This window comes from Brachyhypopomus gauderio, chromosome 6, assembly GCF_052324685.1.
Source record: "Brachyhypopomus gauderio isolate BG-103 chromosome 6, BGAUD_0.2, whole genome shotgun sequence".
NCBI lineage: Eukaryota > Metazoa > Chordata > Actinopteri > Gymnotiformes > Hypopomidae > Brachyhypopomus > Brachyhypopomus gauderio.
This window is the reverse complement of record NC_135216.1, coordinates 12,320,586-12,392,082: the sequence shown is the minus strand read 5'-3', so window position 1 is coordinate 12,392,082 and position 71,497 is coordinate 12,320,586. Positions and strand designations below refer to the sequence as shown.

Below are 71,497 nucleotides of genomic sequence, written 5' to 3'. Positions count from 1 at the left end.
ACACACACACATACACACTCATGCACACACACACACATACATGTGTGTTTTACAGGACCTGCAAAATGAGAAATGCAACATCAGGATGGACATCTACCTTGATGAGATGTTTGTTGACCCATTTAGTGAAGGTTTTCTTCTGCACCCTGTCTCGTTCATCTGAGAGAGAGAGAGAGAGAGAGAGAGAGAGAGAGAGGGAGAGAGAGAGGAAGAGATAGAGGTGTTAATTCCACAATCTCATGAAGGAATGCGATGGACAGAGTTATTAGTTTAGCATGTAGTATTCTGAGCCACCTCCCACAACCTCATGTTTTCTGCCCTGAACACACACACACACACACACACACACACACACACACACACACACACACACACACGGAGAAGCATAACCTCACATTCCTCATTTCCTATTAAAGGTGTAAAATTAGCACTCAATTACAGAACAAGCTGCTGATCTGCCAACATGCGTTATATTAAGATGTGCCTGATAAAACCAGAAACTAGGCTGGTAGTCAAAAATAGACCAGTTTAATAGGGGAGTCGTAATGGCCTGACTGGCACTGGAGTCAGAGCAGAGAGGTGAAGATACACAAACCTACATCGCATCTCCATCACACTGGAGTCAGAGCAGAGAGGTGAAGATACACAAACCTACATCACATCTCCATCACACTGGAGTCAGAGCAGAGAGGTGAAGATACACAAACCTACATCACATCTCCATCACACTGGAGTCAGAGCAGAGAGGTGAAGATACACACACCTACATCATCACATCTCCATCACACTGGAGTCAGAGCAGAGAGGTGAAGATACACACACCTACATCATCACATCTCCATCACACTGGAGTCAGAGCAGAGAGGTGAAGATACACACACCTACATCATCACATCTCCATCTCACTGGAGTCAGAGCAGAGAGGTGAAGATACACACACCTACATCATCATATCTCCATCTCACTGGAGTCAGAGCAGAGAGGTGAAGATACACAAACCTACATCATCACATCTCCATCACACTGGAGTCAGAGCAGAGAGCTGATGATACACACACCTACATCATCACATCTCCATCTCACTGGAGTCAGAGCAGAGAGGTGAAGATACACACACCTACATCATCACATCTCCATCTCACTGGAGTCAGAGCAGAGAGGTGAAGATACACACACCTACATCATCACATCTCCATCACACTGGAGTCAGAGCAGAGAGGTGAAGATACACACACCTACATCATCACATCTCCATCACACTGGAGTCAGAGCAGAGAGGTGAAGATACACACACCTACATCATCACATCTCCATCTCACTGGAGTCAGAGCAGAGAGGTGAAGATACACACACCTACATCATCACATCTCCATCTCACTGGAGTCAGAGCAGAGAGCTGATGATGCACACACCTACATCATCACATCTGCATCTCACTCACAACTGTGCGATGGAATGCAGAAACCTGTCTAGCACTCTCAGACGGTCTGTCTTCTGTGCTGCTGTCTGTGTGCGGACAGAGAGGGTACAAACACAGACCCTCAAGGTGGGCACAGACTCCATCATATGTTACAGCTTTAAGGTGGGATCGCTGATCTTTCCCTTGACAACAATAAGGAAAAAGAGGCGAAATTGCTTCAGGCTGTAGATGCAAACCATTATATTCTAAAGGATCAAAATACATAAATCCAAGTTTCTTTTACTACATGGAATCAGTGATTGATCAATAATCCTGGCTTCACCCACACACACACACACACACACACACACACACACACACACACACACCCACCCGACAGTCCAAGCATGAACTGTATCAACACACCAGAGCAGTGAGGCAGTCAGGCCCAGAATAGAGCCTGATCACACAGCTGCCGTCTGCCCCAGCCTTCACAGACACTCTCCTCCACGCTCAACCTCCACCCCACCCTGGCCCCTCTCCTCCTCCCTCTCTCACCCTCCACCCCACCCTGGCCCCTCTCCTCCTCCCTCCCTCAACCTCCACCCCACCCTGGCCCCTCTCCTCCTCCCTCCCTCAACCTCCACCCCACCCTGGCCCCTCTCCTCCTCCCTCTCTCACCCTCCACCCCACCCTGGCCCCTCTCCTCCTCCCTCTCTCACCCTCCACCCCACCCTGGCCCCTCTCCTCCTCCCTCTCTCACCCTCCACCCCACCCTGGCCCCTCTCCTCCTCCCTCTCTCACCCTCCACCCCACCCTGGCCCCTCTCCTCCTCCCTCTCTCACCCTCCACCCCACCCTGGCCCCTCTCCTCCTCCCTCCCTCAACCTCCACCCCACCCTGGCCCCTCTCCTCCTCCCTCTCTCACCCTCCACCCCACCCTGGCCCCTCTCCTCCTCCCTCTCTCACCCTCCACCCCACCCTGGCCCCTCTCCTCCTCCCTCTCTCACCCTCCACCCCACCCTGGCCCCTCTCCTCCTCCCTCTCTCACCCTCCACCCCACCCTGGCCCCTCTCCTCCTCCCTCCCTCAACCTCCACCCCACCCTGGCCCCTCTCCTCCTCCCTCTCTCACCCTCCACCCCACCCTGGCCCCTCTCCTCCTCCCTCCCTCAACCTCCACCCCACCCTGGCCCCTCTCCTCCTCCCTCTCTCACCCTCCACCCCACCCTGGCCCCTCTCCTCCTCCCTCTCTCACCCTCCACCCCACCCTGGCCCCTCTCCTCCTCCCTCTCTCACCCTCCACCCCCTCTCACCCTCCACCCCACCCTGGCCCCTCTCCTCCTCCCTCTCTCACCCTCCACCCCACCCTGGCCCCTCTCCTCCTCCCTCTCTCACCCTCCACCCCACCCTGGCCCCTCTCCTCCTCCCTCTCTCACCCTCCACCCCACCCTGGCCCCTCTCCTCCTCCCTCTCTCACCCTCCACCCCACCCTGGCCCCTCTCCTCCTCCCTCTCTCACCCTCCACCCCACCCTGGCCCCTCTCCTCCTCCCTCCCTCACCCTCCACCCCACCCTGGCCCCTCTCCTCCTCCCTCTCTCCAACACTTGTCCTCTCTTCCTCCATCTCTGCTCTCCCATGCCCCCCCCCCCCCACTTCCTACAGTTAGTTCCTCAGTTAATGTGGTTGCTATGGCGAGAGAGGCCATGTGGTCTTGTTGGCCTGTTTCCTTTGGAAGATATGCACACACATTACATCCTACTCACAAATTTGTGATAACCCGCATTAAAGAACATACAAGAAGCAACACACACACACACACACACACACACACACACACACCAAAGATTCTGCACATAGTTTGGTGACTGACCATTACATCTTGTTGGAGGAGCGATTACAAAAGAGCACTACATCTACTACTGACCACTGGAACAACAAAAGATAAGATAAATCTTTATTGTCATTGCCACTTTTTCAAGAACAACAAAAAAAACACAAGGTAACTAAGTCAAGAACAGCAATGAGAGTGAGACAGCCAGAGACACAGAGACAGCCAGAGAGAGACACAGAGAGACAGACACAGAGAGATGACCAGAGAGCTAGAGAGAGACAGCACCCAGAATTTCAACAGACTGTTTTGCAAGAGCCCAAGACAAGCCCGACTGGTTTTAGTTTCAGAACCGACTGGTTTGTCACCTTGTAAGTGATATCCATAAGGACTAAGAGGTATCCATACTTATACTACAATAATATGCTTCCTTCATCGAGTGACCCACTGTGCACAGGTTACAGGACAGCGCCCACCAGAGGAGCGGAGAGTAAACACAGAGAGTAAACATACGGACACCATGACACCCACACGCTCCGGCTCCACCCCCAAAACACACAACGCCCATCCGGCTGGTGTGACAGCCACGGACAGACACACACCGCTCCATACAGGAGGCCATTGTGCCACCTCACACGCCCTCTTCACAATGTAGCAGCTCAGCAGCGGAAAGTGGCACACAAACCTAACGGCTCTCCTGTGGCACCGAGCGAACACGCAGACGCGGACAGACGGCTCAGAGGACCGTAGCCACATGGCCACACATGGGGAAACACAAACAGGAACTAACCGCAGCAGCACATCAGAGTGTGTAGGTGAGCATTGAACCTCTGCTCATTAGAGTAGTCCGGCCACATTCTGACCCCTTAGCTTCATTCCTTCTGAAGTCCAAAATGCGTCAGAGAAGTCCCATGTCCTCCGCTGGGACTGGCCCTTTTTTTTTTTAAATCCACGCTTCACAGGGTTAAAGGTCCGTTAACTCCGCACGTGCTTGTGAAAGCCAGTGAGCGTGAACAAATCCCTCTGCCCGTGTGCAGCTGGGGCAGCCATGTCAACGCTAGGCTTTCCAGAAGCTCTCTGACACCCACGTGTGTGTCACACTCGCTGAGCCCCGCCCCCTTTCCTAATAAGGAGAGGAGTCCACCCCTCCCGCCTTCAGAGTGAGCTTAGACAGCCTGCTTCAGAACTGCTCCACACACGGAGCACGCACTCTCCTCTCTCTCTCTGTCTCCCTCTCTCGATAGCCACGGAGACCGTTTATCCCGTCCTCGTGTTTTAGTATCTAGGTGAGTTGCAGTCTCTGCAGTTCACGGCAATTTCTCAAATTTCTATTGAAGATTTAACAGTGGAACAGGAGGAGGTTCCTCAGTAGGAGTGTGACGTTCTGTTTCCTTCATCAGGAAGGTCAGAAGAACAGGATGGTGAGAGTAGGCCGCGTCCCTCTCCGCTGACGTCACAGTCCATGTCTTCCAGCGGGGCAAATCACTGAGGCGTGTGGCATTCCATAACATGCTAATCGTAGTCCGTTGCCATGTGAACACCGAGGCAGATACCACAGCAGGTCACGGCAGGGCCGCGGGCTGCGTCCTGCGTTAGACTCGAGTGTCGCCGCGGGACGGCGGGACGGCTGTCGGTGTGGAGAGGAGACGGTGGCGAGACCGTCCTCTCCTGTCTGTGTCCACGCTCGGCACTGCCGAGTGACGCCGTCAAGCTCGTACAGGCAGTGAGGGAGGGAGCAGAGAGAAAGTGAAAGTGTTCGCGCACGGAGAGAGGGAGAAGAGGATGGAGGGATAGAGGGAGGGAGAGAGGAAGAGAGGGAGAGGAGACTGGCTGGGGGCGGCATCCACTACAGAGCGGCTGGAGTCCCCGCTGGGTCTGCGGGAGGGACAGACGGCAGAGCAGCGGAGACGAGAGGAGACGTCCCTGCCCTGAGCGTGAGGAGACGTCCCTGTCCTGAGCGTGAGGAGATGTCCCTGCCCAAGCCCTCCTGTAAAACTCCCCTTTCTGCCACCACAATCAGCCACTGAACGAGCGAATAAAGCACAAACAGCAGAGTGCACAAGGAGTGTGAGTCAGCAGAACCACAACACACACCACGTCACACACACAGCCACAATACGACGGCCTCGGGGTGTGTGTGTGTGTGTGTGTGTGAGTGTGTGTGTGCGTGCGTGCGTGGGGTCGTGTCTAAGCCATTTTTAACATGGACATGATTCAAAGCATACTGCATCTACACAAGCACTTCGTCTAGGCACAGCCCTCCTACACACACGCGTGTGCGTGAGCCCACCCCCACCGCACACACTCCTCCCTCTCTCCTCCTCTCCCTGGCCGTCATCGATGCCCCTTGCTCCTCTTCCTCCACTCTCATCCCCACAGACTCTCCCGGGTTCTGGTGAGCTTGATCCAGTTCTCCCCTCTCCAGCAGCTCCTGTGGCTATAAATAACAACCAGAGCTTATGGTGAGAGAGAAGGCAGAGCTCACCCCCTCTCTCCCTCCCCCCTCCCTCCCTCCCTCCCTCCGTCCTTCTCTCTGTTGTGCTCTTACTCAGCGTGGTCTGCGTATCATCTCTGCTAGCTGTACTCCTCCACCAATGCTCTCAGATGACTCCGTCTCCCACCTGTGCTCATACGTCCTAGATGCAATAGCACGGACTCCATCAGCATCACCCAGGCGCTGGGGAAGACCCTCCCCAAGGCCCAGTGCCCCATCCCTGTGGGCAGCACGCCAAGCCAGCAGGGATCCGTGGGAAATTCCGAGAGCCAAGGGCCACGTGCACAGAAACAAGAGCAGGAAACGCTGTGACGAGCCTGGGGGGCCTGAACTGACTGGAAAGCCAATTAGAAAAACTAGTAAAAAGTGGCTTTGTTGTGTAAACCTGCGCTTTATTGAACTTTATTATAAAAGTTCAAATGTGTCTGTATGGTGTGTTGACACCTCCTTGTGGCCAAAAGTGGTAAATGCAGGCAGAAAATTTAAAGTCACAATCTTTAAATCATTATGTGGTGTAATCACAGTACATTCTGCAGCAAGTCAAGAGTTCAACCCGATGCCAAACATATGTAGGCACTCCCCACAGTCCAATGTGCTCAGAGATTACACAACACGATTACACTTTATAGCCTTTTCTTTAGCCCAGACAGCATCCCCAGACAAGTGAGAACATGACCCACTACCCAGTAGAGGTGATCACTAAATTAACTAAAACACTGGTTTGAAATGTGTGTCAGGTTTATTTTGGTTGTTTTTTTTTCTGCAGATACTGCAGATTAATATTATATTAATATTTATTTAACTAAACAAAATTTTAATAAAACATTTATGTTAAGCTTATTGATTTGTCAATGGGGGAAAAAGTAAAAACCAATGTAAAATTTCTCTTTTTCAATCAAATAAAATGTAGTGATGATTGACAAATGGCTACCAAGCAGGTCTTTCAAAAGGTAAATAGAGACTGGTCATCTAGGTAAATGAGCCCGCATGTCTCAGAAGATGCCTCTCCCATTCCCACTGGGGCTGCAGTGGCTCAGGTCCAGGTTCTGAGGGTCAGGTCTACTCAAGGCGGGACTGAACATCTCTTTGGGGTTTGGAGTGGAGAAGCACTCACATGGCTTTTCGGCATGTTTCTGAGACTTGTTGATCTTTCGTGGGACAGTGATTTAAAATGTCGTCTTTTACAATTTGCATTCTCTCACACAGATCTTGCAAATGTTGCCTTTGTGTTTGATCAGAGTTTCCCAGTGTATCACAGACAAGGCAGTAAGATTTCTGTTAAGATTATTCTGTTGTATTTTGGTGTTGTTGGAGTCCAAGGCCCACACCAGCCACCTCATTAGATGAGTCAGGGACTTTACTGAATTGTTTTGGTGTTTATGTTGAGTGATTACAGTAAAAGGAATTCTGATGCAATTGTGGCTACATTGATTACCCTGTTAAATGAGTTTGTATTTCAACTGACAGGTCTAGTGGGCTGCATAGGTTTTTGTGGTCACTTGTGACAGCCACAGGTTGCCAACGGTTGGAAGCCTGTGCACTAAACAGGTTAGGAGGGAGAGTCCCTTACGCCTATGTGGCTAGTGTGAGATCACACTGAGCAAGCAAGGACTGGCCTACACTCATTAATACACCAATCTCGTTAAAAATGATGTGTGTATAACTAAATAATGTGATTAACTACAAGCTGTAACTCAAAATTGACAGTTAAGTGGGTTGGGCTGTGTAGAGCCCAGCTGCTGTGTGTGTGTGTCACTGCTCTGACACATACTACTGATACAGATAATAATAACCCTAGTGGTCCTATACTGCATAGCAGGGGTACACACCCAACACACACACACACACACACACACACACACACACACACACACACACACACACCCACGTTCCATAAAGTTCATGTTCCCCCATAAAGGGCAGGGTAGCTGGGTAATCTCACACTTCCCCCAAACCTCAGTGTACAGAGACCACTGTCACACCATCACTCATCCAAACCTGTGTGTTCCATACACATCCAAAGGTGCCAAGACGTTCCACACGAGACCATAGGACAGTAACCCCCTAACAGCTCAACCCCGTTACAGCTCAACCCCGTTACAGCTCAACCCCCTAACAGCTCAACCCCGTTACAGCTCAACCCCGTTACAGCTCAACCCCGTTACAGCTCAACCCCGTTACAGCTCAACCCCCTAACAGCTCAACCCCGTTACATCCAAAGAGCACAACAGAGTTCTGTACAAAGTGCATAAAGAACAAAGTCACTAAGAACTGAAGTCAGAGTGTACAAGAACGCATGTTTACTACATCAGTCGCCTGGTGTCCTTTTGTTTTTGGTTTTTTAAAATCAGAATAGCCATGTTTCAATACAGTGTCTGGTATAAATTAGGCAACATTAAATACCTTGACCAGACAGTGGCTCATCTACCAGCCACCAAAGAAAACAGGAAGAGGTGGGGCTTAGACAGGAAGCAAGCTTGGAACTGGAAGTCTCGTAATAAATCACAAAGTGACAGCAGGGAGAGAAATCCAGAAGCAGACGGAGAGATACAGGGATGTTTTGTTACCATGGAGATCGTCGGGCGCTCGTCTGTTCCTACGCCTGCGATACAGCCACACGCCAGCCGCCGTTAGGAAGTGTGCCGTCACAAACAGCACCGGCGTCAGCACCTCTGGGTCCGAGAGATCCATCGTGGCCCCGCCCTCTCGCCACCCCTGACCTTACCACCGTCTAACCGCCAAACCTGGAGAACTGTCCCCAGATCAGGCTGGTCAGTTGGAATGGGGTGCAGGAAGCAGGCGACACACAAACGCCACTGCTCTATGCGTGCGTGTGTGTGTGTGTTTGTGAGTATCTCCTGAGCTAGTAGCACCTCCTCACCCCCACTTCTCCTTCTCCTCTACAGGATGGTCCCTCAGGTGCCTATAAAGTTCTTGTCCCCAGTAGAACAAACGAAGGAAGAAGATTCAAAGGAGCCTTGATGTCACTCTGTTAACTTCTCCAACGTTTTCAAACTTTGAGCAAGCAACTGTTGAGCCCAACCATCTCTGCTGAATCTGAGCACTTACTGACTCACTGGTCTCTCTCTATTTCTTTCTCTCTCTCTCTCTCTCTCCCTCTCTCTCTCGGTCTGTCTCCCCATCCCCCCCCCCTCTCTCTCTTGGTCTCTCTGACACTCTTTCAATGAATTCCTTTCCTCTGAAACAAGTGGCTAGCTTTTAGCTGTTGTTCCAGCTGCTAAGAAAATATTCAAACAGGAACAAAAGAACAGAATTGAAATAAAATTGTGTAAAATGCTACCGAGGCAAGTTCTATTTCCTGTGTGTGTGTGTGTGTGTGTGTGTGTGTGTGTATTGGTAGTGGAGGTTATAAGAAGATCAGAAGTGTCAGAAGATCAGACTGTTTATGTGTGTGTATCTTTGTTGCTATGAGCGAGTATTTGCAGGCCCTGCTATATTCCGTGAGGCAGCCATCCTGTGTGGTGGTGTCTGAAACCTCAGATAGGCACTGAGGTTCTGAAAAGTACTGCAGCCCGTGAGACGCCGTCATCACCTTCGCATGCAGGACCCCCCCCACAGTGGTACGACTGCTGTTGGCAGGAAGTAGGTGACAGGAAGCAGACACCAGTGGTGTATACATTTCTCTGTGGGCAGCACCGGATTGGCTGGACCAGTGTGCTAGCCCGCATTAGCCATGTTGCACGTGTTCCATACGGTTCCACAGACCACTGGCCACACCCCCACAGACCACTAGCTGCCCCAGTGTGTGGACTGAGCATGAGCAACAACAGTGACTCAGCATGACTGCACCAGGCAGACTAGAGGCCAGGGGGCATTACACACACTACATACAGAATAACAGGAGGACAGGACAGATGGACAGAAGACAAGGGGGGGGGAGAGAGAGAGAGAGAGAGAGAGAGAGAGAGAGAGAGAGAGAGAGAGAGAGAGAGAGAGAGAGAAAGAAAATAACACAGATCATGTCAGGACCAGCCCACAAGGACCTGTGTCTACGTCAGAGTGATTAAAATGAGCGCTCAGCAGCACTGTGGCGATGGCGTGGTGGCCATACTGGGACGTGTGGAGACAGTAGCGCCTGTTCTCACTCACAGATGTCCCAGTGAACCCAGCAGGCACTGAGCAAAGCGCCCCCCCAGTGTCCGCCGTCTCCCTGAGCAACACAAGCCATCTCCACATCCACCATGTCAGCAGTGCTTTCAGAAATGACAGGGAATCAGAGAGGCGGAGCGGTGTGAAGGCCGTCGGGTGGAGGGAGGTGGTGTTACAGGGGTAGACCAGAGAAGCAGAGTAGCAGCCACAAATCTGTGGTTGGCTGGGTGATGTTACTGTGAGACTGAACTAGGCCGCCATGCAATGCATGAAGTGAGAAGAGTTGTCAGCATGTGTTAAAAGTCAAAGTTATGTCATAAATATTAATAATGAGAAGCTTCATGGTTCATAGCTGATGATTCTGCCTGTCTTCAAATTCAGAGGCAGGGGCCTCTTCTCTCTTCCACACACACACACACACACACACACACACACACACACACACACACACACACACACCAAAACAAGGCCCTGCAAATACAGACATGCGCAGCTGCCCCACTGCATGCAGGCCATCACACGTGAGCTCACATCACACGTGCGCTCCAGATTGGGCTTGTGGATATGATGCAAACAGGAGTAAACGTACTGAGGCCCCAATAAAAAGAGAAAGGGAAGGATGGAGATACTCCAGCCAGAGAGGAACACGCTACAGAAAGACAGAAAGATGGCAACCGTTGCGAGTGATGTGTCTCTGCAAAGATCTGGCCACACCTGTGTTAGTACATGGCCATGTGTCTTCATTTTAATGGGTGTTTGTATAGGACTGTGAATTAATCAAACAAGAGAAATCTTGCACTGTTCCCACCCTCACAGACACACCCACCCTCACACAGACACACCCACCCACACACAGACACACCCACCCACACCCTGACACACCTACATACAGCCACAGGGCAGTGACTCCACTGAATTCCACTGCTGCTTCTCATAACATTATTACTGGGATCTTTTAAACCCCTTTGTTACATTTCTGTTATAGTGCATGTTGAGAGAGCGAGAGAGAGAGAGCGAGAGTGTGAGAGAGAGAGAGAGAGAGAGAGAGAGAGAGGGGCTTACAAAGTTTAATAGCCCTGTGTTTCACTCTCTTGAGTCAGCACCAATCTCAAATGCACTGAGCTTGCTGACAAGGTCACACTAACATTCACACCAACTTAACCGTACGCGCACGCACACACACACACACACACACACACACACACGACCTCAGTCCAGCCTTTACATCGCGGCTGTTTTTCCTGCTCAGAGTGAGACAGACTACAGCAATGGAGGTGGAGGTGGAGGTGAGGAGGAGAGGGGAGGTGGAGGTGGAGGTAAGGAGGAGGTGGAGGTGGAGGTGAGGAGGAGAGGGGAGGTGGAGGTGAGGAGGAGGTGGAGGTGGAGGTGAGGAGGAGGTGAGGTGGAGGTGGAGGTGAGGTGGAGGTGGAGGTGAGGAGGAGGTGAGGTGGAGGTGGAGGTGGAGGTGGAGGTGAGGAGGAGGTGGAGGTGAGGAGGAGGTGGAGGTGGAGGTGAGGAGGAGGTGAGGTGGAGGTGGAGGTGAGGAGGAGGTGGAGGTGAGGAGGAGGTGAGGTGGAGGTGAGGAGGAGGTGGAGGTGGAGGTGAGGAGGAGGTGAGGTGGAGGTGGAAGTGGAGGTGGAGGTGAGGAGGAGGTGAGGTGGAGGTGGAGGTGAGGTGGAGGTGAGGAGGAGGTGAGGTGGAGGTGGAGGTGAGGTGGAGAGGGGAGGTGGAGGTGGAGGTGAGGAGGAGGTGGAGGTGGAGGTGAGGAGGAGGTGAGGTGGAGGTGGAGGTGAGGTGGAGGTGGAGGTGAGGAGGAGGTGAGGTGGAGGTGGAGGTGAGGTGGAGGTGAGGAGGAGGTGGAGGTGAGGAGGAGGTGGAGGTGGAGGTGGAGGTGAGGAGGAGGTGAGGTGGAGGTGAGGAGGAGGTGGAGGTGAGGAGGAGGTGAGGTGGAGGTGGAAGTGGAGGTGGAGGTGAGGAGGAGGTGAGGTGGAGGTGGAGGTGAGGTGGAGGTGGAGGTGAGGAGGAGGTGAGGTGGAGGTGGAGGTGAGGTGGAGGTGGAGGTGAGGAGGAGGTGAGGTGGAGGTGGAGGTGAGGAGGAGGTGAGGTGGAGGTGAGGAGGAGGTGGAGGTGGAGGTGAGGAGGAGGTGAGGTGGAGGTGGAGAGGGGAGGTGGAGGTGAGGAGGAGGTGGAGGTGGAGGTGAGGAGGAGGTGGAAGTGGAGGTGGAGGTGAGGAGGAGAGGGGAGGAGAGGGCAGAGTGGAACATCCCAGACTCATCACCATGCCTCAAGGAAGAGGAAGCCATTTCATGGCCGTGTCCCTCCCAGCACGTGACATGCGGCCTATTCTCTATCTGTGACACTCAATAACTTCAGCCCTTGTTTTGTCTATCATGATACACAGCTTGCTCAAGATCTTTCAAAACAGTGATGACATAAGCAGTCACAGTGGATTACACATGTCTAATGAAGAATAGCGAGGACTGAAGAGACAGACACAGACCGAGAGAGAGAGGGAGAGGGAGAGGGAGAAAGAGGGAGAGAAAGAGAAGAAGAGAGAGAGAGAGAGAAGAAAACAGCTGGCTGTTCTGCTCAGTAATGTGCAGTATTTCTGACCCCACTGACTAATAATGCCAAAATAACTACATCCTCTTCCCATTCCCAAAACTCCCTGCAATATCTTCACAATCCAATAGGGGGCAGCCTAATCTCACAGTAAAACCACACAGTATAAGGAGGCTGTCACAGTAACAAATGGCCCTACCTTTCTCCCAGTTGACCAGTAGTACTGACGCTACACACCTGCTTCTAAGCACGGCTCACAGGAAGTGACATCACTGCTGCTGAGCGCACCTGCAATACCGGTCTCAAGAGAGTGACTTGGCTCCTCTCTGTTTACAAGTCCTCCACAGGCTTGTGACTCAGTAATTGCTACTGGCAGAATACAGTTAGCGTGAACAAATTTCTAATTACCACCAGAACAACGATAAGTAGTCAAATCTTCTGTAATCGTTGCATAATAATTATCATTTTATTATTATTATATTTATTCATTATGGCAACGAGGAGAAACAAATTCAAAGAAATGACATCTGTTATTGGCTAAAGGCCTGTAGGAGGAGACACGTAGTGGAGGAGAGGTGTCTGGCAGACGCAGTGACCTCTGGCTTTTGGCAAGGTCAAGGGCCAGCACGGAGCCGGCCTGCCCAGCTCAGTGTGAACCTGCCCATCTCTGCTGTCTGGGGATTACAGCAGCATGAGCTGGAGACCACGTGACTTAATGTGAGGTGAGTAAAACGTACGTGAACACACCTAAACACCCACACGTGAGTCTGGGCCTACGCATCTCTCAGGGTCAGTGTTTATGATTCAAACAGTCATTGGAAAAACCTTGAACCCTAAGAACTAAAGAAATTTGAGCATTCGTTTTGACCAGAGAATGGGAATTTTCTTTACAGTAAATATGGCTTTTGTATGCGTCATGTCACTCCACGGTGTGGTAAGCAGTATTTCAATGGGTCAAAAGGTCAAATTTTCAAAAGATCAAAGGAGAAAATATATTCAAGACCTACACATGGATCAACAGAACATAAAATTCCCGGCATAAAATTGCAAAAACAGCAAGGAAATCCCTGCGTTCCAGTGCGACCAGTGTGTGAGACTGGGGAGTGCAAACCCAGCACTGCGCTAATGGCATCAGTGGTTGTGCAGATACCAAAGGGTTCACGCACAGGGTTCACACAAACACGACTGTCGGCACAGAGACTGGCTTCACAACTTGTATGACAACGGCTTAGTAACCATAATGGTGAGAAACGTCTTTATTTGTATGTGGGCTTGTTTACGTGTTTGCCATGAGTGTGTGTACGAAGGCAGAATCTGACACCACAGTTGCGTCACAGGCGATGCCCTCGCCCGGGTTGAAAACGCTGGGAGTTTTAAAAGGCTCCGATTTATGGAGGCCCCGTCGCCAGGGCCGTAACTCTGAGGGGTGGAGAGGAGGTTTTCACTGTGACTGCACAGAGAGCCACCGTAGACGAGAAGAAAAAGGGCTGAAGAAAGATTTACTCTCACACCTCCAGAGGAGGAGTGTCTAGTCTCTCATCTTCCCCTTTCAGTCACAGGGAGCGGGCGAGCCAGCTGATAGAAAGGCTTCTTCAATCACAGGTTAATGGCTGGGGGGGGGCGTGAGAGAGACCGATTTAAGGGGGGGGGGGGTCGGGTATGGGAAAGGACAGACACAAGAAAAAGAGCGGGGAGTGGGCAGGAATCTGGAGAGGCTAGCACAAACACAAGGCCGGCAGAGAGGGTGTTCCCTCATAACCAGCGCCACCATTTTCTTACAGCTGTTGTCATCACCATAGTAACCAGTCGTTAGGATCTGGCCCTGGCCTCGCTCACTTGACCCTCCTGAAAGACCACCGGGCCAGAGCAAGAAGCAGTAACGCGAGAGCCTGCTAGGTCTGCACTTCGGACAAAGCCCATGACAGCCACCTGGACACGGCAGTCACCACTAGTAGTGGGCAAAACAGAGGGCAAAAGGTCAATGGCTTTCATGGCCTTATTGACAACTCAGGTTCAATGTCCAGATGTTTAACAAAACAAAACATGAAAGCCCTCGGCAGTGTCAGTGCCAAATGCTCGGGTTTGTGTGCGGGAGTCCAAGTCCCGAAGAGTGGGTCAGGACCACCCAGTGTGTCTACGCCCCCCTGCGAAGTGCAGCCTTGTGTGTGAATGTGCGTTCCAGAACCAAGACCGCACCGCCACTCCCACTGGGGGTGGAGCCGTCCGCTGGGGGTGGAGCCATCCGCAGGGGGTGGAGCCGTCCGCAGCACAGCCCACGCAGCCCATCTTGGTCGTGTGGTCCCGCCCGCCGATATATTAAATGATCAATCGCTGCGCTAATGACCGCTCACAAATCAGGTTTGTTAAGAGGCACTAATCCCTTTTTAACCAGCTGCTCCAGGGCCGGAGGGCGAGGAGGAGGCCCGGCTAAAAAGAACGAGAACCTGGAGGGCTTGGCCCGATTTGTTTTATGGGTGAAGGGAACACCAGTGGGGGAGAGAGCAGGAGAGGGAGGTGGAGAGGAGGAGGAGGACGAGGAGGAACAGCAGAACGCAACAGTATCACAATCAAGACAGCCAGCGAGGACGTCCACGCTCTCGTGTTGGAATGGGAGATCAAATGAAGGAGGTGGTACGGACGAAGTGAGAGGAAAGGTTGGAGGTCACGAGGTCAGAGGGAAGGGGAGCAGTGAAGGCCCACAGCCACACACACACACACACACACACACACACGTGAAGACTCAGAGCACTCTCTCATTACCGCAGTATACAGATTGGATGTCTACAGTCTTCTTCAGTTAGCTGCCCCCTCCCACCACGTCCCTTAGCTGTTCCAGGCCCCGCACAGCAGCCTGGCCCTGCGCTCCCACTGGGCAGACTACGTTTCCCACGCTGCATTGAGAGAGCCACTTGGAGCAGACAGCCTGGAGGACGGGAAGCAAACAGGAAGCTGAGAGGTCACCACTCTCGCCCGCCACCACAGGGATGCGCTGAGGCCAACTTGCAAATGAGACAAATAACCCAGAGAAACAGGACACAGTCATGACTAATTGATTACCTACTAGCACGAACGCCTGGAAGGAGCACTGGGTTCTTCAGTAAGGAGGTGTTAGTGCTAATTAAAATGATATTAAGTACTTTCTCTTTCTTTTTTCATTTTGTTTAGAAAGGATCTGTGAAAGACCATTTGTTGGTGATATTGACCTAAATATCTTCTGTTTCACATTTTCAGCACATAAACATTCAATCTGTAAATATTGACATGTTGAATGAGTGAATTTCAGTAACACCAATTGATATTTAACATGTTTTCACTGGTTACTAACTAAATAAACTGCAACATGCAAGATCAGCTAGTATTTTAGGCTTTCACTGAAACTGACGGTCACTAAAATGAACTAAACTGAATTTTCTTGAATTAAACTGAACTTCAGTGAACTATGAAGGAAGAAAATTGTGAACTAGGGTGAACACAGAGCATGAAACCACAGAACCAAAAATACATATAATGCAAGACCTCTTTAAACCCTACTGGAGGGTACAAGAGTTGAATGGACTTTAAAAAACAAAGAGTCCTCAAGAAGGCGAATGACACGTTTGACGGCAGGAGTTTCCTGGACATGGTGTGACTGAAATAGGAGACGGAAGAATGCAGGGTGGTATGCGGAGTCACAACACCACTTTCAGATGACATCACTGGTATCTCTTTGAGTCAGCTGGGAGAAAACAGAGTTGCACCTTAAATATAGGCGACACAATGAGGAACAGGTCCTACCCACGCGCACACACACACACACGCGCACACACACACACACACACACACACACACACACCAATACAACTCACGATTACATTACAACTCCGTCATTAGAGAGATTTGTCGAGCGTGGTTCAGTCAGCTTTATAAACGACTGGAGCACCACAGCAAGGTCCAGTACAACAGGACAATGTCACGATACACCAGGTCATCTCGATGTAAAACCTACTCCCTCCGCAAGACGTCTGAAGAGATCACTGTGCAAAATGGGCCTGCCTAAACGCATCACCCTCTAATAGAGTTTTAGGCTAGTATTTAATTTATTGTCTATCACACCTAAACTCTAATTAGCACCATCCCACGTCGTAAACGAAGCTCGATAGCTTGGTTCGAAAAACACTGTGCCGCAAATCCGCACGAGCAGGGTAGGTCAACCTGAGAGGGGAACGTCACAGTGGGAATCCATCAATACACCTCCTGTCCTGACCACAGCCCCCAGGGGGCGCAACAGAGCTGTGGGATCTGGGCGCATCTGGCCTTGTTTGTGTCCCTACACACAGGCGGCCACGCCCTGCTGGCGGGGAGGAGATAGCCAGCCAGGGTCCTTATCTCTGCCCTCACATCTGCACACCCACACGGCCTCTCTGGCGCCCACGCTGCCCCTGGTTCGCGCCTGGCGCTTCAGTGTCTCTCCTCCCCAGGTTCCCGCCACCGGGCCGCCATCACGCACGCATCGCACGGTGAAACCTCATGAAAGAGCCCGGCGCGATCGTCGCCTCAAACCAGGGCAGCGCACATCCGACAGGCATGGTCGCGTGCAAGCAGAATGAACAGAGGGAGGGAGAGAGAGAGAGAGAAAAAACATTGGTTTACCACAGCATACTAAAAAGAACAGCTTATGAAATCCCCTTCACTCCTCCAACTTCATTCATTCACATGTTCACAACTCATAACTGGAGTGCCAGCACAGTCAATCGAGGTCAGGCGTCCTCGCCGCACGGACACCGGACGGTCATGTGACCGCGTTTGAATGGCCTCTGTGAGAATTTGGCCTGGGGTTGCTGAGGCAGATCAAAAGCTCTCCGCAGCATTTGATGATATAATCAGCAGAAAGGAGCAGGAGAGATGAGGGTTCCAGCAGCACCAATCAGCACCAGTCTGCTCCCTGCCAGACACTCTCAGCACAAGCAGCCAAGCCCCAGCCAATGAACAGTGGCCTTTTATAACTTCCAAGAACTGCGTGTGACAGATGAACGGACCGAAAATGTTTACAGAGGAAGGACACATAATGAGAAGTTGACATGTTAACTGAATAGGCATTAGCTATAATGGGCATTCAGCAGAGCTAAACACTAACCCCCCCCCCCCCCCCCCCCCTCCATTGTGGCATGTTTGGTCTTGTTCTTTAACGTGGTCTAACCTTACATAGAGCCTTTACACAATGGTTTGGAGCCTTATAAATTAGGTTTTGATGGTTTAAAGCGAACATCTGGACTCTTGTTTAGGGTGCTATCACTCTGCATTGTATCACACTTTACCTGCTGTCACACACCTGATTTTCACTCCTTCAGGGCAGTCGTATTACGTTCAGGGTTGAATCATGTGAGTTGAAGGGCAGACAGGTTGCCAGATCTGTCTAAAAAAGATCCGTCTGTGAGATGCCCTCCCTAGTCATAGACCAATTGAACAACAATGCTTCCAGCTCATCTCTTTCCCCACAGTATCGTGTTACATTTAAGACATTTCTGGCATTGTGGTTTAATGTGGCTACTCTGTTAAGTGTAGGTTCCACAAAGCTGCCTCTGGCCTTGAAGAGTTTTACAAAAGAAGCTTTGCCCTTCAAAAAGCGATGCTTCAGACGCCAAAGGACAGCTGCCTCAGTGGTAGGTGATACCCTTTAGCAGCTGTCTGGTTGAGGGTGAGAGAGCAGACGTTTGCAATGGATATTCACAGCATACACCACGGCGCAACGGGAAATCAGCCTGGCCGTCAAATTCCACGTCTAATTTAGGAGGAAAGTTGGGCCTGCATCTTGGTTAAAGCATGCAAGCTGTTTCAGGGCTCATACAACTGCCCCTGGATAAGCAGAAGCCAAAATGGCAAAGGACTCGTGAGGAATGTGTGTGTGTGTGTTGGGTTACAAAGGGAAGATATGTCATCACATAGGTAACCTTGGATAAAAAGAAACGTCTCAGCTATTGTTGAGGGCTATTGAAAAGAGAGTTAGTGGATTAGCGTGTTGTGGGAAGACCTCTGTGACCATTCCCTATAAAACCCCCCCCCCCCCCCCCCCCCCACACACACACACACACACACACACACACACACACACAGTTCATAAGGCAGGTTTAGGCCTCAACACGCACCATCCATAACCCACCATCTGTTTCCTACCTGTAACCTCATCCACCCTGACTCACCCACCCAAACCTTACCACACACCCTGCACAAGCCCCATAATTCAACAGATGCACACCGGCTACTGTGGTCTGGACCCGTCAACAGTTAACAGCAGCCAAGTGTGTTGCACCTAAAACCCCACAAAACCAGCACTCCCACTGTAAATCTAACCAGATTAAATTGGGTCCACAAAATTATTACATGAGGTTTGGAAAGTTAGTTTCTCTCTGATCGGTCATTTTGCTGCTGTGTCCCTGCCACAATGGCCTCCTGGTGGCCAGCAGTGTGGGCACTGGACCGAGGTGCTGGCTTCAAGCCTAGAGCCAGTTAGCAACACAATGGCTCTTTATACCTTTAGGGCATCAAATACCACAAGAGTTCATTTTTTGCAGGGCTGCTCCAACAACACCCCCCCCTCCCTCCAGGGTATTCTTGATCCATATGGTCAGCACATATGCCCACTGGCGTCCACTCTGGGCCTGACCAAATGTCTGCGCCATGATCTAGGACTGAATTACAACAAAAGAAATGAGGAGTGCTCCATTTTCAATTAACATGATAAAACAAGAAGGTAGGCAGACACACTCAAGACGCACAAATGCAATTAGATGTTTTTGAAGCAGATGGTTAAGGAGGCACTGGGGACATATGGTGGTAGAGACGGTGTCAGCCTTCACCAGGCATGTGGACACAAGGTGAAAGAGAAAGAGGAGATAAAGTAAGCTACACCCTTTAAACAAATCATAGCCATTTACCTCTGCAGAAATACACCCTGCACATTCAGTGTTGCAACACACACCCTCACACACACACACACACACACACACACACACACACTCACCCTCTCTCCATCTCCCATCCCTCAGATGTTTCTGGGCAGGACTGTATGGTTGTACGACAGGTGACACTGATCATACACACAAGCACATGAACAATAACCTCACCAAACTCCTTTGTTGCGGTTCACTGCACAATTAACCACCAATAAGCGTGACTACTGTAACAACACACATTGTCCTCTCAAACGGTGATTAGGGTAGTTTTACTTTACTTTCAACAGGGGCTGTCAAAGCAGGCAGTGCCCATGGTCCGCTCCGCCAAGCACAGACACCTGCCCGCCACAATCATGCCTGCGTACCCCGACAATCCCCCACTCTCTCCACACCTACGGTTCCAGATCTAAAGAAACTAGCTCACTAGAGTCGTCTTAATGGAACGACTTCTTCCGCCCTGATCCCGACTCCTAGACCAAGCTGTTATCGCTCTCCTCGGGCTTAGCGCAAACACAGGGTTCAAGTAAGTGCACTTGAACTTGCGCTAACCGGCAGACACAGGCGTGAGCAGTAAAGAAAGCCCTCGCGCTCAGAACAGGCAGTGCGGTGAGATGGAAAAGCAGCACCAACCTTTCTTATCTTCGAGGTCCTGAAGAAAGCGCTTGTACGCAGCCGCTGAGCTCATTTCCACTCGGCCTCATAAAGACCTCAGGAGCACCGCGGGAAGAAAGGAAAGTAAACGGAGTGAGAGAGAGAGGGAAGGAGGCTGGGACACTACGGCAGGAGGCCCGCGATGGTCCTCAGCTTCTACGGAATCACAAAGGTCCCACGTTCGCCGTCATGGTGGAACTCTACGTCTATCCGTTCTCCAGCTGCCTTTGTCTGGGTTCGGCTTTTTTTGTGTTGTCAGCTAGCAACTGTGTGTGTGCCAGTGAGCAGCCTGGTAACTGAAACAGCAGCGTGTTGAGCCGGATAGAGGAACTGTACTTTGACCACAGGCCGGTGATGTCACAGCAAGAGCCTGAGCATGTGTTTTACTCCCTGTCTGACTCAGGCTGCGCATGTGTGTGTGTGTGTGTGTGTGTGTGTGTGATTCACACATGCATAAGCCTAAAATTGAACGATTATGAAAAACTGCATTTGCAAAAACAATTTAAGATTGCTGGAAAACTGGAAGCGTGTGTGTGAAAATCTGAGATTAAAATTGTATTCTACACAAGGGAATGTCTTGTTTTCATGGCTGCTATATAAGAGTACAGACTCAGATGGTCCCTACTGTCCCTTCAAGCAACAACATATAACCATCTCCTGCTGAAAACATGCCTAAAGTGTTCACGGGCACAGAAAGGTAATTGGAGGCCATATATTACATCTACAGCCAAAGTGATTTGTGTAACCGCCTACCCTGATTCTGCAAAAGTCAAAAGGACAGCGTGACAGATTAGAGAGTAAACAGAACACCATTCTCAACACAATATCTTTCTGCCATTCCCTCTGTGAACAGTGAATCGTGGAGAATCATTAACACCACCTAATCTCCTGTTCTATAAACAATGTGATATCAAAAGAAGACGTAGTTGTGTTTTCACACAACACGAACAGACTCTTACAGCACAGACAGACAGTTACGACCAGCTATCTGAACTGCATCTGAAAGCCACTTCTAATCCGTTCAACAAAGGGGCGAAACATACAGGCTCCTACAGACGCAACCAGATGTGATGGCGAGATAACCCAAACGCACACGGGTTTTAGCGGTTTCTCACAGCACCGTCTCATCTCACCACTCACCCTGTGCTCACTCCCATGGGAACATAAACCCAAACCCACTGTTTAGGTGACAGGCTGTAATTAGCAGCGATTAGCGAGGGGATAGGGCAGAGAAAGACGGTGGTGTTCTGGGCCACTCACACCCAGACACAGGGTGGGGAGCTTGTCCGGGGCCCCGAGGGGCCCGTGGGGTGGAAGTGCAGTGACAGAGGCAGCATAGACATGTGAAGAAAGAGGAAAATGTGGTTACTGTAAGGTCCTCCAGCCATGTTGTTGTAGGTCAGTATGAAGCAGAACGCAGGGGGGCACAGACCCACATGGGGCCAGAACGGCTCTCAGAACCAGTGATGACCCGTCACGTGTGAGCGACAACACCCGCCATACAGAAGAGTACGAGTAAAAGAGGTACCTTTCAAGAATCCCAAGGTCCCTTGACAATTAACACACACACACACACACACACACACACACACACACACACACACACACACACACACACACACACACACACACAAGGCGCCTTTGAGCACATGAACCAGGCTGCTGGATTCTGGAGCCTGAGTACCGCAGCCTCAACTCCAGGACGCTGCGCAGTCTTCACGGTGTGCAAACAGGGCTGATGTTGGGGAATGCTGCAAGCCCCACCCCGCCCTGCAGAGGGCCCCGCTGAGACTGCAGCATGCACACACACACACCGCAGCTCACGAAGAAGAAAGTGCACCACCAGCATGGAATCAGTGGAATAAGATCTCCCACACACACACACACACACACACACAAAACCAGGCTGGCAGGGGGCCGGTAGGCCAGCAGATGTAATGTAGCGTGATGCTGTCAGAAGCATCAGATTAAATGAATAATCAAAAGATCCATAAACACCCATCCAGCATATACATGTAGTCAAACACACGTTATTCATCTGATTCTCGCACACTGCGCTGTGCACCTAAATTAGCCTCCACCCCCCCTGTGATAATTAGCCATCACCACCACAGGCGTGTGGAGGCCGTGAAGAAGAGAACACGGTCACAGCCCCGAGCATGTGTGTGTGGAGTCAGGAGGTTAAAGGACAGCTAAAGTCCACGTATGCATGTGCACACTTTCACACATAAGCACACACACACACATATGAACATGCACATGCAAACTTGTGAACACATGCATACACACACACACACGCAGGCTTGCACGCACAATAACACTCTAACAATAAGGCATTCATCTAAAAGAGGCAGTCTGTTATAAACACAGTGACTCAAGAAAACCAGAGGACAATGAAAGCAAAGAGATAAGTGCATACGGACAGAAGAGAAAAAAAGAAGTGCTGTAAAGGCACGGGGAAGAGATCAGGACAGTCCTGTAAAGGTACGGGGAAGAGATCAGGACAGTGCTGTAAAGCAGTGCTGATGCCTCCCCACCACAGGGCAGAGATATGGATAGATGTGGGGGAGATAAGAGTGAGAAGGAGAAAGAACCAGTGAGCATGAGAAACGAAGAGAGAGAGAGCTGCAGACGCACGTACACAAAATGTAGGTCAGTCACAGCACCGATATGTAGGGATAAAAGGAGATCTAATCATCCTGATTAGAGGTGACAGACACACAAAAAATTGGACGCCAGTGCAGGACTGAGTGAGCTAGAATGCATGTGTGTGCAATTTCTACCATCCCCCACCTCACTCTCTCTCATGGATGCATGCACATGTATATATATACACCTGTACTGGACTGACTGGACTGAGACAATCATTCCTGGGATCTTGGGATCTGTGGGATCTCTTCATCTCTGGAGCTTCGGTGTCAAGTGGCCATAACACCTCGATGTTGACCTTCCATATTCTATTAGTTCATTCAGTCCCTGGAATGTTGCAGAGTTCCTTTGACCAAAATATGTGTGTGTGTGTGTTTCAGATTTAGGTCTGAAAATATCCTTAAAACGTCATTATCACGCCACATCTTTGATGGGAGGTCTAAGGGCTAACAAACAGTTCTGAGGGAGAGAGAGAAAGAGAGAGAGAGAGAGATATGTTTGGACCCAAAAGACGCAACTAAACAGAGCAGACAGAGGGGTGGGGGCCACACCTCTGATCAGCATGTAAACGCCGCACACAGGGGTGGGGGCCACACCTCTGATCAGCATGTAAACGCTACATAGAGGGGCTGGGACCTCACCACATGTCTTCCACAATCCCCCACAGCAGAGCGCTGGATTAGGTGAACTTTCAGAGCTCACCACAGAGCTCTGTGGTGAACCTTCAGAGGGATTGAAAGGCAACCCAGCTATGAGTGTGTGTGTAGGTGTTTCATACATAAAAGTCCCCTCTGGAAAATCTCACCTGCAGTGTTAATTCCAGAAAAATGGTTGTTTTGAAACATTTCCCATTACAGCAGACAATGGGAGGCATGGCTACCGTCAGGGAAGATGCTGTGTGCTTATTCAGCCAGCCGCACCAGCACTGTGCTGTTTCTGCCCAGATCAGGCTTTATTTTGATTGTTATGCTGTAAGCAAAGACACACAGACACGGATCGCATACTCAAGCGCTCACAGACACCATACACACCCTCGAGCACACATACCTACATGCATGCAGACACACACACGCGCACACACACACACTCTATACTGTATATATATAGGCTGGCACAGGGAGAGATATCGGGTGTAGAAGTTGGAGAACCTGTGAGGAGTGAGAGAACAGGGTTGAGGCAGAGAGACGATCCCGAGACAGGGAGAGGGGGTGGAGACACAGACAGAGGAGACTGAGACAGGGAGAGAAAGAAGCTGAGGCACTGAGATATGATCTTGAGACTGGGAGAAAATGGGGTGGAGTCACAGAGACGTGCCTGGGTTTGAGGCACCAAGACGGGCAAGAAGGAGAATGGAGCCGAGACACAGAGAGACAGGCCTGAAACTGAGAAAGAATGGGGCCGAGACACAGAGACAGGCCTGAGACAGAGAGAGAATGGAGCCGAGACACAGAGAGACAGGCCTGAGACAGAGAGAGAATGGAGCCGAGACACAGAGAGACAGGCCTGAGACAGAGAGAGAATGGAGCCGAGACACAGAGAGACAGGCCTGAGACAGAGAGAGAATGGAGCCGAGACACAGAGAGACAGGCCTGAGACAGAGAGAGAATGGGGCCGAGACACAGAGAGACAGGCCTGAGACAGAGAATGACAGAAACAAGCGTGGCTGCCCAGAATGAATAAAAACAACATATAGAAGCGTTTGGTAAAATCTAACACACAAAGCTTCATAGCTCTTATTAAGACATTAATCATGTAAACGCTGCTCCCAGTGCTTTATCGGTAGTCATAATTCCTACCATTCAGCTTCGCAGTTTGACACCCAGCCCTGAGGAATGGGAGGTAAAGCATATGTGCTAGGAGTGTGTGTGTGTGTGTGGGTGTGTGTGTGTGTCTGTGGGTGCGGGGGGCAGATCTTCAGAAACTCAGAACAAACCCAAGAGCCCAAAATCTGCCTGGACAGGGAGCTCCCGACAAACTATTTACTCAAGGAGCCAGTGGCTGCTAGAATGAAACACATCAGAAATGTCTTTCTGGGGTGGCACATAAGTGGACTTTTGTTGAACAGCTTCCTCATTCGACAGCGATGTAGATTGTGTGAAAAAATCTGATATTTTTCATTTCGTCACTTTCAACAAGTTAACGCTTTTTCTAGAGGCTCAGCTCGATGACAAATAATCACCAGCCATAAAAATTATTATGCAGTTTTATCATCTGTCGCCACTGGCGAGTAAATTAACTATATTACTCGCAAAATTAATTTTTATGGCTGCAATTGCGACCATTTTAGTCACAGTCTGGAACCCTGCTGAGCCCCAGACGGGAGTTGCTGGGGCAACAGAACACCTTCACTGCATGGAGGGGGCAATTCACCAATCCCAGCCAGAGTAATGGTGGAACATTCCAGGTATGGACACCCCAGCACCAGCTGTTTTGGGAGAATACAGACAGGTCATACACATGAGACATCAATAAAAATGCACGCACACACACAGTTGTGGTTGGTACCATATGTCTAAAGCCATGTTGTGTGAAAGAGAAGAAAAGCCCATCAGTCATTTCTCAAAAGACTCACCATGTACACAGAACTCAAGCAGCTGGCAAACAGCACCAGAAGGCAAAAATAAAACTGTACTGACTTAATCAACGAGTGAATTGTAAACTACCATCGTCACAACTGCTGTATCCGTTGTGTTTGCCGTCATGGCAAATTAAACAATACCTCAGATGTGTATGCAAGAAGACAAACTACTGTAGTGATGGGGGAACAGGAAGCATTTCTGTGTAGTGCACCGCAAACGTGAGCGTACCCGCTCTGAATACGCAGATACCCACGACCATGTATGACCATGTATGACCAGATACCCATGACCATGTATGACCATGTATGACCAGATACCCACGACCATGTCTGATGACGGGAGACACAGTAAAGGGACATTAGTGCTGAGCAACGCCTCACGCTCTTCCTGCAGGATCCGTGTCCTCACCTCAAGAGCACTATGCAAAATGGTTTGCATCTCATTTAAATGGACAAGACCTACTGCGTTGTACCGAAGCGAGTGAAAGTAATACGAGATAATTAAAGACGTTAAATACATCAGTGTTCTTTCATAGACCACACAGAACTACAGCAGCTTACAGAATACCACACAAACACGATGGAGACAACTTCCACACACCACCGCCTCATGTGATTTCCTCCAATTAGTAATTGTATCATTTTTCAACACCAGATGGGGGGGGTTGATTAATGAGGCAGGACAGCAGGCCACCCCGAGCAGGCTCCCCCCTCCACCTGCTCACACTGATCCTAGATGCCCCTTCATAGCTAGAAGCGCCTTCATTCCTACCACATTCCAGCACAGCCCCAAAAAAGCAGATCCCAGCAGCCCTGCCCAGACTCTCCCTCGTCTCCAGTACTACTGTCTCCACACTGCGACTGTCGTTTCGGTGGGGGGGGGGGGGGGGGGGGGGTGCCGCAGGGCTCGGGGCGAGCATGTGGCCAGCTCCAGTAAATGCCGAGCCAAGCGCTCTTAGGACAGACACACCCTCGACCTTAACCGCACATGACACAACTGTGTCCCAAAGGGACCGGCTCTGAGGAACAGCTGAGGGAAAGAGGCCTGTATTGAACTGCCAGCCCAAAGACGCCCCTCAAGAGAAACAGACAGAGAGACAGACACACACACACACACACACACACACACTCTCACACATACTATTCCACATCTCCCATGCAATCACAACTACTTTTACAGCTCTTAAAACTTTACAGAGGCACCTGTTCTACACACACACTCTCTTTTGGACTCATTCACCTCTATGCAAACAGAGACTGGGTTGAAGTAATTGTGTTCAGTGAAGGGATCTTACATAAACATTGTTATGAAGATGTGCGGTCCTCTGGGAGCCCTTGGTGAGCTGTTTGGAGTGCTGACTATTCCCTCTGAACCTATGGGTAAAGCTCACCAAGAGCAGGACTGAAACAAACACTTCAAACGCCCAAAGGTACAGCAGTGTGTAGACAAACCTCCTAACTTTGCATGTAAGACTAGTATAAAGTCTTATGGAGCAGTAGAGCAACACCAATGCAGCTGAAGCCTGTAAAATAGTAAAATAGGCTTTAGTTAGCACCCCATTTAAAATGTGTTCATTCCTATCCTGTTTCTCAGCTATTCCTCTCCTGTGATTTACTGCATTATAGCAATTATTAAAGTGCTCTAACTTGACAGCTTTTCCCACATTGGTGCACAAAAGAGTATCAAAGACAGGGTGCTTCAAAAGTGCTTAAATTTCTGACTGGGGGGCTTTCACAATCGGGAGAACGACTTCATTTATTCTCTGCAAATGTTGCCACTCTACTGCATAGGCCCCCTCCTCTCTCCTTCACAATCCCTCACTCCTCTTCTCCTCCTCTCGCTCTCCTTCACAATCCCTCACTCCTCTTCTCCTCCTCTCGCTCTCCTTCACAATCCCTCACTCCTCTTCTCCTCTCCTCCTCTCGCTCTCCTTCACAATCCCTCACTCCTCTTCTCCTCCTCTCTCCTTCACAATCCCTCACTCCTCCTCTCCTCCTCTCGCTCTCCTTCACAATCCCTTCCTCCTCCCTCTCTTCACTAAACCTCACTCTCTCTCCTTCACAATCCCTCCCTCCTCCCTTTTCTCTCTCTCTCTCTCCTCACTAAACCTCTTCCTCTCCCTCTCCTCACTAAACCTCTCTCTCTCTCTCCCTCTCCTCACTAAACCTCTCCCTCTCTCTCTCTCTCCCTCCCTCCCTCCCTCCCTGCCTCCTCTGGGTCTTTCCTGCTCCTCCTTCATATGTGTGCGGTAGGAAGTATTGTGGGTCTTGGCCCACTTCACAGCCTTGCGCTTTACTGGAGCAAGATCTTCAAATCTTCAGCACCAGCCACTCAGAGCACAAGGAGTGGAGGGGAGGGGAGGGGCCTATCAGAATGCTGCGGTGAGGGGGGAGGGGGGGGGGAGTAGAGGGGCGGGGCCTAAAGGAGAGGCAAGGGCAATTAACAGTGGAAGTTGGATGGGTGCTATGTGAGGAACTCATCCTACTACTGTAACAAGGGAGACCAAAAACCTCAGCTTAAACTGGCACAGTGCCAAAAACAAAGCAACGATGATAGGAATTTTGTAAAGCTCCATTTTGTAACACATTTTGTATTATACAACACATGTGTAGGGAAAAAACAAATTTCAAAACATCTAGATTTGCACATGAACAGCTGAAGTGGTTTCAGTGAGTTATTTCACAACCAACACAAAATATATCTCATATTTAAACAATTAAGGCCACTGGCAAAGTAAATTATGCTTATAAACTACTTATATATAGTAAGTAGTGGAACCTCCTTTATTGGCACTAACCTCACACAAGCATGTTTTGCACCTGCTGACAAGCAGCAGTTAGGAGATATTTTGGCTCCATCCTCCATACTGAAATGGTTTTTTTCAGTTTGAGTATATTTTGGGATGTCTTCGTCAAACTGGCCTACTTCTGCTGATACCCCAGCATCTGACTGGGCTGGAGGTGAGGACTCCTGGCTGGTCTAAAACATGGAGAGAGACCTCTGCCTGTTTGAGCTGTTCCCACCATCTTGTCTGTTCTTGTGTTACCCCTATGGATGTTTTTGTTTAATTGTTGTCATTTTATGACCCAGTTTCTTGAGTTCAGATTACAAATGCCCTGTTGCTGTAGTCCAGAAACACCCCAGTACAATTTAAATCTGCAGTCAAATCTGCCCAACTCCACCACAATCTCACAGCCCCACTGCACCACACGCCCATAATCTCACAGCCCCACACGCCCATAATCTCACAGCCCCACACGCCCATAATCTCACAGCACTACACGCCCATAATCTCACAGCCCCACTCCACCACACGCCCATAATCTCACAGCCCCACTCCACCACACGCCCATAATCTCACAGCCCCACTGCACCACACGCCCATAATCTCACAGCCCCACTCCACCACACGCCCATAATCTCACAGCCCCACTCCACCCCACGCCCATAATCTCACAGCCCCACTCCACCCCACGCCCATAATCTCACAGCCCCACTCCACCCCACGCCCATAATCTCACAGCCCCACTCCACCCCACGCCTATAATCTCACAGCCCCACTCCACCCCACGCCCATAATCTCACAGCCCCACTCCACCCCACGCCCATAATCTCACAGCCGCACTCCACCACACGCCCATAATCTCACAGCCCCACTCCACCCCACGCCCATAATCTCACAGCCCCACTCCACCCCACGCCCATAATCTCACAGCCCCACTCCACCCCACGCCCATAATCTCACAGCCGCACTCCACCACACGCCCATAATCTCACAGCCCCACTCCACCCTACGCCCATAATCTCACAGCCCCACTCCACCACACGCCCATAATCTCACAGCCGCACTCCACCACACGCCCATAATCTCACAGCCGCACTCCACCACACGCCCATAATCTCACTGCCCCACTCCACCACACGCCCATAATCTCACTGCCCCACTCCACCACACGCCCATAATCTCACTGCCCCACTCCACCACACGCCCATAATCTCACTGCCCCACTCCACCCCACGCCCATAATCTCACAGCCCCACTCCACCACACTCCCATAGTCGACAGCTTGGTCACAATACAGCACCAAAGAAAACAAAAGTGCAACATTCGTCTTATCATTGCACACAACATCCAGGTGGCTCAAAACTAAAAGACCATGAAATCCTTTTCAAGCCGTTTCCAGTATTACAAAATAACTTTGCTTCTGAGGGATTGTTTACTTTTACAGTTGGTCATTGTTGTTTTAGACAACCGGGATAATCAAATACACATCTATATTGAGAGGATCATCCCACTTAATGACCGTTTCAAGAGGTCATTACTCTATATGTACACACAATTTAATATATAATATTTGTTATATATGTATATCAAACGTTTGCTCTATAAAGCTATGGCAATGTAAAGTACGCATTTAGTTTTTAAAACAGATCTCACTTTATTCATTTTTATGACTTAGATGAAGATTTTAAGAGCCATTCATACAAAATCCAGATACTTCCAAAGGGTTTCTCCCAAGCTGATGGCCAGATGGCCTACAACACAGCAATGCATCCAATCACTTATTAAAAGTGAGCAGCAGGTCGAATGCCGCGTTCTGGCGCTGGCTTAAGCAAAGCTGTGAACAAAGATGCCCAAGATAGTAAAAGTGTAGATTTTGGCGAAGACTCACAAAAACAATGTCTTGTGGGTATTCTGTAATTTCAGGAAGGGGTTGCAAAGCTCAGGTAACAGACGAGCTGAGCCCAGAAGAATAGATGAGCATGTGCTGGCAGTGTCTGTGCACTTAGCCAATACATTACCACCAGCACTGGAATGGGAACATTACAGGAAAGAAAGAGGGCAGGGAAAAACTTATATCACTCGCTCGCGCACGCGCACACACACACACACACACACACACACACACACACACACACACACACACACACACACACACACACACACACACACACACACACACACACACACACACAGCCATGTAGTGAAGCATGTTTCATGTCTCATCTCTCCAGTGACCATGTTTCCAGTGCTCCAGCACGTTTCCAGTACTCCAGTACCAGTACTCTTTCCAGTGCTCCAGCACCAGTACCAGTACTCTGCTCCACTCCAGTTCTTGGCATCATGGAGCGTGATCTTAGGCACGGTGGCAGCTGCCCAGCCATGGAAACCCATTACACGAGGCTCCTGACACTCAGTTCTAGTGCTAATGTTGCTGGTAATTTAGGGCTGTTTAGTGAGTGATGCAACAAGCAGTAGGTAATGTGATCAGAGACGCGAGTCAGCTTGCTGAATGTTGGTGCTCCTAGACGTTCACATTTAACAGCAGCACTTACAGATGACCAGAGCAGACGTTTCACAAACTGGCATGTGGCAAATGTGGCAAACTATGAAAGAGGCACCTTTAGAGCACGGGACTGAAAATACTGTGCTTGACAGCTATTGGTGTAAAGCATTTGAGCTCAATAATTAGGAGGTGTAACCACATAATCTGTGCATATAGTGTATGTGTTTGCTCATGTATATTTATGTGTATGTACACACTTCTATTTCCCAGGGGACCTGAGTGACCTTTATGGTTGTTTGTGTGTGTGTGTGTGTGTGTGTGTGTGTGTGTGTGTGTGTGTGTGTGTGTGTGTGTGTGTGTGTGTACACGCACCACATGCCACCTCCCCCAGCCCTGAAGGTCACTCAGCTCCCCTGGGAAATAGAAGTGAGCAGGGCTCAAGCAGAGCTGTGTGAAGGGTCAGAGGTCAGAAGAGGAACCCAAATATCCTCCATCCATCTTTCTGCGAGACACACAACCTCAGGCCAGTGTGACAAACCCCCCCACCATCAGTCTAAACATAAGCCGGCCTCATCTCCCAGCTTGAGTGAGTGTGGAAAGATTTAATTGCCCCGAGCGAGTTAACGACGTTCTCCAGCCTAGGCTGAGATAATCAGAGTACTCCGTCTGGCCCCAGTAACTGTCCTTAGGTTTTCCTTTGTGTGTGTGTGCGTGTGTGTTTTTACTATTAAACCTTTCAAGCTAAATCTGCTTAACATACACAGCACTCATTCATGAAAGAGAGATTCATGAAAGAGGAGAGGAGCGATTTTGCCGACTCGTGCTGACACTGGCGTGAGCGAGTAGCACTGATCAGGGCGTGTGATCTCCACTCACATCTTACTCACCGCGCTCGCCACGGATCCAGGTGTGTCTTCTGCAGGAGCACGCTGTGGTACACGGATGCCTCATGCATGACTTGCCAAGGCAAGAACATACACACACCCAAAAAGTACACGTGTGCGCACACATGCACACACACACACATTTCTTTTTTATCATAGTACCATCTCAAAAAAACACCCCGAGTAGACGCCTAACTCTAGCCCTCACCATGACCTCAGACCTAGCTGTAAACCTACACTTAACCACCCAAAGCTTGTCCAAACCCTTAACCCCAACCTTTAGCTCTCCGAGCCAAACGAAAGCTTGTGGCTCTTTGTAGTTTTGAAAAGCGGCCAACCCCGTGACACCACGGCCATTTGGAATACAAGCTAGTCATTTCCCCGTAGTGAATAAAATAGTCTACGAGTCACTGCGAGACGTCGTCACAGCAAACGAGCATCTGAGTCCACATTCCAGCGGGAAACAGGACGCGGGCGCGGGGACGCACGCCGTCTGGGGCTTGTTGAGGCAGAGAGCAGTGCAGCTGCAGGATGGGTGGCACTCGCAGCCTACAGCTTCGGAGTATTTAAAAATATTTTCGTAAAAATAGACGGCGGCCCAGAACGTCCCGAGGTGCACACGGTGTGCCGTCTGTCAACAATGAGGTCGTCAGCATCGGTGACGGAACAAACCCGGTGAAGAAAACGGGCGAGTACATTAATGAAAACCTCCAACGAGCAAGCCGGAGCTGGCCGGGAAGAACTGGGCTGCGTGGGACGCTGCTTACGCTTAGCTCGGAGCTAACTACTGTGATTGAAATAATAATGATGAAGATCACGTTCTTGACCCTTGACCCTTCCTGGGGTGACGTTGGGTTGCTCTCGGGCCACAGTTGCTGCTTTGGCGTCGTACTTCGGCAGTGAGGGGAGAATGCCTCAGTGTTCTCTGCTGGGCCAAAGTCCAGATGTCTGCTGAGCTAAGCCCTTACATGGATCCCTCCACATAGACCTGCGTGCCTGTCTCTCCGTCACTGTGGCACACCACATTTTCTAGTGCCACCAGGAAGAAGGAAACTCGCATAACAAAAAGCTATTTACATTATTTCCGACACCTCGGAAATCGGCCAGCGGTGAGTGCCAAGACTAAAGCTTACTACAGCGCTACACCCTCGATCCAGCGAATAACACAAGCCTCCGCGTCTGGGAGAGTGGGTGGAGAGGCCGATGGGTGCGTGCTCTTCAGAAGCCTCTGCAGAGAACCGTCAGCTCTGAACTGGAAGCGCTGAGGTGGGCCGGAAACCATGCTTAGACAGACTCCATTAAACAGCTCCACCAGGTGGGGGGGGCCTAGCTGTCAGCAGACACCAGTCCAACCAGTGCTCGGGCAGGGGTGGGCCGGGCCGATAGGGTGGACCTGCTGCACCTGTGATGTGATTGTTTACTGGTTTTTACCCGTTAGAAGAACATCAGTCAGTAGCAAAAACAAATACTACAGAATGAAAACACAAATGAAGGCAATACTACACTGCAAAATAATAACAACGTATGCGTAGAGGATGTTATCTTCTAGCCTGAGAAACAGGGCAACAGAGTTCATTGAAGTTTCGCTTATCTGACACACACGATACATTTGTGAAGCAGGGCTACGATGAGTAGAGTGAATGTGTAGAGACTAGGACCGATTCCTCCATGCCTTGCGTTCTGAACAGAACTATAGTGCAGATCCTGTTTCTTTAACATCATGGTGAGTACTTCCTCCATCTTAGCTCCACCCACAGCTCTCCCTGTAATGTCAAGAATGTAATGCTGACGCTTTCTCTTTTTCTCTCCCTCACACACACACACACACACACACACACACACACCTCTCAACTTTCAGTGAGAGTTCATTCTCACACAATATTATTATATTCTGCTCACCTAGTGATTACACCAACGGGCTCCAACTAGGATAGACTGTCCCCATTTCCTCTCTGAGAGAGGAGTCATGGTGACCCAGACTGAACTCACCCAGACTGTACTGGTACGTAAAGAGTGAATGTGTCTGAATAGAAGCCAAAGAAACTGAATCAGGGATGTCATAACGTCATATATTTCAGATGCGTGTGACCACAAAGCACCAATTACTAATTCATAATTACAAATGATATCTGATTACTATTCTAGCAAAACATGTAACAGGTAGCAAACAAAAATAAGGCCATAGTAAAACAAATTAGTTGATTCTGCAATTTGTTGATTTGCTATGGTCCCATTAGCTAAGCTGGTCAGAACTGTTAACCATAATAAAACAAGTGACTTACGCGGACAAACATCTACAATTGGGGACCCAAACCTAACCCCTTAAGTCAAACTCAAGTGTACACAAACCCCACTGCTCCTCCCACACACGTACTATTAGGGACATCAAACTATGTAAATCACTTATAAATCTGAGGAAGGAGAGAGGCGTCCGGCCATATTGGAACTGTTTCAACCTTCCTGCACTGGTTGACGGCTAAACTATGTGTGGACTAGAAGGACGAAAGGCATTTGCATTCACATATCCAAACTTCTGGAATAATTTCACCAAGTAAAGTTTTATCAAAAGCCTTTGGGATCATTTTAAAAAAACGGGCACTAAAAACAAAAGCGGCAGAGCTGAACCGGTCCTCCGACCCAGAAAGCACCTGTAGTCTGGATCAGATGGAGTGCAGGACACTGAACCTTTCCCACAGTTCCTGCTGCAGTAGAACGGACCGGCTGACTCAGCACCTCCACCCCTACCCAAGAGCGGTTCTGGTGCATTCAGAAGTGAAGCACCGTACAGCCCAGGGCCAAGCACCACCACCACGGCAGCCCGAACCCAGCGCCGGTCTCGTCCACCCCCGTCCTAACGGAGGGCATCGCTCCAGACGGAGGCAGGTCAGCTGGACATGCCAGAGGGGAGGACCCCACACTGGGTGACCGGCGGTGCCTTAACCATTACGGCTGGATGCGGAGCCAGCGGGCAGGTCTGGTCTTGTTCCGCACACATTAACAGGCTTATCCAACATCAGTGAGACACCCAAACAGGATAAAAATCCCAGGCCCCACCCATTTACAAAACAAACACGCTAGTGAAAAGGCACCGGATTTGGATTTTTAAATACGCCATATACATAGTTAACATAAAAGCACAAGCAATCACCTCTTCCGTCTGCTCGTCACTCATGTGGACTGTGGGAGTGAGATCCAGATCTCCCCACCCCTCAGGGCCCACACCTCAGGGCCCACACCTCAGGGCCCACCCCTCAGGGCGCATTCTCCTCCGCCCAGTCAGAGAACAGAAGACAACAGAGAAGTGACCAGCTGGAAACGGAGCCGGCATAAATATCACTGGATTCCTATTCCTTTCACACAGCTATGACGAACAAACAGAAAAAGGCCTTATCTGATTTCTGTACAGAAAAGCTGTAGACCAGAAATAAAGAAATCAACCCACAAAAATATCACCAAGGAATATGAACCATGTGAGATGTGCACCTGATCTATGTATGCAGAAAAATGGTGGAACCTCAGGATATTGCACCAAAACGGACCCTTCCTGCATAACAGCTTGTTAGGCGAATAATAAACACCAAGAGACACTGACTCAGGAAGACACTGTGGTTTCCTTATTCAGTGATTTGAGTCATAACAATTAGGCTTTTAGCATTTAACATGACTGGTCACCTACTAAACTCCAGAGAAGACAGAAAGTCAGAAGAACAGCTGGACAGGAGAGACGAAGGTGGTGGCAAACTGTGAAAATGTTGGCATACCAGCCCTATCTGTCATGACGGTCTATGCCGCCCCGCCACACACACACACACACACACACACACACACAAGGAGCTGTGGGGGCGGGAGTGTTATGCATTTCATGTGGGCATTACTGAGGGTGATGAAGCAAGCTCACAAAGCTAAGATGGTGAACTAGAACATACAACACAGGCTCTTCACCAGGGCATTACAGTCAGACCGGGGGGTGGGGTAGGGGCGGGGCTTGTCATAATAATGATGCATTCTTGATGGAGGAATGGAATAACGGCTGGGCTCTTTCTGTCCTACAAGGGACAAAAATGTCAACTACTTAGCTGATATGAATGACAAATCTCACAGCATTCAGACAATTTAACACTCAAGTTCACCGACTGTGACAAATAAAAGCCGCCTAGGTGTCCGGTGTCATGTCAGTACTCACTGCAAAGAAAAGAAAAACAATAAGAAAGGAGAATATTACATGAACACAAATGCATAAAAATGTTGGCAGATGTAAAATGGTGATGTTACAGCACTTCAGATGTCATGGGTTTTGTTGAACTACGCTGTGCTCATTACACCAGCAGGATCAGGCGGTTCTGGGGAGTGAACCCACTCCGGCTCTCAGCTGAGCACCACGCGCTTCTCTCCGCTAAGATCAGGCCTGTCTACGGTGAACAGTCACAGTCACACACAGCCACAGTTACATGCAGCCACACAGTTGAGACAAACCGTGTCAGGCAGACTTAAAGGAGTTCGTTGGTAATTGCATAATTTGATTACTTTAATTTGAGTCTGATTAATGCACAAATATTTATGCTGTGACTCAGACTGCAATCAGATTGTGGATCTGATTAAGCGTACTGGTGCTGAATGCAACGTGGATGGCACACAAGTCTTCACAAATGGAACATGAATCTGATGCATCATTTACTGATTCATGTATTGTGCAGAAAGATAAATGTATTCCTTTAAAAACAAACATAAAACCTTTACCTTTGCCAATATTACATAACAAACAAATAAAAAATGCATGTCCTATTTCAAGGTTAAGATTTATAGATGTTTACCTTAAAATACAATATTCAATGGCCCTGATGTTCAAAACACAGCCAAACTATGAGCCCTCATTGCTTTTGCAGCCCTAACACAGGCGCAGACATTAATGAACATGAATGAGCAGAAGCATCACACATCTTTTCCCCATGGCCTTGACACTCATGCCGGAGTACTAGGACCTCATAGGCGTACGTAGACGTGGGGTGAGAGATGAGTCCCGTGATATTACCCCTCCTCCACAAATAACCACCTCTCATCAAGTCAATCCCCCCAGAGCGCAGAGTAACAGCTAGATGGAAGGACGTGGGAATGCATGGATCTGTCTGCCTCTTCCAAACCTCAGCACTCCTACGCCATCCTGACACACACACACACACACACACACACACACACGTCTTTCATCTACATCGGATGAGGATGAGCATGGCCACGCCGGTTTCCGTGCTGGAGCGTGCAGGTGCATCCCATGACGTGACTGTAGGAAACGCCGTGTCATGTCAGCGTTGAAGCCTGCGAACGCTTCCTGCTCGCTCCGTGGTGCAAGCAAATCTGCTCCAGTCGGGCTCTCGACACCATGAGGGAAGGCAAAGGGGTGGGGGATGGTGCAGGGATAAAAGAACAGAAGAAGAGGGAAGAGTGCAGGCCAGCTCATCTCTCATCTCCGTGGTCTGGGAGCTGAAGTGGGAATACTGGGGTGGAGGGGACGTGGCGGCCTGGTCAGCGCATGCGTTTATAGATTAACTGAAGAGAGCCGGACGAGGTCTCCACTGCGCCCATCTGAAATCAATGCCCCATCCAACGACACAGCCCCGGTGCCTTGAACACACACCGCATGATTTATTCATTAACGTGGCGCACCTCATCGCCTACGGCTGCTCAGCCTTTCTCCATTTGAGCCCTCCAACCTCTCTGTTCTGGCTTCCACATTTAAGGCCACATGCCCAAACCTCATCTATTTTCCATTCAACTATTGTAGCTGCAGCACAGTGCAGCCCCTGAGACAGCACGCTTAGGTGAGCTGAGAGTGTGTGTGTGTGTGTGTTTGGCAGGCTCTGCTACTGCAGTGGTGGTGAGAACACGGGGTCAGACACGCAGCCCCTTTGCCCCACTGATGCTTCAGAATCGATCCTGCTGGAGGCTCTAAGGCTGCAGAGAACAGCCGGCCCAGAACGACCAGCCCAGAACAGCCGGCCCAGAAGACCTGGGACGACGCCAGGGGCCTCACCTTGACGGTGCACAGGGTAACCTGTGACACGCTGGCAAAGCTGAGAGCAAGCCTTCAGCTACAGCTGACGTTTCTAGACATGAGCTGCGATGCCATTATGAAAGCACTTTCAGCAGGCCAGACCAATCAGCACTGAACACATGTCCTAAATGAATGGACTCAAGCCCATGTACCGTAGAGAGACAGTTAGGATCCATCCGGCTGCCAATGTAGCTACATTTACCTGCGAAACCTTCAGCAATGCGTTGTGCCTCTGGAACACTGCACTGGGAAGCCGTTCAAACCAAGAAACACTAGCCGTCCTTTCTCCAGAGGAAACAGAGAGGAAGCCAAGAGGAGCGATCGTAGTAAGGTCTACTCTGCTCGGCAAGCGTTTGCTTTTCCTGCCGATGCAGTCCGGTGCAGTGGGAGAAATGTGACCAAACAGGAAGCGGTGGGTAGGAAATCCTGCCGGGTTGCAGGGGGACAGAGAGAGAGGGAGAGAGAGAGAGAGAGAGAGGTCAAGGGAGAGGGAGCACCCGGTGCCGGTCATGGCCGCGTACCGCAGGAGGGCCTGAAACCAGACCCTACGGAACAAAACCAGCTCCAGTGATCCTTCAAACTCATCTCAGCATTCAGTCTCCATTCCAAACTAGTGATCAGTCCAACAAAACCTTTTGGAATGCTTTGGGACTTTCCACCCCGGTAGCCAAAACGATCCCCAACAGCAGACGCTTATTCAAAGGATGTAATATTTGTACTTTAAGAATAGCACAATGCAGACCGTGCTAAGAGGCCTGGGGCAGTGGAAGAACACTGAATATATGCAAAGTACTGTGGATGAGAGAGTGTGTGTGTGTGTGTGTGTGTGTGTGTGTGTGTGTGCGCCAAAATGCTACAAGCCCTCGTGCATCCTAAGGGGAGTTTCCTGTAGGAGGATATAAGAACACACAGAGAACACAGGCATGTAACCCAAATGTCAGTCGCTGTAGCCCACGGGCCATCAGCAAAGCCTTGCCGAAAAAAATGTAAATGATGGTCAAATTCCTTCCTGCATAAGTGTGAGTGAGTGTGTGGCATTAGGTCAAAGGGCACTGAAACTGACTGTGGAAAACTGGTTGATGTTTACCCCTCAGTCTGAGTCGACATCAAGTCCACGTGTGCCCTCTCATTCACACATCCACAGACACTTGGCCTTCCACTGTAAGTTCTGAAGACTGTTGAGTAACTTCTGCCAATACATATTATGCTAAGAAACCTTGTGTGGCCCTATGAGGTCTGCTGTGATGATATCTTGTTCAGAAACATATCAGACTCTGGCCCTACTGTCTTGGTTTGCGTATCACTGTTGCCTGAATGTTTCGTTGAGAATCGCATTCCTGTCTCGTACCCTTTTCAGGCACCAAAACTCTTTTAGATATCCTGCTATTGTTCTAAACTTGAGTCAACTCCCTGTACATTGGAAAACAACTGAGCAGACGAGGACACGCATTCACAACGTTGAAAACTAATACACTTTCTCATACACAATCTCTCTCTCTCTCACACACACACACACACACACACATCTATATGAATTATTTACCATGGCACCTCCTGTTTCAAGTAATTGATGACTTCAAGTGAAGTAAGGTAGGTGTGTGTGTGTGTGTGTGTGTGTGTGTGTGAAGGTGTGGGGTAAACACACAGGGGACAGGAGGAGACAGACAGGTAAACTCTGATCCACTCCAACATGGCTTAGACTGGTAACTTCTGTGCTAAGCTGTTCATCACAAGAAGGTCAGTTCCAGTAACCCACAGGAGAGGATTGTGAGCTTTAAGATGGAACAGTCTTGCTCCAATATAAAAACACATATAACAAGACCAATGTAATCTTATCTTTGCAAATGAATTAGTGATACGTTTTATGAATACAGGCATCCTTCCATTAAAATAAAACCTCCACCGGGACCCATACTGAAAGTACCTTTATTAACGTGTATGTGAATGCTAGACTCTAACGGTGTTGGAGGTTGGTCTTGTACGTGTCTTTGGGTGGAGTGCTCAATCTGAACACACTCCCATACTGCCTGCACGGACCGTTGCTTTACTCAAGTCTTACCGACACAATAAGTGGGCTTATGTGGAGTTGAAATGTAGGCCGTACATTCACTCAGAGAAACTCAGCAAGGAGGCCAAGCAGGGAGGGGCAGTGAAGTCCTTTACGCCGTATAACTCTGGATCGTTTGAGAGGTTTAAAGACCTGTTTTTGTTGCCTTCATTTAGGCAGACTTTTAGGTGGTTATTATTATTTTAGTAGTAAATCATACCCTTGTGGGACATATAATATGGACAAAAAACACCCCTAGATTTTGTAGTGTTTCAAATGACCAGCTGGCAGCAGTAGGCTACAGTACAGTTCCTCCTAACGCCATCACACCCCGTTCAACCCCCCCAAGACTCACATTTCATTATAATAATCAATAATTAAGATGGACCCTTTTCATCATGCTTGCATTAGATGCCCCGCGTGTCACCTGACCGTGCTCACTCTCTCTCTCTCTCTCAGCGTCAGTGAAGACATTCTTCTCGTTTTTAAGCTTATGTGTTATGTGTCTGTGCTCTGAAGACCTCCATCTAAACACGAAATTAAACTGGTCTACACAACTTCATCAATGTGCCTTTTGATACAGGCTCCATAATAATGCCGTTTAACCAAGTTGTTATATTGGGCATTACAGTTCATCGCCGCTTTTAGAGTTAATAAACATTCTGATTGTTACCAATTGCAAAACTAAACATGTAAATAAACAGTAGCCGCATGCAGCACCGTGTCGGACAGAACCAGCACCGGCACTTCAAAATAAACACTCCGGACGGACACTACGTGGTCCACCACAACCACGTCTGGGTTTTTCAGACGTATCTTTACCTTTGTACCTCTCCAGCACATCCTCGTACGCCTTGGCGAACTCCTTCTCCTGGGAGTGATTAGTGGGCAGGAGCCCCGGGGTGAAGCCGGCCATGGTGCCGGTTTCTCCGCCGGCACACTGACCCAGCAGGGCGGACCCGGGTCTGCGGGAACAGCTGTCAAGTCCGGCTCGGGTTTAAATCCAGCGTAGACGAAGTTTCGTCCACATTTGAAATTCTGCGTAGTGAAACCTATGAAGCAGTGGAGGTGTTCGGTCCGTTTAACAGAGCTCGCTGTTTAACACGGTCGAGACCGTCTCCACTTTTGAGCGCTGATTTCTGACTGTCAACGCTAACGACCCGGCTCCAAATGACACAAACGGTCCAAAATGTTCACACCATTATCTTAATTACAGACTTCTCAAAAACCCTCGCATAAAATGTTTAGTTGTATAAATCCATATTTTAATGCGACAGCCGTGTTTAAAGCCCTTTCTTCCACGTCCTACCCGGCGAGAGTGCCGGGGGCGACGGTGAGGTGCTGCTCGCGGTGGACCGGCTGGTTGGTGCCTCCCCCAAACGAGAGGCGAGGCGCCCGCGGAACCGTCTCCCGACACCGGGGCTTCAGTTCCTCCGTAGGCGCGTTCTTCATTCGCCGGTACTCGCTCTATATCCTCCGCGTTTTTTCCCCCGACCCGTGCAGTTCAATATAATGGCCGCTTCTATTACAGGCACAGTTTGTGGCTACGACTCCCGGCCTCCCTGTTTTACCCCTCCCTCTCTCCCCTTCTTGCAAACGGGGCTCGGGTTTCTCTATTCTTCCTGCGGAGGCTGTCATCAATCCCTCCCGTTTCAGCCACGCCGGGCACATCCAGCGCAGGACATTTATGGCAGGGCCGAAGCCTGGATGACATGGGCGACGATAACGCGCACGGATTCTCGGGCTTTGTCGCCCCCTGTCGGCGAAACAGGAGCGGTGCACAGTAGTCGTCCACTTCCCGCTTTATCGTGACGTGTCCCGCTCCAACAGGGAGCCTTTTGTTCTGTGGAGCCACGCCGAGCCCGCCACCTAATGGCCACGGAGGGTTAATTCATGCTATCCATGTATGCGCAAGTAAGATTTGTGCATGGATACGTGACTGGCCGCGATAATATCCTGCGATTATGAATTATGTCATCAGACAGCACTGTAGAAAAAGCGTAGAACACTCACAAATCCTCAAAAATATTTCATGACATGAGTATTTTGCAGTAATGGTTATCCAAATGAACTGATGCATCAAATAGTTTTACTTAAAGGGGCCCTATCATAAACATAATTTCCTCACTTTATTGAAATAAAGATGTTTGACATAATATGTAAATATTGTTCACGTTTTAAAACACAGCCTTCACTCCCCCTATCCTTACAGTCCACATATAGAATTTAAGAATATAATTTGATGGTTCACATGTGATCTAGGACCACATATAAAAGTGACTCAAAACTCATCTAAAAAGTGTCCATACAACCCTGAAAAAATCAGTTTCACATTAAAGCAAATAAATAAATAAATAAAACTTTAAAATTCAGATTTCAGTCACTTCAGCTTGGTAATGTGAACAAAGCTGCAACAGTCCATTTTGAAATAAATGATGTATCTGATGTCACAGAGCAACCTCATTTGAACAAACACCGGACAGCCAATCAAAACAGAGACAATTTAATCCTATCCTCCTATTAAATGTGCCTGCTCAAGGTAAGTTGGAAATGGTCATGTAAAAACAAATTGCATTTTTGAAACTTATAGCCACATAAAAGTGGACATCAAGGACAAATATCAGAAAATAAACAGACCAATACATATGGACTGTGAGTGAACTGGAGGAATTGATAACGCTGCATGACTTAAGATTTAACAGCAGGATGGACTGGGTATTTCTCAATATATGATTTATCGTTTTTGAATCACGGGACTGGTGTGTTCACTGAGTTCAGTAACTAGGTCATACAAGGGAAGCAACTCTGGCCAAGGCCAAAACATATCACAGCTGCAAAACACCCTCCCACCGTCTTGAAATCACTACAGCTGATAAAAAGTGAGGCACAACTGAAAAGAGTCCACTAGCAAGATTACAATGGCTTGGTTTTCACAGTAGCACATGATAGAGTTTTAGGTTAAGGTGAGACTTAAACATCTTTGCTAATAACTTTAACAATGGTGCCAGCTACAAAAACACTACACAGATGTTCAGAAACATCTCGTATGCTCAGTGACCAGATCACGCTTTATAATACAACAAAGCAACAGCCCAAAACAGGCTAGAAAGTTAACTTTAAGTTAAGTTAAGTTAACTTTAAGTTAACTGGGGACCAGGCGAGTCAACCCTCCTCTGTTTTTATATCCAATACTGCACCCATGTCACTCACAGAGAAGGGGGCTGACTGTAGAAATCCTTCAACACAAACGGTGGCCCGGGTCAGCTCGGGCAGGAATTGTCAAAGGGAAACCGGATGGCAGATGGACTGAAGTGGTGTCAGAGGGCATGATGCAGTTATTGCAAATGCAACTTTGCAACAAAACCGTACGAGAGTCACCCACAAGGACCGCACCATACATAGCTCGGCAGTGTCACAGCAGGCCAGCAGGGTCAGTGTGCGGATATTGCTTCTGGCTCACTGTCTCTCTGCAGCCATCAGGCAGACATTCTACACAGCAGTTCGAGCGGAGGCTGAGTTGATGGTAATTACACAAAACAAGGAGTGGTGAGTCAGATCCAACCCCCTTCTGTCCTGCTGGCTCTATAGCTGTTCGTGCCCATCAAGCTCACTGTAATGCTAACCGCATCTTCATCCTTTGGAATTGATGCCAACTCCAGTGACAGTGTAATGCCATTTATGAATACCACAGCTGATACTACTACTTATGAATAACACAGTGTACTGGTATGATGGTTAGGAAAGTGCAGTAAATGAACCCCGGATTTACTTTTCATAGGACAGCCACTGAGTTTTTGTTTTAATAAGGGATTAAAAGGTCTGGATATAAATCCACCGCATTTCTGGTCCAGTCCAGCTTTCTGTGAGAGGATAATATGTTAGGTTTGGAGTATTTACAAAGTTGTGATTTGCCTCTGTGGTAAAGGCCGTTTAAGTCATTTGAAAGCCACGGCCGTGTTGCTCCCCCTCTCTGTGAAGCAGCTGTGACCGGGCCTGGCAGACAGCAATGAAACATCATTATCGTGGTGTTAGTCTCTCATATTTACACACGGCTATAAACGAGCAAGGCACAGAGGCTGTCACACTGCAATTTCTACATTTAATTTATTCATTCTCTAAATTATATTTAAATTGACAGATTAAACTTGATGCAAATTCTCTACGAGACAAGCTCCAACAGACAAACTCAGGCGATGTCAGTTCTGTTGTCGCATGAAGTCCATGGGTTGTACAAAACTAACATAAACGATCTTGATCACTGAAATATTTGCCCTCAGATCACTTTCCTCAAAGCCATCTATGTATTCTCCCTTGCCCAGTCTGTCTTTAACCCTGACTCTTTGGGAATGTCATCATTACTCTTCTCTTCAGTTCTCTCACTTTGAACCTTGGCCTTCTTCTCAGCCCCTTCAATCTTTCATGCTTTATCCTCTCACTATTTTCTTCTTTTTCATTTCACTCGACTCCATTCCACTCCTTCGTCTCAGCCCCCCGACAACCGCTCCTTCTTTTCTCAAGCTCAAATTCAAATTCAAATGCTCTCCCTCGCTGTATTTCACTATTTGTTTTGGGCCTTTTACCCTCTCTGCTTCCCACTGTGTTTCCTTCCCCTTCATAGCCATGGAAACTAGGGGACTGGAAGAGTGTGCACGTCCCCATGGCAACACGGGAATGGAGGGAGCCAAGCTGAGTAGCCCTTTGAGTTGCCTGAAAAAAAAATAAAAAATCTAAATGGATGTAGGCAAGCCCCTGGATACCTTAGTGTCTTGCAGACAGTCTTGTCTGAGATGCTAATGAGGATGAACACATTTACAGCCTATTCTGCCTGATCATCAATTTCCAGTTCTATCAAACCATTTATTAATCACTGTCCCACAATTAGTACAGCATTTCCTATTCCAATGAAATGATTTGAATAAACGATAAGCACCGGAGCAACAACACATCATTTTTAATCCCACGGAGCTCATTATGTTTTCACTGAGAAGTAGCTGTCACAATGAAGACAGAAAACAGCATTAATGATAAAACTCAACATGTGCGCATTGGCACACATTCAGAACGAACATACGTTAGACGTGGAAAACAAACCCAACAGGACTTGAATGCACAGAGCAGTTGCAATGTGCAGTGAATCTCTGGAAATCTGTTTTTACTTGTAAGCTGTGACTAATGTTTGGCCTCCATCTCTCGGTACTCCTCTTCAACCACATCACCAGACTCAAAGCTCCAATAACTTACTCTCTTAGCTCTCCCTTCCTGCATTTGTTCACTGGGTAGACGTCACAGTTCATCACAACACACGTACAGTTTAACAACAGTAATGAAATGAACAGGAATAGCAACTCAGCTAGCAAATTAATGCAAGAGAAAAAAGCCTGAGAACAGCTCAGCCCCCCCTCTAATCTCCCACAGGGCCTAGTCATTCCACACAGCTGCAAATCCAATACAACTCTACCCCAGACATCATCTGAAAGAATAAACACTTAAAGAACTGAAATGTCACAGCTTATTTTATCGTTCTTCACTCTATGACTGTGCAAGTACAGTAAATTAGCCTCCTTTTGTCATAGTACATGGCACGTCCTATGTGTAGTTTCCTCCAGGCTTAGCTCTAGGGCATACAAAATCAAAGGCTTTTGTCCTTCTCTCTGTTGTTCCTCTAAACATGTGATCTGGCCGACTGGAAAGTGGTTGTGAACTCTTTTACTCTGTAAGTGCAGTCCTATTCTGTCACTCCATCACTCCCCCTGAGTCAACCTGTTGCTCTGCCACATGATGGCGCCGTAGAGCCAGCTCCTACCTGCCACCCGCACCACGGCCCTCTCTGCGGGGTCCAGCACCGAGTCCTGACTCTTCCGCTTCCGCCTCTCGTGTTTAGACAGGTTCCATGGCAGGGTGTCCCCCTTAGAGCCGCCGGTGGCGTGGGGACATGGAGATAAGGAGCCCCCTGAACGCTCGCTACGGAGAGAGCGCTCACTCGTGCATGAGCGTTCACTCAGGCTCTCCTCGTCGGAGGAAGACATGTTGCCGGGGTGCTGCAAGAGAACATGAGGAGATGGTTGGTAGGGAACGATTAGGAGAAGGAGTCAGAAACAGGATCAAGGTAAAAAAACACACTTCGATATTAAATAATTTATCATCCATAATTGATAATCTCTCATAAACAATACACGGAGGACAACCTGCAGCTCATGTAAGTCATCCTTAATTCTGGAACTTGAACTAATATAGTATTACAACATAAGAACCAGACAATCTCCATCGTCATATGATCAAAGAGTATCAGTGTATCATTTCTCAAAGTCTGAGTAACGAGAAGAAGAGAGACAGAGGGATATCAGGCTATCACCAGTGAGTTGGGGAATGGTGATGGGCAGCAACAGAAATGTGAATCGAAGAGACTCATCAAAGTACTATTAATATAGGCTGCTCAGGCTCAGATCAATAAGCATTTTAGCTGGCTTGCCCAATGGTGGTCTGACATCTTCTGTAATCAGCAAGAAGGAAAAAGGCCCATGGGAGTCTGACTTGAGATCTGTCCATCTCTGAGCACCATGTGAGCTGAAAGATCAATATCAGTGACCTCAAAGCAGGTGGACTTTATTCCCTTTACTCCAAGCTTCTCATTGCATCTGGTGAAACTGGACAACAGTCCTCCTGACCTAGTTCTTTCGAGATAATTTCCGCAAAAAACTGATATGTCAGCTTGCTTGACTGACCACTTCTGTGAAGAGATTTAGATTGAGTATTAGTTTGAACTAAGTCTTTATTTTTATTGTCCCCTTGTTCAGAAGAGTGGATGTATTTTGTGTGCATGTCCAGTTCTGTGTTGAGATTTGAGGAGCAGGACTGCTCAAGAAAAGCTCTGTAGAGTGGATGCTGAGCTAGCGTGCTACCCGGTTCGTGGCTGCCTGTGTTTTACTTCTGTGGCAGCAAGCATTTATAAATAGACTCTGTTCAAAGCCATACCGTCTCATTATTCTCAAGTGGCACAACATGAAAGAAAAACACAGCTTTTTAGAAATGGGTTTCCTTTGTTTTAAAATCTGTTAAATCTGAGAAAGAAGAAAATTTTACAAAAATACTGATTCTTTTTGATTGTTTATAGTTTTGTCACAACGTCTGACAGCTTGTGGCAGTTTAAGGCACACAGCATGCTGACAGAAAGCTGTCGTGTTTATTTAAAGTCTCAGTAGAAATGGCTCTGCATTTCCAAATAGTGGTGGTCGTCTCACAAGCACTGCTACGTTACACAAAACAACATACCTCAGCACCACAGGCCCATGGGTCCACCGCCACTGGCTGGACGTAGTGAATATGAAACAGGCTGATGATATTAAGCTTCAGCTGAGGGCAACAGTAGTGCTCTGACTAAACTATCTCACTGAACTGTAGCAGTCACTGGAAACAAGTGACGAAGGGAACCCCATGGACACAATAAGGGGGAAACTAGCATCAAAGTACTGTGGGCATTTGGTGATTTGGGCTCACTGAATAAATAACAGTCTCACAATAACGGGAAATCTACACTGAGAAAAGAAATATGAGAGACCACATATGCTGACGTTCATAGGCCTATGAGAAGAGAAGAAGGCCTATTTTCAGATTATGGAGAGGCTGATGATGGAGAAGCTGGTCTAGCAGGTGAGAGAATGCCTAACAATCTTCATCTTTCAGTCTGTCCTCGTTGGAATCAGCAGACTACTGAGCTACAAAAAACTATGTGTGAAGCATTATTTCAGTGCAGGGGAAGCATTCGAGACATAATCATTTAAGGTATTGGATTCATTCGAGCGTGCTACGATGTTATATTTAGTCTGAAATTTTATAAGGTGTGGAGCGTGAGGTTATAAGCACTGTAACCAACGGGAATTCAACAGATAGGGTTCTTAGATTGTCAAATTTGCTCTCTAAAGCTTCCATATAATTTGATTTACAGATTATAGGGCTTAGACAGGACTATTAGTTATTTATTAAGTATGGAACTGCACAGAGTAGTGTCCTTTTGGTTTAGCTGTACACTTTCTACTAGGGAAATGTGCATGCTAGAGTAGACCATCAAAAGATTAAAAGCTTCCTGTAGGAACGCCCCTTCTTAAAGGTCTCAGTTGAGACTACAGTGGACACAGTAAAATAGTTACTAAAATGATGAACATCTAAAACGTGAATACAACCAAGACATCCTAGCTAGGGGACAGCTTGGCTTGTGGCGTGCACGTGACGGAGAGGTCTGCGCGTGAGCGTCAGTCTGAGGGCTCGTGCAACGAGCAAACCTTTGTCCAAATAAGCGAACGTGTTCCTCACGGCCAGGATCACATACTGCTGCGCATCAGAACCTTTCATAGTGAATTAACCACTGTTAATAAACGCAAAACACTTCAGCTCAACCGAACTGTATTGTTTATTTCATTTAACTGAGCTATTTAATAACATCACCCTTGTTTAATATACAACATTACAACAAGCCTATCTTAAATTAGAACATTAACATTAGTCTATTAAAAATGAATAAATGAATAAAATATAGAACAGTGCCGAACAACCAGTTCCGGGCATGCTGAAGCTCTGCGGGATGAGCGACATTTGGACTTGCTTACCGGATAACGGTGGACCCCGGAACCCCGCACAGACTAACGGGTTTACACCGCAGATTCCCGTCCTGATGTGTACGGGCTTTACGGGACCAGCTTCGGACGGTCTGTAAAACGGTAACCGACCGTTTGCACCGACCCGGGATACGTAAAGTACCGAATAACAGATGTACCGAGTGCTTCGGTAATGGCTGTCCGCTCCCCTCCTTTCGTATTGCTCCTTCTCTCCCGCTCTCTCTCTCCGACCCCCTCCTCTTCCTCACATTCGTGTTCCTTCACAAGAGCTTCTCCTCATATCCTCCCAACTCCACACACCTTAATGAGGTCTGTCATCTAGTTCACTGCTGCACAGGAATCACAGGACACCTTCATCCCAAAAGGCTGATTTAGCGCTTCACGCCACTATAGTCCAGTGCCAAACGGAGCTGCTGCCAGAAGGCGTGATTTCTCCTCTTTTTTTAGGTTTAGGTGGAGCATAAGGAACATGTCGCCTCTCATCATTCAATATGTTCTGCATTTTGTGTTTGTTTAACATTTATTTGTCCTCAGCTTTAATGTTTCTTACAGAACGTCCACCGTCTCAAACAGAAAAACTCATATTTTAAGAACTATTCTTCATTAGCCACGGCCGTAAACTGATCCGGACTACCCGAACCTTGTTCTGCTGGTGTGATGAAGCAACACATGTTCTGTACAACGTCTTAGTTCAACAGAGGGGAGGTTTTAGTCTTCAACCTAAAAACGACTGTCCTCGTTTTCCTCTGCGGATTATAACTGGTCGTTATGTGAACTCTTGGCTGTTTATAAAAATAGATGGATTAAAAGTGATAATAGTCGGAAAGTGCACCACAACTCAGCAATCACAATCTAATCAGACCCTCGTGATAATCAGACTTTACCCCATGACCCGAATACACACTTACGTACATTTAGTGTAAACAATCAAAGCAGGTTTTTAAAAAATCAGTTATCTGAGAGTGACAAGTCTCGAAGTGAACTGAAACGATGGTTTTGCAGAACGATTATTGTAACTTTAAAGTAGCAACCTGATCATTGTAAGCAAGGTGTTTAATTAAAACGTTTTCCCATAATAATGAAGTCATTGTGAACTATTGGTGGTTTCTTAGCACCACCTAGTGAACGAAAAGCATCGTCCACTTCCAAGGGGCAGACAGAGTAAATTAAATAATTGCAGATGCAGTTATATTTCATTTTCACTAGGTTAGCTGTAGTTTGAGAATTTTAAAGAGTTCAATGCATACTGGATTCCAATCAACAATATTTATTTATATTCAAAGGAGAACATTTAAGAAATGTTCATACAATAATAAGTATAATACACAATTTGGAAAGCACACTAAGTTCACTGCCAGTGCTGCTAGTATACTGCTGAGAAAGGTCTATATTCCATCTGCCATGGTAGGGTTCATGGCCGAGCTTCTTCATTGCCAGTGTGGTGTGGAGGAGGTGTGTAGGACCCCTCTTTAATCATCTTGTCCCTCTGCTTTCGAATTTCATACAATCGCTGGAGCTAAGACACAACAAAGACAGAAATGATGATACAGTCAACCAAATCACCTAACATATCCTAACGGGAATAAAAATGAATAAATAATGGACGTTCAATTGAAATACATCTCATCACAGCGTTTAATTCAACCCTGCACCAAACCCTCAACCATTTGTTTACCGTCTTCTGTCGGTGCATGCATTCGTAGAAATCTTCGTACTCCAGTTTGCACTCCTTTTTGGCACGCGTCTGGCCGATCCCATGACCACACTCTATCCACACCTTCTCAAAGGCGTGGCAGCGGGCCGGGCGCTTGTGTGGCTGCTCCCCACTCTGAAGCAGGATCCATTTGTCCAAGTTAATGCCCAGCTTAGACTGAAGGTCAACAAATGGCATGGTTCTGTGGAGTACATTCACACGTCATTAGGATGCCAATATACCAATGTTATTAATTTATGCAAGTCATTTTTTGTACCACTTATTAGTATTTATGAATTGCTTATCATAAACAATGAAGCTGAGAAGTGGAATTATCAGAAAGTGACCAGTGAAGAACTTGGGTGTTTTTGTCAGTGTCTTAACAAATTTTGCATTGCAAACAAATCGTAGTAATTGTACACCAATGAAGTGCGCCTGTGATATTAGCCAGTGAGTGTAAGTGCAGAATAACTGTATGTTTCAGCAGTTTTACATTAACCATCCCAAGCTAGATAGCAGACACCTATTGACGAGCAGGAATAAACCAGCTACTAAAGATTATTGAAAAATGAAACTGATATTTGTAGTCTTTGCAATATACCAACCACATCGCTCCCTGGTCACGTTATTGAGTCTTTATTATATAGGTATCTGTGTTTATTAAGTGTTTATCTAACTAGCTGTGTTTATTAAGTGTTTAGCTGTGTGTCTCACTATTTCAACAGTACACCACAGGTAGACGGCTAGGTTAGCGGTAGCTATCGGCCCAGATACGAGTATTCAAACAAATTCTAGAAATAAACGAGTTTGATATATCGAAACCCGAATAAATGGATTACAACACGGATACAATTTCCACATATGCAACTAGTGTACTAATATTCAAGAACATAACGTTACCGTGATGTTGGGATTCACTTTAACCTTTCCCAGCGCCACCACAGTTCACTGACGGCTTACCGTAAATCAAGTCTTTGCGACATTGCCGTAAAAGTGGTATGAGGTCCATTGTGCATCACGACGGCAGGGGGCCCTACGTGCAAGCAAATCGTTTTAGGTAGAATTAGGACCACTCATGGGTCTTGTTCCAATTTTCGCCCTGAACACTATTAAGGTCCTCCTTGAAGCGCACATTTTTATGCCGTCGAAGTGCGAGTCAAAAGGGTGTAAAAGAGAGAGTTCAGAGCAGAATTGGGACACTGCGCCTCACCTTACACACTTTCACCTGTATGTCAGTGCATTACTGAAACGCATTTTAACGTATTTTGCCAACTTTGTGAATGGTTTTTTCCCCCTGGCGTGTAAAGTGATGCCCAGATATTTTTAACCTGAATGTTACGCAAAAACACGAATTCCTCGCAAATGCCCAATGCTAGCTAGTGAGCTGTTAGCTGTTTACATTAATGAAGCTGTCGACAGGCTTAAATAGGCCACCTGAAACATACATTTAATCAACCAGACAGGAAATTAAGTATTTCTAAACGAGTTATCTCCTTCCGTTAATGTGACATTAAAAACGTTTGGTTAGGTCAGTTCCTGCCATGCAAATACTCACACAAGGTTCTTTGAATGTAATTTCCATGTAGCCTACTGTATGGTGATCATACAGGTCTTCAGTTTTAGTATGATATGAATAGAAATAAACTGTCATAATGTAAATTTAGCAAACTTAGCCTTCATGAAGCAAGGGCTCACAGGATGTTGGAGAAAATAAGACGAAGGGTGGGAGTGTAAGTGCGAGTAATGGGACGAGGCCATGCTACATAATACACTTGAATTTTCATACAGTGAAAGCTGTAGTTTCAACTTCATGATGTTCCAACCTTAAGTTCCTCATATGTTAAGGCCTGATTAAATTATAGCCCAGATGTCGAATTGTTTTACGTTTAGGGCCAGGGAACTACAAATATCTTCAGAAACCATGAATTTGTTAAATGTATCGTCAAAGAATACAAACAAAAATTTACCACAGACAACTGTTTATTTTAGTGAAACTCTAGGTTTGACCAGGATCACCGTCCTGGGCATACAAAAACAGCAAAAGATTGCAGGTGTTTTGATTTCTTTCCATATTGCTTGTCATTTCAGTGTTAATTTAGTCCTATTTGTTGTCTAATTTAAGCAGTTTCATTTCTTAGTTATGGTTAGTACATTGCCTCACAACAGAATAAATACTTGACTGGACCATATTTCCAAGGTGGATATCTTAAAATCCATTATCCATTTTTAATACCATCAAACAGTACTTTCCATTATTAATATTACAAATAAGGGATTCAAATACAACTGAACAGAAAAAATGCAGCATCTGATATCCAAAATAGCATAAAAGGGATTTCAACACTCCATCAAATCCACAAAGACATAACAAATGTATGCTATATAACCAAATAATTTGTCATCCGAGAGGGATATAATTAAAAGATTCATCATCCATTAAAGGTATGGATGGTAAGCACAAGCATATACATATATATAGAGAGAGAGGGAGAGAGAGAGGGCATGAGAAAGATGTCCTTGCAGAACAATGACAAATACTGTGATAAAGTGCACAAAGCTCATTCGTTTAACTCAGTTTATTCCTCCGAAATGCATAAACCCAGACACACTGCAGTGAATCCATAGTACAGGGCTGTTACAAAACAAAGAGCATTGGTGTCATGCCCCATTATTGATGCTCTTTATGATTTAATACACACACACACACACACACACACACACACACACACACATCAGGGGGGAAGGATGGAGTGTGAGTGCTGTCTCTAAGGCAGGAAGACAGTCATTTCAATGGAACTGTCTGCTTGTAAAGTGATCAGTCTCATGACAATGACTCCTCTCCTTCAGTGAACTCCAATCTCTGTGCAGGTGATACTTAAATGCAGGTCCATGTATACCTTACCACTGTGCAAACTTGGAAACTTGGTCAGTGCAACCACTACATACTATGCTCGTGTCCTTACGTACAAGTGTAGGTCATGCATACACATGCAAACAGCAAATTATACAATTTTAGGTTGATTAAATATAAATAAAAAAATACACACTCCAACATACATAGAAAACAGTATACTCCACCTAAACCGCAGCCCACATGCACACGTCTGAGTGTGCTTAGGGATGTTTTTACTTTTTTTTTTTTTAACATAATTTTTCACTCCCATCACAGGAATTCTTGTGGCAATGGTAGTACCTATGGTTTAACTTTTTCTCTTTTTTTTGCTTAAATAGCCAAGGCATTTCTGCACCAATAAGTAAACAAACAATGTTATGAATTACTAACAGTATGGATTGTTGTAGAGGTAGAGTCCTGTCAGTACTTCCTCAGAGTTTCAGACAAGACAGACAGAAATACAGAGCAACAGGCAGTCAGGCAGACACATGCCACCCCAGTTGCCTGAAAAAGGTGTTTCAATATTTTTTCCTTTTTAAAAAAAGCAGCAAAATAACAGGAGAAGCAGTAATAAATGAAAACGTCCAAAAACAGCTTGGTTTGTGCAACCGCTAGAGCCCCCGCGGTCTCTCACGCGTAAAGGACGACGTTATCAGGACAGTGCAGGCCGTCGGCGGAGTTCAAGGCTCGGCAGGTGGGCTGTGGTGGGGCAGTGGGGTGGGAGCACTTGGGACGGGGGGACTCGCAGTCGTCCGACGTGAGCTCGGCAATGTCGTCGGACTGCGTGTCGGACATCTCCAGGTCACTGCGGATGCTCTCTGGCTGAGCCAGGGTGACATCGCGAAGCCCCTCCCTGAGTGAGCCCCTTGGAGACAGGCCCAGAGATGAGCTGGTTAAAACCCCACCTCTGCGAGAGCTGCAGTCCTGAGGCTCCTCCCCTGAGCCAGGTGCCATTGCGGTGGTGGGCGGGGCCAGGTCCTCTTCACTAGTTAGACACAAATGGCTGGGCTTGGTTTCAATGTCCACTTGAATTTCCAGGTTTGTTCCTTCCCTGAAACACAATGTTCCACAGAAAACACGAGTTACACACAACGAAGGGGGCGGGTCCAAATTTGACAATACACCAAAGCAAGGTTACACACACACACACACACACACACACACCCCTACCTGTCAGGCAGCGTGTAGGAGGAGGTAATGGAGCCTGCCATGCCTCGAGTGCTGGCACAGTCACTGGCTGCACCCAAGCTCCCGGTCTCTCTCCGCACACCCTCCTTGCCAAGCTCAGCGCCTTGAACCTCCAACCTGCAGCATCAACACAGTTACGCTACAGTAACCTGCCAGACGCTGACCTGACCTTAAAGAGATTTGGTTTAGCTCGCATCTACACTTAAAATGAATACAAATCTTTTAGCCCTAATATTTTCACCGCCCACACTCTTCATCATACCTGCTGTATTTGCCCGTTCTGGCCCCGAGAGCCCCTCCTGCCAGTGTGTTGAAGTGGGGGGTGTCCCCCAGGACCCCGGGGGCCACAGACAGGCCTTCACTTGGGGAGGTGGTGCTGAGGCCACTGGCTCCCCCCTCCAGGCTGCTCTCTCCAAGGCTGGGGGACTTCAGCGCCCGCCATGCGTCAGCCACTACAAGAGGAAAAAGAAAGCATGCGGTCGAAAACAACCAATCACTGTTAAGCAAAGCAGTACTTTATTTACTCATGTAGGAAATATTTCATTTGTAAAATCGGAGGAACTTTGACCCCACTCACCCGTGATAGGTCCATCGTCCTCATCAAAGTCGATCCGGACGCCTCTGCCCTTCCCACGGCTGACCCCGCAGCCCCCGCCCCGGCACAGGGAGATGGGCACCACCCCATACACATACGCCAACATGATGGGCACACCAATACCTGGTCAACACATACATGCCCCTATTTAGCAAGGTCCCACTGAAAATTGTAGCATGTGTGCATGGCTTACCATTTGTCTTTAAGAAGCAGCTAAGAAATGTGATCATTAAATGTGGTTATATTTCTTCCTCATAAGATAACCTACCCACACTGACTGCCGCAAGCACTGGGGCAGTGATGATGGACAGGGCCACGCCCCCTGTGATGGCCAGATTTCGCCTGTGCTGTGAAGTTTTCTTTCCCTCGTAGTGGGCGTATATCTGCCCCCGACAGAAGAGTAGCAAGAACATCAAGGAAATGCAAGCATGATATGGTTCACATTTTAGTTGCATTTATTCTGACAAAGGAAAAGATGAACACTTAAAAGTATGTGACACTTAAAGCCCGAAACAGACGGTCTTAGTCAGAGCGATCTACACATTAATCAGTATAGTATGTGCGGTCCCAGAGAATTCAGGGTTTTTCGGGTTTTTTTTTCTTTGCGCTTTTTGTGGGTTTGGTAATGCAGTGGGGGGGGGGGGGGGGGGGGGGGGAATAGAAGAAGTTTTTAAAACTGTTTAACACTTCACCTTGTACTGTTTTTTTTTTCCAATCTGGGAGTTATCACTAAAATTGTTTTTCTTACAAACAACAGTCCTGGAGTCTGGGTCTATATATTTCAGCATAGTCTGTCTATAATTACCAATCAGGAAACACCAAGTCTCTAAGTACATGGACTTCACCCCCCATAGTTACTTTGTGCATACAGACAGCACACATAAGCATAGGCAATACTTCCTGGTTTTAGTATTTTATAGGCCTCAAAGTATATTTAAAAAAATTTATACATTTTTTTTTTTACAAGCTAGTGTCTGAAGGAAATGAAAATAACTTTGGCAGGGGAAGTCTCCTGGTTTAGCAGAGCTTGGGTCCTGCTCAACCCTGGCAAGCAGTATTGCAATGAAAGAGTATCGCACCCATAATGCAATAGGATCAAATGTAATCCAAACACGTGAACCATGGTGTGCACAGACAAGGAAGTGCAGGAAGCCTCTAGCCATTCCAGTAACAATGACCATGACTTTTTTTTCCATTTTTATTCAAATGTAGTTCCTCTTTGAAGCCATATCTAAATTCCCAGAACCCATCAATAAGTTAGTCACAACCCCAGCACGTCAGCACAAATGACTCAGAAACTCACCTTGCGTCCTACGTAAACAGGAATGCCAAGAACCATGGCGGGCACAGCGATGCCAGCGATCAGGGTGATGCCTACTGGGGCGCCAATCAAGGTGCCCAGCTGCCACAGAATCTTCTTCTTACGACTCCATGGCTTTTTTCCCCAGAAAGTGCAACCTGATGGACTGAGATGAACAGCGCAGAATGAGGCAGGCAGGCAGACGTGTGGGGGGGGGGGGGGGGGGGGGGGGTATTATTCTCAGCCTCCCCCAGCACGCCCAGGTGCCCGCAGGGAGGAACTGAACAGATGGCGGTGCTCCTGACGAGAGGACGCACGCAGGGTGTCGACGCTGGGCGTACCTGAGGTAGTGCAGGTCTGAGATCTCCTTCATACACAGCCAGCAGAACTCACAGCCACACACGGCACAGGTCATGTGATTACAGCTGCCGTCGTTCATCTTGATGATGTAGGCGCCGCATCGCGGACAGGGCTTGATGTCGTCGGCTGAGTGGGGGGATCACAGGGTTTGGGTTTAGGCAAACTAAAGTGCTCTTTAAAACACAACATGCTGAGCAGGTGCTTTTCGAAATGTCAGGCAATGTAACAGGAAATGCAGTCAGCAAAGGCCATGAGTCCTTTTTTTAGATTAGCAAGATGTGTAGAAAGATGTGTGGTTGGCTCTGAGGTGTGTGGATGAGTCTGAGATGTGTGGATGGGTCTGATTCACTGTTTAGAATATCAGGTCAAATATGGAGCATATATATAATTACATTATTATTATTATTATTATTATTATTATTATTATTATATTACATGGTTAATATAGGAGCACTCTAATGTGTGTTTAATTCTTGGTTCTTGGTACACATTGAGATCTTGTGTATTATTGTATATGATTTGTTCAGCGTTGGGGTCAGGCCGTGCCATGTGTGGAGGCTGCTACAGGAAACAGAGAAGAAGAGGCAGAAGACAAAGAGCAGGAAGTGGCGGTCACTCACTGGGCCCCTGCTCTGCTGTGTAACTGGGCGAGTGGGTGCTGTGGGTTCTCAGGGACAGCGCCCTCTGCTGGCGGGCTGAGTCGCATGTCTGGTTGGGGTGCCAGGGCTGCTTGCAGTGGTAGCAGAACTCGGCTCCACACCCTTCCCTGCCGCACACCAGCCTGGGGCAGCTGGCACAACCTGAGGCGATGACTGCAAACCTGGCAGAGGAGGGACCAGAGAGACACATGACCATCCCGTTTAAAACACCAGACACACAGATCCAAAGAGCGGATCAGGGAGCCCCGTGGTAACATTAATATGGGGATGTGCAACATGAGTTGTTAAAGGGTATCATGGCAGCGAAGCCATCTCTCATAATCAAATGGACTTGTGACCTCTTACTACAAACAACAGCATAAAGTTGTTACTGGAAGGAGGGGAAAAAGTTCTATCTGCAGGGCTACAGTTCACTGGGCAGCACATTTGCAGCGTAATAAAGCCCAGGGCAGACAGTGTAAGGGAACAGCACATCTGAAACTGACACTCCCTCTGTCCCGCATGTTCATGCTGGCTCAAAAAACAAGTCTAAGAAGACAATCCATTATTCACTCAAACACACAAAACGTAGCATGTACACTGTCCGGTGAGGAGGTAATGACCACTTTAATTAAATCCCAACCTCTGTTACCCATAGCAACACTTGTTCAGTGCAGCATCCCAGTCGCCATAGCAACTGACAGCAAGGGGCAGGCGGGGGGGGGGGAGATGTTGGGGGGGGTATACTGCTACATTCCCGGATTGGTTATCTCCTCCTTTCAGTCAAACTGGGACCGAGTTATGAAGCGGAGAACATGGAGAGTACAACTCCTCAAGAGTGAGAGAGAGTGAGAGTGAGAGAGAGAGAGAGAGAGGGGGGGGGGGCGAGAGAGAGAGAGGGGGGGAGAGCGAGAGAGGAAATAGAACGGATGGGAGTGGGATGCTGTGAATCTAATGAATCCAATGCAACGGATAGAAGAATGTGAGGTGAATCCGTGCTGCCGTGCACCCCACATATTGAACACATTACTCCACCTCACACCCAGTCGTCTACACACATATGCCCAAAGACAGAGGGTTAAAAAAAGCCATTCATCCTGCAAGATGACAAGCACATCTTAACGACACTTACACCACGGGGGAACAATACAAGCCCCATGGAAACCACCCATTACCCCTGCCACTGAAACGCTTCTCACTTTCCCTGCAGAAAAGGTCCTTCTCTGAAAAACTGCCATTTTGTGTGACGACCGTGGGCTTGAAAAGGGAGTGGTGCTGACTCAAAAGATGTGCCCGTGATAAGTGGGTCATCAACCCACCACTGGGCTCGACACGTCTGTTACGCGGCACGCAAGGCACTGCACAGTAAACACGCTCTCCCCAAATGACACATCCACCGACTGAAGCTTCCCACAAGTAGAACGACTGGTGTTCCGTCCCTGACCTTTCGGAGGCCTCCTACACCTGGTGAAGCAGGAACGGAGGGAGGGCAAACCTTTCCGACCGAAATACGAGGTCAGGTGAAAAGACAAACATTCGCGTCAGACGAACGCGTCAACCAATACCTGCCCACATCAAACTAACCAGCGTTTACTCGACGTCAGCAGCGATTCAGGGTCGGCGCTGGGCGTGCACCTTTCGGGGCGTTAAACAACGCGGGGTAGAGACCCCGACACTCACCCGCAGTCTGGGGCGGGGCACCAGCGGCAGTCCGGGTCCGAGGCGAGGCAGCGTCTGAGCAGGAACTCCTCGTACTTCTCCAGCAGAGCGGCGTCGTCCAGGATGAGGGCCACCTGGCGGGGCGCCAGCCTCTCGGCGCACTCGGGGCAGCTGAGCTGCACGCGGCTCTCCGTGATCTCGATGCGCAGGTACTGGCGCAGGCAGCACAGGCACGAGCGGTGACTGCAGCCCTGCAGCTCCGCCAGCTGCTCCCGGGGCTGCTGCACCAGGCACAGGGGGCACTCCAGGAGCTCGGGCCCCCCGGGCGAGGCCGGCTCGGCCGGGTCGGCGACGGGGGCGGCCGCGACGGGGGCGGGGGGTTCCGGAGAGGCGGCTACGGGTGCGGGAGGCTGCAGGAGCTGTTGCTGCTGTTGGTGGTGTAGCTGCTGGGCTAAAGGGGTGCCCACACTGCTCTTGCTTCCCCTGGAACCCCGTTTACTGTGGAAGAGGCTGGAGAAGGAGATCCTGGATTGCTTCTTGCCTGGTCCTCGACATTTGGGATTGGGAATGCCATTGACGGAAGAATGGGGCGATTCAGAGTCTTTTTCTGATCCCATTGCCCAGGGATGGCCTGCAAGAGTCCCTCGGCTTTGATCCTTATGAGTCTGGGACAAGTTCTAAATGGTAGGCCTCTTATCGTTGCAGTAATTCCGATGCCTACTTCCTCAAGAGCACACGAGTATTCAAACGAATCAAACAAATTCCAGTTCAACAGCAGTGGACAGTTCCAGTCATACAGTCACAACTTCCTTCTACACCATACAAGGAACAAAGCAATAAAACAACAAACGTAAAGATAAACTTCACAGAATAAGTCAGACGGAATGGAAAGAGAAACTGAAAAGTCCCCTCGCTGTCCTACGGGCTGCTGATCGTAACAGCCAGACGAGGCCGATTAGCAGTTAAGTAAACGTCTGTATTATGACCACAATTGTATGCACAGAAAAACAAGCTTTCTGCCGGTGAAAATCTATGTTTAATTTTTTTCTCAGGAAAAAAAGGGAAGTTTTTTTCAACAATATAAAATGAAAGTAATCATAATCGAGGCTGGAGATGCAATATATCCATCCGGCTCAGAATATCAATCTGACTGTCCTCTCTTCCCTGGAGTTCTCGGTCAGAGGGCTGAGGTGAGCTTCTCCGGTCAGCACCTCTCCTTCTCGGTGTCGGCCTGCCTGTAAAGAACAGAAACGGCACAGGAAGTGAGCGCAGAGAGCAGTGAGCTGTGAGGAGCGTGCACAGACCACGCACGCGCACCCCTCCTCTCAAAACCTGCAGCTTGCTGTTAACTCTTCATGTGCAACAGGACCACGGTACAGTACTGACGGTACCACAACACTGTACCGACGGTACCACAACACTGTACTGACTGCCATTTGACAGGCTCGAGACATTAGGGACCATGCATGAAATTACACTATTCACACACACAAATACATTAGCACTTAGATGATGTACAAAGGAAATACATAATAATAATAAGAATCAGCTAATTTTATTTTTTCCCCCAACTTGTAGGAAGCCCTAATATCTGTTAAGAGTATCTCAAACAGGCTACAAGTGTCTCACACCATAGTTTATTTTCTTCACACAGTGGTTTTATTTCTGGCTCCCGTATTTCACTTTTTACCTAGGTCCTTTATCTCCCTCCCTCCCTCCCTCCCTTCCTCACTCACTCCCTCTCTCTCTTTTTTGTATCTCAGTCGAGCTGACACCTTCTGCCTCAGTCTCAAACACACAAGCACACGCACAGTTCAGCTCTCACTCTCCACTTCACACTGCGCTACTAGTGGGGTTGCCATGGTGATCCTCACTACCAGTACAGCAAACAAGGACCCCTGCAGTGACTGGCACATCTGAGCGCACACAACACAATAGTATATTAAAGACCATGTGACCACAAAGGATTGACATCTTTCATGGTAGAGAGGACAAAAAACTTAAATAAAAGAAAGAGGAGCAAAAATCAAGTGTGCAGCAGAATCTGCTTGTAACACATAAAAGCAGAGTGTGTAAACGCAGACGGAGCACTCGGGGCACGCACACACACACACACACACACACACACACACTCTCTCTCTCAACACATTTCACCAGATGTGTCCTGGACTCCTCTGCTGACCCCTGGACAACCGCCACTGTAAATTGAGCGTTTTTACTGGAAACAGGAAACACGGGAGAGACCATGACAGTAGCATAACCTCATCTCCCTGAAAGCTTCATGCGAACGCAGACGTGTCCAGACGTGCACACTGCAGACTCAACACGCCAGGCCTCATGTTGCCACATCAAAGAATCAACTCAGCCCGTTTGTACAGAGCCATCACGGATTTTGTTTTTCCTTCAGTATTTTTCACACAATAACTCTACACACATTTTTTTTCTCCGGGGTCAGCCGAACATTGTGTAACACAAACAGCGGCACAGTGAGCTAGCCCCGAATCCTCCACCTCTCTCCTTCCCCTCCAGCGGGCCTGTGGTCTGATGTTAATGGCTCCATTAGACAAGCTGGGGTGGGAGTCAGAATGACCCACTTTTCCTCAGACCTGGTTAAATTGCTAAGAGCCATTACCGTGACCTGATATCTTAGCCCACTGGCGTCATGCACACCGGCACGTCATGAAAACACAGGCATAACAGTAATAATAACATTGAGAAATGCAGCCATGCTTTCATAACCTGACCCAACACACACACACACTCATGGTGATCTCTCTCCACAGTTACCATGGTGCTGCCTTAGCCATCCTGTTTAAAGGTTAGTGTTGAATCATAGGTAGGTCTGTTGGGGTATTTGGGCGGGTGTAGGGGGGAGAGGTCCATCTGTGTAGAAGTGCTGATCCAACAGGTAGCATCATAACCCTCTTATTCTTTGTTGGCCCCTGTTTAGAGGAGGCAGCAGCCTTCGCTAATGTAACTGATGACACATAATTACCATCTGTGCTCTCCGAGGTTTGGTGTGTGAGGCGCATGTGGGTGGACAACAAGTCTTCTTTGGTGGTGGTGGTTACAACACACAGTTTGCGAAGCCATGTGGCAGGAATTCAAGGGTATTCAAAATATATATTATACTTAAGAACACTCTGGGACATTGACACTGGGAAATAAAATGGATGAAAAAAGGTATGTTGCTTTTTTCTTCTTCTTCTGAACTGCTGAAAAGTGGACGAATAATAACCACTGAAAAACTCGTGATTAAAAATGTTATTACTGTGTTACACAAATCATAGCTGAGCTGTGTTGGCTGCTACTTGCAAAGCAGAGTCTCAAATGTCTCAGCCACACAGTGCAGTATTCCTGCACACTCTTCATGTTCATCAATGGTGCAGAGTTCCATCTGCAAGCTCCATCAATATACTGCATTACAGCCACAACCTCATTCACACAGCTGCAAATGACCTGGGCTTGTTATAACACAACTCAAATATTCAATTGGTGACCCATTTTTGGTCACATATGTGAGTTTACGTGTCTACGCAAGCAAGTCTGTTCATGTAATGTTGCCTCAGTCACGCTACCAAAACTTTAATTGCCAACTTTACAAACATAGCCGGGGTGCGAGCCACACTTCCTCTCGCACTGCCAGTTCTAATAACCAGAGTGCTGCAGAACACGAAGAGAAAGAAACAACGCAGACAGAGGCAGCTAAACGAAACCACCACACTGTAAACCACTGCAGCTTCCTACAGCACTTGGACGGACAAGAGAGAGTCGTAGCTGGTAGACAGTGGGCACAGCCGAATGTCCAGAATGCAATGGCTGCCTGATATGGGAGAGGTCTCTGCCTGCGCGTGTAAAGGACAGAGACGCCCGAAGGAACGCTAGCAAAGACTGTAATCGTGTTTGAGCTTCAGTCATCACAGTGACTGGTCAGCCACAGGCCTACCATCGGGACAGGTCTGTTTGAGCTTCAGTCATCACAGTGACTGGTCAGCCACAGGCCTACCACCGGGACAGGTCTGTTTGAGCTTCAGTCATCACAGTGACTGGTCAGCCACAGGCCTACCATCGGGACAGTTCTGTTTGAGCTTCAGTCATCACAGTGACTGGTCAGCCACAGGCCTACCATCGGGACAGGTCTGTTTGAGCTTCAGTCATCACAGTGAATGGTCAGCCACAGGCCTACCATCGGGACAGGTCTGTTTGAGCTTCAGTCATCACAGTGACTGGTCAGCCACAGGCCTACCATCGGGACAGTTCTGGTTCCACCAACATGACGGTGCACGTCAGAAATACTCATCTGAAAGTCACGCACCTTCAAATCGGAACGACCGAAGAGTTGTTTAATAACCTGGTATCAACGTATTCCATGTTTCATCGATATTGATTTGTTATGATAAGGTTTTTCCATATAAGGAAATAAGATAAGATCTTACATGAGAAACATTTTAATTAAAATGGCAGCCTTTGGGGCTGATCACACAAACTGTGAACACAAAATGATTCGATACAAAATTGTAGAAGTACAACAATAGCACAGGCCAACACTTTGGGTCTCTGCCATATCCTCATCTTCACTGTGACCGATGAGTGCAGTTAGTCCGTACGTTCTCAGAGGCCCCGGACAGTGTGGCCAGTGACAGCCCAGCACATCGTTCACCCCGAGACCCGAGACTCAGCATTAGCAGCCTCCCCAGCACTCACGCTCCTGCCCACACACCACCACCACCAGGGCTGGGTCTGCTTGCTGTTCCGTCATGCTTGCAGTTGAGCACTTCCCAGGCTCAGGACATGTCAACCAGACGTCCCCATCAGACGTTTCCCTTCAGACTTCTCTTTTATGATGAACGGGATCTGACATATTACGTAATCTTCTCACCTCGTGAATAACAACTTAAAGAATTCCCAATTCATTATTGCATCTATTTAACTGATGGCATTCTGAAGCATGTTTAATCTACTGTATTAAAAAAAAAAAGATAAATGACAATACATTTATAGTATTTTGTAAAAATTATTATTCAGAATGACACACAGAAGTGAGTTGTCTCCTTGGAAACAATACATCTTTATGCTAGTGGAGGGCAATACACAGACATAGAGGATGTTTTTTGTGTGTGGTTGTGTTGTTCCCCACAACCCCCACCCCTCCTCCATCACTAGGACAGCTTATTAACTAAAAGTAGTTTTTAGTTGATAAGCTGTCAGCATAGACAAATTACAACTACAACAACACAAACTACTGGGAGATGATACAACTGAGGTAAATTCTGAGTGAGGCTAAATATTCGGAATCTGTAAGAGAAATGATTGCTACCTTTACCCAAAATCAAAATCTTTTTCAATATTCCGATAAACTGCCTGAGTAAAATGACTGGTGTAAAAACGATACCAAAAATATCAGCCACCCCCTCCACCCCGGTAAGTTTCACTTTAACTGAACAGAACAAAGAAACGACATCATTTGAATCACATGAATGAAATTACAGGAAGTGCGATGGAGCAGAACAAGAACTTTCCACAGAATTTACCATGGAACTGAAACCAGTAGTAAAAGAGAGGAGAATCTGTCCATTCCCTGGAAAAGGTCCAAAGTGCTGTCCTCCATCCGTATATGTTATATGTAATGTAAACGAGCCGTAAGTCCTACACTTAGGCCGTAATGGGGGAGGACGTCTCTGGGTTGTTGAATGTTTAATGCCATGCTCAAACAACAACAAAAAAAGAGCCATTAAAGAACGAGAGAGGGAAGTGTGTGTGTGTGTGTGAGAACAACATGAACGACTGCAGTGTGAGAGGGGTTTAGTGTAAGAGAGAAAGGGTGGACCCACACAGGCTGAGGAGAGACTAAAACGGGTCCAAACGTTGTCCCCGTGTGGACAAACTCAGCGGGCTCTGGGTGGACCCACCACCTTTACCGTCGTAATACGACACCAGAACGCCACTGGACCGTAATTACACGACAAAGACTAAAGTAAGCTACATTGTAAAGGAAGCCCCATATCAGGCCCATATAAAAGCGAGGGAGAACCAGCCTGTGTTCGTCTCGTTAACATTGGGCCAAAACTACAGCTGTATATTGCGGCGACGGTTGGCAAAACGAAAACGAACCGACACCGTCCACATCGATTTTGTCATCGCGTCGTTTCGCACGACTGGGAACTTTCAAACGCATCTCGTCTCGTTTTGATGTTAATCGTTACGAGTAGTACTAATTAAGACCAATAACCCGCTTAAAAAACTACAACTACGCTACAAATCTCCTTACCTGAAAAAAATATTGACAACAAATGTTGCTCCCTGGAACAGCGAGACGGTTCGGCAGAACAGGGCGGAACACGGAGCACTATTGTGCTGTGTGCGCTGTCTGTCCAGTCAGTTCTCCGAGGGGGATCTTCGCAGCAGAATCTTATACAATATACACATTCCTCCGTCAGTAGAAGATGTGCTCCCTGTCCCGGTTACTCTACCCAGCTGTATCCAGCTCCACACATTATGTCCGCTGCTTCTCCGTTCCATTGACGTCATAGAGGAAAGCCCCACTGAGTGACGCGCCTCGCATTCTTTTGGAAACCCCACCCCGTGATGTCACATTTGAAACGATAGGTCGCCTTGCGTATCCCGAAACTTTTAACGGGAATAAAACCCACACAATCCTAAACTGAAAGTAAAGAGATTTTTTGGAAATACTTTCGCGAATTAAATCCTGACTTGAATTTGGCCTCAATTATGCTCATTTTAATCCATAAACCTTTGTACAAAATGAATCATACATGAAATATACTTGGTGCCTAAATTAAAGGACACATCTGCAGAATAGTGCAGGATACAAATTAATCTAAATTTATTCAAAGCATAATAGAAGACCCTAAGAACACCCAATACGATCACATAAAGATGATCAAAGATATTGTAAAATAGTATATTTTTATTAAGTAAAACAGATCACAGCATTGTTTGTTGTCAACAATAGACTGCACAAAATAATGCATAATATCTATCCATCGTAATTAAATTACAGGATATGGACACCCTCCACCTTTTTGTCTCATCTGGATCAGAGTGGATGGAGGAGGCAGGGACTCAAACAGCTGTAAAGGGAAAAAAGCCTTATGTAAATCAGCAATCAATTCACAAGTGTACTCAAGGCAAAATACAATCTCAACTTGTTCCACTCAAATGGCTCACAAAATGCAGCACCCACAAAATGCTAAATCACACGACCTCTGGAGGACATGATTATTACTACAATAAGCCTTGCAACCAGAAGCGCAATAAGGCTCACATTTCACCTTGATGTGCAAGTAAACAGAGTTTGCCAAGTAATAGCAAAAGTAAAATCAAATAAGACAGAGAAGTGCAGAGGATAAATTTAATTTCTACAGATTAGCAAAATAAATCACAGACTGAGTAATTTATTTTGGCGTGCAGCATGTCTCAAAGGAATAGGTCAAAAGAAGATGAAAAGCAAACCATTATCCAGGTTCCAGAGAGGTTAGTGTTGTAGTTTTACTTGCTAGCAAACAAGAGAGGTTAGTGTTGTAGTTTTACTTGCTAGCAAACAAGTATTAAAACTCAAGAACTCAAGACACCTATTGAGAAATACAGGATGGGCAATGACGCCACAGGAGGACACGGATGGAGAGAGGGAAGAAGCTGGAGGAATGACTTAGATAAATAACACAAGGTCTTTACAGGCGGCAGCTGAGAAGGCTGCGAGGATGGAGGCGAAGACGACGTCCGGGGACTGTGCGGCGTCGATGGCGCGGTGCAGGCCGCGGGAGCTGTAGTACTGCACCAGCGGTGCCGTCTGTCTGTGGTAGGCGTCCAGACGTGCACGCAGGGTCGTCTCGTTGTCGTCGCTGCGACGGGACAGAGGCTCGCCGGTCACCTAGCGGGGCAGAGGACACCAGCGTTCACACCAGGGCCGCCATGCACGAGGCTCAGGGAACAAGCACAGGGCCACCCTTAAGGTCTGGGATAGATCGTATGGTGACCGCCCTCCAGAGTTCAGCCTGAGGCGATTGACAAGGATTTGTGACAGATCGCAAAGATCACATACTCTGGCTTGCTGGAATTCTACATAACCTCAAGAAATTCAAGTAGGACAATGATTTAAATGAAGTTCAATGTAGCTCACTGCAGTGGTTGCTAATTCTCAGGAAAGTCCAGACAATCCACATTTTGGCTCAGTTTTAGCTTCTAGCACAACTGAAACAATGTGGACAGTCTGGTACTCCCTGAAAACTCGTTTGAACTACTGCAAACATTATGTTGAGACATCATTTCAACTACAGTGATCTTTGGAAAATAAGTAGTCTTCGGTAGTGACTGGTGTGTTTGTCAGATAAGCAGTTGTGCTGATGGCGTTAACCCTATAATAGGCTAATATGTCATTGTTATAAAATAGAAATCTACTTGGAATTTGAAGTGAAGATACTGAATATAACAAGCAGTTCCCTTATTCATTGCAAATTTGGTAATTTCCAAACTGATCTAGCAGGATATAGTCACTTACATCATCCTTCATGGGTTCTTTGGGTGGGTTAAACTCTTCATGGTAGGAACGGCCACTGGGCTGATGAATTAGCCTAAAAAGTCACATATCAGGAAAGTCTGGTTAAGCTCACCCTCTAAGGTCCAAGTCATAAAGGAAATCCCATCAAACCCATTACATTTAGCCAGCATCACAGCACAGAGAGCACCCAGCTGCTGTGATGCACTGTTCTGCTTTCAAAATAACAAGAGAACAGAAATCACCAATTACTCAACATCCTTATTTGGAAGCTATAAAACATTGAATGGCATTCAAGAACTCCCCAAGTCAAAGGATTTCCAGAATCTCTGTATTTCAGCCTTTTCACATCTTTCAAGAAAACCATGTGATGTTGTGTGGTCATAGTGGTCAAGGGTAGGTGCTATGAACACTAATATTCATGTGGCTGTAAGAGCAGTAGTGTATTATTTTTCTTGTTATGCCTGTAAAGACACAAACACCCATGGAAGTGATCCAAAATCATGTTTACTTCATACAACTCCTGTCACTTGGCTAGTTGCACTGCTTGTTGTTGGTAGGAGGTTAAATTCTTCTCGTCATGGGACCAGGTTCCTCTTCCTTGAGGTCCAGCTTCTGTTCTGCTTTTTTTGTCACCAGACTTCAGCGTGTCCATCATCTCCCTCCAAGACATATCAGATGATGTCATACCAGCTGCTCTTGGGGGTCCGTTGCTCTCCCATGCCTTGTTTAGGGTGTCGAGTGGTGCCCTCACTTGCCTGCCATAGAGGTGTCTGAATGCTGAAACCATGGTAGCCCACAGACGCATGTTATACTCCTGTATAGTGCAAAGTGAAGGTACATCGGCCACCCCCAGTGCCATGGTCCCAGTCACAGATCTGCCAAGCATCGACTTCAGAATGTGGTTGAAACATCTTACCACATCTGTCTGCAATCTGTATGGTAGAATGGCTGATTGGTCTTTGTAGTAGAAGGTAGAAAGATGGTTAATGCGTAGCATTGTGAATGCTTCCTTAAACTGTCTGGACGTGAAATTAGTGCCCTGGTCTGTAAGGACCTCCCTCTATCCTTGTCTATCCATGTGAACGGCTGTTTTAGTACATTTGCTTTGTTTTGAACAGTAAGAATTGTTAGCTATACTTGCTATTGTTCTCTGTAGCCCTACCCAGGACGTAGCACGTCCTTATTCCAGCGCTAACAGGATCATGTTTGCCAGGGCTACAAGCTGCTCTTCTGACTCATTTTGACAGTATAGTTTTACTTCTCTAAAAAAAAAAAACCTGTTCGGTAACTCCCTTTTCTGAGCTAGTTTTGTTTTGTCGAATTTCAATTCACCCATTTGTCTGTAGCTCCACTAAGTCACTTGTGATGGGACTGAGATCTTGGAGTGCTAGACTGGTCTACCAATATTGGCACATAGCTGCATAAAATAAACAGTATGGAGCGGTTCTACTTACGGGCTGGCAACACCTAGTTCAGCAGTATGCCTGGCAGTCAATATACTTCTGCTGCTGGGTGTTCCCTCTCATTCCCATGGACACACCTTACTCCAATATGGTGTCCCTTCTCCTAGACATGAATTTGACTAATGCCGTTTAGCTTGCATTTGCAGAGAATTGCCTCCTTGACTGTCTGCTCTGGGTTCATCACATGTTTGCATATTCAAACACCAATATTAATAATAATAACATTTAATGTCATCTTGTAATGGCTGCCTTCTGGTTGCGGTCCAGCACTGGTACAGTATTGTGGGTGTGGCTGGGATTTGTAGGCTGTGCTGTATGTCAGCTTGGCTATTCACTGTGGCTTGTGATGTATGGCTACTTGGCACTTTTTCCTTCTGAGCCTGGTGAGCAATGTATGCCTTACCTGATGGTGTTCAGGTCAGCTCTCAAGGCTGTTGCTTCAGCCTCTCCTGATGAACATGTTTGTGACTGTGTGAACTGAAGTTGGAGTGAGTGCCATCAGTTTCCCTTTTGCTGAACTTCTTGTCCCTCGCTCATGTGTTTGGCTTCTTGGATCTTAATGAGCTGCTGGAGTTTTTCTGAGCTTCCAGTTTCACTGGCATTTCAATGCTTCCAATTACATTTTACGATTCTATGCTTTCAACAATCAGTTCCTCCCGATGTCTTTCCACTTTTCTTGAAGGATGCATTTCCCAAGCTTTGCCACAGATTGTGAATTTCCTACTGGATTGGATTCAACAATGCTGCTACCATTTGTGATGCAATACACATGAAATGAAATACAGTAGGTTACAGTGACAATTTTGACTGTTGAGATATGCACATCTCTCATTAATGGCAACTTTTAACCAGTTTGTACTAGAATAATTCATTTTTTTATGGTGACGTTGTATCTCTGCACTGGTGATGAACCCGACAGCCATATGGCATGACACCCAAGAAATTAGGCTAGCTCTTAAGGTTACATTAGGCTACCTGATGTTGTTGCCCTTTATAATACACTTGTGGGTTTTTTTTATGTTTTCTCCTGCTTCAAAATCACTTTGGTTTTCGTGATATTTTTTTATTTTGGTCATATTAAAATATGCTAGCCTAACCCAGACCAAGACCTGCCTGACTCACAGGTGCCACGCCCACTGGCACATCCGTGTCAACTACCACATCATCTTACCTCCCACAGATCCTGCGGACCAAAAGAGAATCGTCCACAGAGAACTCAACGACGGAGTCCAATTTCTCTGAGCGTTTGTCAAGTAGATTATCCAACTATTGTACAGAGGAACAGAATCAGAATCAATTATGGAACGTTAACAATGAGCTATTGTTTATATTTGAAATTGCTAACCTACAAACTTAACAAACATAATCTTTACCATTTCTGCTTGCTTGACTGTGCGAGGAAAACCATCCAACAGAAATCCATTCTTACAGGGAGCAGTGTCCAGGTTCTTCTCTATAAGTTCCACAACCATCTCATCACTCACCTTATAATAAGAGACAGACAGGCATACAAAAACTTAGCAATCCAAGCACTGGGGCCTTAACATTTGGCCTAAAATGGTGTCTGTGATATGCAGGGCTTGTGTTATGCTGCAAATTCATTCATCTGCTCTACCAGTTTGCCAGAGTCCATGGTCTGTTTTAGTCTTTGGCCAAGTTCTGAGCCAGACGCCACCATTGCTCTCAGCATGTCCCCAGTGGCCAGATGACACACGCAATACTTCTCTGCCAGTCTGGGAGCCTGTTCCAATCCACAAGAGAAAGAAGTTGAACTTAAAGTTGCATTAAAACGTCTTAGGAATGATGTCTATCAAACACTGTCGCATATTTTTCATTTGGGATGTCAATGCATTGAATCATGCATTTCAAACTGACATCAAAAGCTCTGTTATGATTGATATCTTGGAAGAAATGAACTCAAAACTACTCACGATCAGTTTGAGATTAATCTGCAATATCCTTTGGGATCAATAAAGTCGATTGATTTATCAAAAACCTATACACATCATATGCAATTTGAGTCATACGGTACACCACAACTGGTATAAATAACCGTATAAGCCCAATATTGTTTAATTGTGTGGTGCAAACATATTCTCAGTAGGTCCACATAAATTAGGTCATGTGGTCACGAAATTACTAAATTCAACCTAGCTATAAAATGTACTGAACTAATTCCATTATAAAACTGGATGTAGCCCACATTTAAGACCTGACCAATAAATAAATAAAGATTTCAAGCATAAATAATTCAAAGTGAAAATTGAGATCTTTCACACATTCTTTGCAATTAACAATGGTACAGACAGTTACCCCCCTGGGTGGAGATTAGGACCACTGAAGTGAAACTACACCTTTATCAGGCAAGTCCATACAACTACCAACCAGGACCAGTGAAGTGAAACTACACCTTTATCAGGTCCATACAACAGACACATGAGCCAAAGCACCACCCAATATGATCTCGTGGTTCACCAGACTCCACGGATGGACCTCAACCATCTAAAGTTTGCGTTAATCACTTACAGCATTTAATAAACGGTATAAGCAGTTCACCACCAGTAATGTATGGGCCGTTTAAAAGGTAAGAGTATCATTAACGGACTACACACACATACACACACATAATATAACGTTACACACACTTGGAGCTGCTGCACCGTAAATGAGCCACGAGGTCATGTTGAACTAATACCGAGCTACACGGCTAACTGGGTATGTTTCGAGACCGTGTCTCACCTGAGTCCCTTTCCCAGCTCCTGGCGGGCCGAGGAGAATAGCTCTAATTCCTTTACGTATGCCAGAAACGACATCATCTGGTGGCGTGCTGGGAGCCATGATCGATTTGTAAGCGGCGAGGAACTTCGACCCTCCAGCGAACTCACTACAAGCCACCTCAGAGCGGAAAGGAAGCGTAGACGTCTCGTTGCCGGTGCGTTGAACACAACGTGTTCTCTCATTGGTCCGTTGAACACAACGTGTTTTCTCATTGGTGCGTTGGCAAGCCGGTCAAACAGAAGCCACGCTGATTGGATAGAAGGGCATTCCTCGCTCCACACGATATCCGTTTATCGCATTGTTGCGGGGCACGTAGCGGTGGCGGCTTAATGCCATG

At 47.6% G+C, this 71,497-nt stretch overlaps 4 protein-coding genes across 6 annotated transcripts; all 4 read right to left on the bottom strand.

The window, feature by feature from the left end:
• Nucleotides 1–43,230: 43,230 nt before the first annotated feature.
• Nucleotides 43,231–48,876, bottom strand: LOC143516854 (microtubule-actin cross-linking factor 1-like). The gene is made up of 3 exons (XM_077008724.1): nt 48,067–48,876; nt 45,270–45,504; nt 43,231–44,173 (listed from the first exon to the last, which is right to left on the bottom strand). Exons 2-3 carry the CDS (start codon nt 45,490–45,492, stop codon nt 44,094–44,096), a joined length of 303 nt encoding a protein of 100 aa, XP_076864839.1. The 5' UTR covers nt 45,493–45,504; nt 48,067–48,876; the 3' UTR covers nt 43,231–44,093.
• Nucleotides 48,877–49,326: 450 nt separating this feature from the next.
• On the bottom strand, nt 49,327–50,842 carry ndufs5 (NADH:ubiquinone oxidoreductase subunit S5). Of its 2 annotated transcripts, none has more exons than XM_077007786.1 (3): nt 50,729–50,842; nt 49,751–49,970; nt 49,327–49,591 (listed from the first exon to the last, which is right to left on the bottom strand). In XM_077007786.1, the coding sequence occupies exons 1-3, from the start codon at nt 50,782–50,784 to the stop codon at nt 49,487–49,489; spliced, it is 381 nt and encodes a 126-aa protein (XP_076863901.1). In that variant the 5' UTR covers nt 50,785–50,842; the 3' UTR covers nt 49,327–49,486. The 2 variants fall into 2 exon arrangements, with proteins under 2 accessions (XP_076863901.1, XP_076863902.1); XM_077007787.1 differs by having other exon boundaries at nt 50,669–50,742.
• Nucleotides 50,843–52,850: 2,008 nt separating this feature from the next.
• Nucleotides 52,851–64,930, bottom strand: rnf19b (ring finger protein 19B). Its single transcript, XM_077008718.1, has 10 exons — nt 64,670–64,930; nt 58,423–59,636; nt 56,725–56,924; nt 56,086–56,230; nt 55,748–55,910; nt 54,713–54,827; nt 54,427–54,567; nt 54,112–54,301; nt 53,832–53,966; nt 52,851–53,712 (listed from the first exon to the last, which is right to left on the bottom strand). The coding sequence occupies exons 2-10, from the start codon at nt 59,016–59,018 to the stop codon at nt 53,292–53,294; spliced, it is 2,106 nt and encodes a 701-aa protein (XP_076864833.1). The 5' UTR covers nt 59,019–59,636; nt 64,670–64,930; the 3' UTR covers nt 52,851–53,291.
• Nucleotides 64,931–65,309: 379 nt separating this feature from the next.
• Nucleotides 65,310–71,296, bottom strand: ak2 (adenylate kinase 2). Of its 2 annotated transcripts, XM_077008717.1 has the most exons (7): nt 71,122–71,296; nt 69,998–70,123; nt 69,756–69,866; nt 69,554–69,648; nt 66,920–66,992; nt 66,097–66,292; nt 65,310–65,492 (listed from the first exon to the last, which is right to left on the bottom strand). In XM_077008717.1, the coding sequence occupies exons 1-7, from the start codon at nt 71,218–71,220 to the stop codon at nt 65,485–65,487; spliced, it is 708 nt and encodes a 235-aa protein (XP_076864832.1). In that variant the 5' UTR covers nt 71,221–71,296; the 3' UTR covers nt 65,310–65,484. The 2 variants fall into 2 exon arrangements, with proteins under 2 accessions (XP_076864832.1, XP_076864830.1); XM_077008715.1 differs by lacking the exon at nt 65,310–65,492 and having other exon boundaries at nt 65,760–66,292.
• Between the last annotated feature and the right edge of the window lie 201 nt (nt 71,297–71,497).

Bases quoted from the DNA above. Each gene is read 5' to 3' on its own strand.
- LOC143516854 (XM_077008724.1), bottom strand. From the start codon at position 45,492: ATGTCTTCCTCCGACGAGGAGAGCCTGAGTGAACGCTCATGCACGAGT. The intron at 44,174-45,269 runs GTAGGAGCTGGC...TTTTTTTTTCAG, and splicing joins GGCCGTGGTGCGGGTGGCAG to GCAACTCAAAGGGCTACTCA.
- ndufs5 (XM_077007786.1), bottom strand. From the start codon at position 50,784: ATGCACAATGGACCTCATACCACTTTTACGGCAATGTCGCAAAGACTT. The intron at 49,971-50,728 runs GTAAGCCGTCAG...TGTACTCCACAG, and splicing joins TCGCAAAGACTTGATTTACG to AACCATGCCATTTGTTGACC. The intron at 49,592-49,750 runs GTAAACAAATGG...GTTGTGTCTTAG, and splicing joins GCATGCACCGACAGAAGACG to CTCCAGCGATTGTATGAAAT.
- rnf19b (XM_077008718.1), bottom strand. From the start codon at position 59,018: ATGGGATCAGAAAAAGACTCTGAATCGCCCCATTCTTCCGTCAATGGC. The intron at 54,828-55,747 runs GTGAGTTTCTGA...TGTCGGGGGCAG, and splicing joins CTGTTTACGTAGGACGCAAG to ATATACGCCCACTACGAGGG. The intron at 54,568-54,712 runs GTAGGTTATCTT...TGTGTTGACCAG, and splicing joins GCTTGCGGCAGTCAGTGTGG to GTATTGGTGTGCCCATCATG.
- ak2 (XM_077008715.1), bottom strand. From the start codon at position 71,220: ATGGCTCCCAGCACGCCACCAGATGATGTCGTTTCTGGCATACGTAAA. The intron at 69,867-69,997 runs GTAGAGCAGATG...TCTTATTATAAG, and splicing joins CCATGGACTCTGGCAAACTG to GTGAGTGATGAGATGGTTGT. The intron at 66,993-69,553 runs GTAAGATGATGT...GTGACTTTTTAG, and splicing joins GTCCGCAGGATCTGTGGGAG to GCTAATTCATCAGCCCAGTG.